Genomic DNA, 60,948 nt, shown 5'->3' on the forward strand with positions numbered 1-60,948 from the left:
AGCTTTGTAATGCACTTGGTAAATAAAATAGTTCGCCAACCATCTCTTCAAGCAGCAAGAAGAGTAAGCGAGTTGAGAAAGAAAGAGAAACGACTCTCAATGTTCCTCTTGACGAGGGTGAGAACTCAGAATACGCTTCCCAAAGAACACGAGTTACCTACTTCTCAGAAACAGGACAAAAGCTAGCAGGGGCAGGCACTGTGCAGTGGGTTAAGCCACCTCTTGGGACGCCAGCATCCCATATCAGAGCACTGGTTCAAGTCTGAGTTATGCAGCTTCCAACCCAGCTCCCTGCTGACGCCCCTGGGAAGGCAGTGCAACATGGCCCAGTACTTGAGTCCTGCACCCATGTGGGAGACTTGGAGGGAGTTCTGGGCTCTTAGCTTTGGCCTGACCGGCACTGGTTGTTGCAGTCATTTGGGAAGTGAAACAGTGGACAGAAGATTCTCTCTCTCTCCCTCTCCCCACCCCCGCCTTTCAAGTAAGTTTTTTTGAAAGAATTGACACAAAGTATCATCAACAGGGCTTGAGCATTTTGCCCTGACATGCTGACTCTGAAATTTCTCCAATTCTACATGACATAAATCTTCTGTGTTAAAATCAGATGTAATTTGAAATTAATGATGTGAGAAACATGTTGCAGTTATCATTTAATCAAGCCACTTTCATAATGCAGTGACTCACCTTGGCTCCCCAGAAACTAATGACAGGAAGAGCTTCGCAAACAGTGTGGCATGGCCTGGGTGTCTCATCTTCCATCTCTTATCACTGGCTACCTCTGCACCCTGGGATCAGTCACATCACGCCCCCAGGCCCAGGGTCCTGTTACCAAGACCATAGATTATATTCCTCTGCATGGCAAGCGCTTACCAAGAGCTCACAGGAGATGCATAAATACTAGGAGGGACACAGTTCTTACCCTCGTGGAACCTGTGGTTTAGTGGAACAGAAAATAAATGATGGCTTACAGTGATGGTCGTGATGCAGGACACTCAGAGAACAGAAAGAGAGAGGCAGATATGGGGTCCTTTATATTTGGAGAGACCGACGCGACAGCAAAGATGACAAGAACATGAGCTCACTGCTACAAAGGACTAGACACATAAAAGGTATTCAAAAGACAGTACATCTTGCATTGCTTCAGAACAAGATTTGGAGAAAATTCTGGAGTAAAAATAGTTAGGGCTTGAAGGCAACAGCAGACTAGATATTTTCGAAAAAACTCTACAAGTTACCTAGACAAACGGAATATAACAAACCTTTCTAATGCATGGCTGAGATCACTAATCACTATTTCTTTAAACAGGAGTGAGCTTGCCAAAGTCCGGACTAAGCAGCTGCAGTTGCAGGCTCCCAGACAGAACAGTCGGTCCTCACATGACTGCCGGGCACATGACCTACACTCCTGGGGACAGGAATCAAGGCTGTGGCCTTGCTTAGGGCAGGGCCTTGCAACAGAAATACACAAAGAGCTCACACTCAGTGTAAGAGAAGACAGATTCCAACCGGTTCGAGTCCCATCTGCTCCACTCCCAGTCCAGCTCCCTGCTAATGCGCCTGGGAAAGCAGTGGAAGTTGGCCGAAGTGCTTGGGTCTCTGCACATGGGGGACCCAGATGAAGCTCCTGGCTCCTGGCTCCAGCCTGGCTTAGCACCAGCATTTTCGGCCATTTGGGGAGTGAGCCTGCAGATGGACAATCTCTCTCTGTCTCTTCTGTCTGTAATTTTGAATTCCGAATAAATAAAAAAAAAAATCTTTAAAAAAGAGAGAGAGCAAAGACAGGAGGAGCTGGCATTGTGGTATAGTAGGTAAAGCCGCCACCTGCGACACAGGCATCCCATATGAGTGCCAGTTTGAGTCTTATGCACCTGGGGGAAGCAGCAGAATTCAGCCCAAGTGCTTAAGCTCCTGCAATCCACATGGGAGATCTGGAAGAAGCTCCTGGCTTTCGTCTGGCTCAGCCCTGGCTTTTGCAGCCATTTAGGGAGTGAACCAGTGGACTGAAGATCTCTCTCCCTCTCTCACTGTAACTCTGCCTTTTGGTTTCCCAGCTGCTTTGCACCCAATCCACTCCCTGCTAATGCACCTGGGAAGGCAGTAGACGATGGCACAAGTGCTTGGGCACAGGGCACCACTATGGGAGCCTCAGATGGGGTTCCAGTCTCCTGGATTCGGCCTGGCCCAGCCCTGGCTGTTAGGACCATTTGGGAGGTGAACCAGAGGATGGAAAATCTCTCCCTCTCCCTGCCTTTTAGATGCCCTGCCTCTTAAACAAATAAAAATAAAGTCTCTCCTGTGATTCCTAACTGCAGGCTTAACTTCCTGCTGTTGGGATTTAAATTCGGTCTCTGGTTTTGGAAATTCTTTTTTTCTTTTTTTTTTTTTTTTTTTTTTTTGACAGGCAGAGTGGACAGTGAGAAAGAGAGACAGAGAGAAAGGTCTTCCTTTTGCCATTGGTTCACCCTCCAATGGCCGCTGCGGCTGGTGCGCTGCAGCTGGCGCACCGCGCCGATCCAAAGCCAGCAGCCAGGTGCTTCTCCTGGTCTCCCATGCAGGTGCAGGGCCCAAGCACTTGGGCCATCCTCCACTGCCTTCCCGGGCCATAGCAGAGAGCTGGCCTGGAAGAGGGGCAACCGAGACAGAATCCGGCACCCCGACCGGGACTAGAACCCAGTGTGCTGACGCCGCAGGCAGAGGATTAGCCTATTGAGCCATGGCACCGGCCTGGTTTTAGAAATTCTAAAGTGAGAAATTAACAGATGAAGATCAAGTGAGTACAATCTCACAATCCAAAATTATAAACCACATTTAGCAAAGAATCAACTATGAATAAAAATAAGCAGAAGCAAGAAATTAGGCCCACAAGGACTCCAGCTATTGGAAATACCAGAGAGAGAGCAGAAAATAGCAGTACATATAAGGAGCTCGTGATGACGCAAAAGTAGCGAGCTAGAAGCTATTACCCTGATAAACTACTATTATTAATACTTATTCCAAATAACAAGAAGCGAAACAAAATATGGGGACAATAAGCAACTATAAAATATAACGGAGTCTTCTGGGGAAATAAGTGCCGTTTAAGGAGACATCCCAAACTGGCTCTCACAAAGGGAACTCACACATCCCAAGCCTCAGAGGAGCCTCAGGACTGACAGTGAACTGTTGGCAGTGAAATGGAGAGCCCTCGGCTCCCGACCCAGGACAGCAGGACGCAAGCCCACAGCACAGGCTCCCATCGCCGCCTCCTTGCTCAGAAAGGAGACGGCCTTCACCCCCTGGTGCTGGGCAAGGAAAACTTTCACAGGTTCAGAGAATCTGTGTCCCGTTATCGACAGCAGGGTCTATGAGGACGTTCCACTTCATGAAAACTGTGGGTGCTCGTCACGCTCATGTGCACTTCAGCAATCGCTTCTCTATCAGGCTGGGGATAAGTGGCCAGGCCACAGGCCACTAAGGCCCACAAGAATCACGGGACTGGCCCTGCTGTGGTAACTGCAGGTGGGATTCGAAATTCAGTAAATCTGGGGCCTGTGTTGTGGACCCCCACAGCACCAGCATCCCATATGGGGACCGGGTCAAGTCCTTGCTGTAAGAATGGGTCTGCCAAGGGGACAGGGAGGAGGGGGAGGGGTGGCAGTGTGGTGGGAGGGCGGGGATGGTGGGCAGAGTCACTATATTCCGAAAGCTGTACTTACGAAATTTATATTCCTTAAGAAATAAATTTTTTTAAAAAAAGTTCCTGCTCTTCCACCTCCGATTCAGCTCCCTGCTAATGAGCCGAGGAGGAGGCAGGAAAGCATTGTCCTGGTGAGCAGTCCACCCACTGGGCTCAGTCAGGGAGCAGGGCCTGGGGACCTTAGGGTCAGCGCTGATGACAGGAGGCCCCGCCTCTGGGAGGGAGCCAGAGCACCCAAGCACTCAGAGTGGGCTCCCAGGACACCCAGAGCCCTGCGTCTCCCATTGTGGCACCGCCCACGACACCCACCCCAAGAAACCTGTCTTCTAACTCCATCCTCCCGTGAGCTATTGAAGTCCTCTCGATGTGTGCATACATATGCCTGCATGCACGCATGTATGTGTGTGTAAATATGTATTGTGTGAGCATATAGTGCACATGTGTAAATATCTGTGTTGTGTACGTGTGCATGTATGCATGAGCAGCTATGTGTGCACATGTAGGTGTGTATATGTGTGTACATATGTATAGCATGTGTATATTGCATACATATGTGTGAATGTGTATTCACTGTGTGTACAGATGTGCATGTATGTATTTTATGTGTTAACACATGTGTGTGGATGTGTGCGCATGTGTAAGCATGACTATGTATATAGATGTATATATGTGCATGCATATTTGTATGTTGTATATACATATATATGTACTGTGGATATGTAGGTATGTGTATATATGCATGCATGTATATGTGTGTACACATACATGTGACTGTAGGTGTGTATATGTGCATAAATGTGTTGTGCATATGTATGCATGTGGATGTATGTGTTCGTGTGCACATGTAGATGTTTTGCATGTGTACATGTATATGCATGGATGTGTGAATATGTACATGTATGTGTTTGTATGTGTGCATGTGCATGGATGTATGTGTGTGCACATACATGTGTGTGCATGTGTGCTTACACATGTGTGTCGTTGGGTGCATGCATGTGTGTATATGCATGTGTATATGTATTGCATTCACACACATGTGTGCATATGTATCTGTGGGTGCATATGTATGTGTGTATATGTATCTCTGTGTGTATATATGCAAGGGAAAGAGGCGGGGGTCCTGGGCTGGTAAGCTGTGGGAAGACAAACGTATAGGGACAGCAGTGGGTGATGAGGGAACCTCCTGGCCCGTCCTCTCAGGTCACCAGGACCCCTGGTGACTAACAGCTGTTTTTTGTTTCCTTGTAGGAGGCAAAATCCCTCACAAGTGAAAATTTAGGTCCTGCTGGTAGCCAGACGAGGGGGGCAGACGCTTTTTCCAGCATCAGCTGCTTTTCAGCTGCCTTCAGCTCAGAACGCCTACACTACCGTAGCCGGCTCTGGCCCCTTCACAGTATATGCAAGGTGTGTGGAGGGACGTCCTGAAGACGCGTGCAGACCTGAGCCCTGGTCGTCTTGGAGCTCGGCCTCGTCTCTTCCTTTGTATCTGCATGCATTTCCTAATTTGGGGGGTCTTGACCATAGGTCAGCTAGGTGTAAGCGATGAGAGGGAGGAAAACCTATTTCTGTGACAGCTGAGACAGGAGTCGTGTGCCATGAGTGGGATGTCTGAGGAAGAAGACCCTCAAGTCAGCACGGAGCTCAAAGGCAGCCCGAAGTGCCAGGTCCACTCCCTGGACCAATCTAAGCGTCCCTGAGACCCTACGGGTTGCTCCCGAGAAAGCAGATTCAGAATAATTACCTGTGTGCAGGCTTTCCATCACCTTCTCACTCTTCCATGGATCCCACTCCCCTATGGGCAAGGCAGATACAATTCTGAATTCTGCAGGACAGACTGACACGCAGGAAAAGGAGTGTCAGTTACAGAGCTCATCATGAAATGACGCTGTTGAATGGTTTTCCAAAACCATTCTCCAAAAGACCGAGATGTCTGTGAACACGGTGTGCAGCTGGGCCCCAGGGAGCCAGGAAAGAAGAGAGATGTCATCATGTCCTTGGCACACATCTGGCCTCACAGGACCTCTGTTGGTGCCACAGAACAGCGGAGGTGACACCTCCTTGGGAGCCTTGGAGACCTCACTGGGCCGCTCCTCAGTGGCTTTTTCTCACATCTCATAAACCAGCAATGTGCCCATGGCCATCATCAGCCTATAGGAAAACTAGCACCAGCCTCCACCCTGTCCACTGCCTTGGGAGTGGGAAAGGTGCCCAGCTCCCAGGCTTTGGCTGGCATCTGGGGGCAAGAGGGAGCAATCCAGCAACTAGACCACCACCTCCTGGCCCTGGACACCCCTGGCACCATGCTCTGTCCCTGGGATGGTCATCGAGTGCTGGATCCCAGAGGGCTGGGAGTGGGAGTGGCAGGCAACTGTGCACCACTCATCAGGTTCAAGTGCTCAACTGCGGTGGGCACCAGCAGGTCTGGCCGGGTTGCCACAACCTGCTGGATGACAGACATGGCTCGGGGCATCCACATTAGCCACGCCTCCTCTCCCCAGGGCTGGGCCCAGCCTTGACCTTTGATGGAGCCTGCCCAGATCACAGACTCTGAGACGGCCCTGGGCCTGCTGACCCTTCAGCCCCAGCTGAGGAGTATCTGCCATTCCTTGGGCCATTGCAAAGTGCACTATGGGGACAGGAACGCAGGCGGTCTCTGTGTTGGACTGCAGTCCAGCGACGCGTGGGCCAGAGACCAGCCCGTGACTGCAGACTTTCTGCTGGGTTCTGGGCACCGGGAGAGTGATGAAGGCTCCTGCCTGGGGACCCGGGGCTGCTGGCCTGTGATGGCATGTTTCATGGTGTCACATCACCGGCCACAGGGCCCCGGGGCATCCCCCAAAGCCCCTTGCTCTTCAGCAAACACATGCCCCCAAGAACACAGAATATTCTTGCAAAAAGGTGTTTCATGCACATACACAAATTCTATGTGTGCTTGGTCCATTCTGGGCAAGGAGACTGTTTTCGGAAGGTTTATTATTGTTTTTATTATTATTTGAAAGTCAGAGTTACACAGAGAGAGGAGGCGGGGGGAGGGGGGGAGAGATGGCCGCAATGGCTGGAGCTGTGCCGAGCTGAAGCAAAGAGCCAGGAGCTTCTTCTGGGTCTCCCACGTGGGTGCAGGGGCTCAAGGCCATCTTCTATTAATTTCCCAGGCCATAGCAGAGAGCTGGATCGGAAGTGGAGCAGCTGGGTCTTGAACCGGCATCCATATGGGATGTCAGCACTTCAGGCCAGGGTGTTAACCTGCTGCGCCACAGCGCTGGCCCCTTCAGAAGTTTTTAACTTGCTATTTTTATTACTGAAAGTCCAGTCCTTGTCAATGGTGCCAAATCCAAGTAACAAGGATAAGTTTTGAGGATAAAGAAAAAGTTTAAGCTAATGACAGGTAAGGCAGTAGCAGACTGATTCTCAAAAACTGCTGTCCCGGAGTGAAGATGGGTCAGGGCGGTTAAGTCCAGAAGGAAAGCTGTGCTTGGGAGGACATCGGGAGTCAGAGGCAGGTGCCACAACCGAAACTGGGCAGTAGGCCCTTCAATAGCAGGCTTTTTTCTTTGTTTTATTTTAATACACCTCAAGCATCAGTGCAGTTTCTTGAGAAACTTGCTGAAGAGAACCGGAGGCTTGAGCTTAACGTGGGTGGGTCACGACAGCTTGTTCTGCAAGGGAGAGCGGCTGCAGAGCATGATTTGGCTGGACTCAGAGGCACAGCACTGCGGGAGGAGGTTCTAGCACTTTCTGGGGCACAATGAGGCGTACTCGCCCTGAAATCTGTGACTGGCCAGGCTTATTGTGCCTTAAGTCACCTGTACCCCGTTACACCCTGTTACATACTGGGTGGGTTTTTCTGTAGGCAAAGTGGGCACATATTTGTTGGGGCGAAAGATGCCCGACACCTGGGGAACAGTGCTCCTGGCTGTGTCAGGAGGGGCTTCCAGGAGAGACGAGTGCCTGCATCACCAGCCTGGGAGGGTGACTCCTGACCTGCTGAGGACCCAAAGGCAGAGGAAGCCATCCTGGGCATTTGTGGAGTGCACCAGCAGACAGCGCTCTCCCTGCCTTCCAAATCGCTCATGTCACACACAGCTGACTGGCCAACTAAGATGAGGACGAGCAACTAGACGGTGGAATCAGTCACCGGTGACCTTGATATGAGAATTGCGTACAAAAAATATAGACAGCTTTCAAAAAATTCTGCTAGGAAAGATCCAGTGAAGAAAAACTTGGGAAGAGAAGCAGGGAAGGGGTGATGTGGCAGTGTTCCCGAGCACACAGAGGCGCCGGGTCTGCAGCAAAACACATGGGCTGTGGATGGCAGCTGTAGCAGCAACGTGTGGCCCCCAGGTCTGGTCCTCATCACCAGTGCTGAGTCAGCACAAGGCAGGTCTGACAACAGTGGGACCCACTGGCAGACGACGGGCAGCAGACTGGCACCTCGAGGAAATGTCGTCCATCCGAGTGAAGATGGGTCAGGGTTTGGAGTTCAGAAGGGGAAGCTCGGGAGGACCAGACTGAGGACACATCAGGACTCGGGAGCAGGGGCTCAGGAGCGAAGGGCCGTGCACAGAAAGTAGCGCTGGGTCTACCAACTGGAGGTTTGTAATCAACCTCAAACGTCCGTGCAGCTGCTTGAGAAACAGGCCACAGAACTGATGGCGTCATCTTTCTCCTTCTCAGCAAGGAACGTGACGTCTGCACAAGGGCACATGCGCACATACCTGGTGCCAGGCACAGCACCGACAGCAGGATCTTAACACGGGTGGAACACAACGGCTCATTCTGCGTGGAAGAGCAGTTGTATTTGACTGGAAATTGGAAGAAGCAAAGGATCGTGTTAAGAGATTCCCATGCGTCATGAGCACCGTCATTAGTAACGTTTACGGTCTCTTCGGTTGCCTGCATGCCACTGCACCGTTACCATGTGGGGACGACACAACCAGCAGCAGACTGGGGAACACGTACTGACAGACCTCACCCAACTGGCGGGCAAAGTCCTCCCCTGGCGACAGGCTGAGTGTGTGCAGGGAGGAAGAGGCCCTGCAGCACTGCACACAGGTGCAGCAAAGGGCAGGGAGGACACACCCAGGGTTCTTCAGCTGTGGATTCATATTCTTTTCATCCTTTTGTATTTTGAAGGCTGTTTCAAAGAGGACATTTTGTAATTTACAAAACCTTTAAAGACATGATAAAGACTGCTAAGAAGCAGCAATACATTTTTTTTTAAGATTTTATTTATTTCTTTGAGAGGTAGAGTTACAGAAAGTGAGAGAGAGAAACAGAGAGAAAGGTCTTCCTTCCATTGGTTCACTCCCAAAATGGCCGCTACAGCTGGAACTACGCCGATCTGAAGCCAGGAGCCAGGTGCTTCCCCCTGGTCTCCCACGCAGGTGTAGGAGCCCAAGCACTTGGGCCATCCTCCACTGCCCTCCTGGGCCACAGCAGAGCGCTGGACTGGAAGAGGAGCAGCCGGGACTAGAACCCGGTGCCCATATGGGATGGTGGTGCCTCAGGCGGAGGATTAGCCAAGTGAGCCACGGCACCAGCCCCAGCAATACATTTTTCATCTCAAGGTTCTGGGAAGCCAATGTCACCTCGACAATCTTTTAAAGCCCTTTATGCTATGCTGACATCACTACCCCCATTTACTGCACAATAAAAAAATAAATATGCCGGGGCCGGCGCTGTGGCATAGCGGGTTAACGCCCTGGCCTGAAGCGCCGGCATCCCATATGGACTTCGGTTGTAGTCCCGGCTGCTCCTCTTCCAATGCAAGCTCTCTGCTATGGCCTGGGAAAGCAATGGAAGATGGCCTAAGTGTTTGGGCCCCTGCACCCACGTGGGAGACCAGGGGGAAGCTCCCTGCTCCTGGCTCCGGAACAGCGCAGCTCCGGCCGTTGTGGCCATCTGGGAAACGAACCAATGGGTGGAAGACCTCTCTCTGTCTCTAACTCTCTATGTAACTCTTTCAAATAAATAAAATAAATCTTAAAAAAAATATACCAAACTGAGAAACTGTTGCAACCCAACATTTCACAGCCTATTTTTTTAAAAAGATTTATTTATTTGAAATGCAGAGTTACAGAGGCAGAGGCAGAGACAGAGAGAGGTCTTCCATCCATTAGTTCACTCCCCAAATGGCCACGAGAGCTGGAGCTGGGATAGTCAGAAGCCAGGAGCCTGGAGCTTCTTCCAGGTCTCCCACATGAGCGCAGGGGCCCAAGGACTTTGGGCCATCTTCAACTGCCTTCTCAGGCCATGGCAGAGAGCTGGATTGGAAGTGGAGCAGCCAGGACACCAGCCAGCATCCAAATGGGATGCTGGCACTGCAGGCGGCAGCTTTACCCGCTATACCACAGCGCCAACCCATTTCAGAGTTTTTATTTATTATTTTTTTTTTAACAGGCAGAGTTAGAGAGAGAGACAGAGAGAAAGGTCTTCCTTTTCTGTTGGTTCACCCCCCAAGTGGCCGCTATGGCCGGTGCGCTGTGCCGATCCGAAGCCAGGAGCCAGGTGCTTCTTCCTGGTCTCCCATGCGGGTGCAGGGCCCAAGCACCTGGGCCATCCTCCACTGCTCTCCGGGCCACAGCAGAGAGCTGGACTGGAAGAGGAGCAACCAGGACAGAATCTGGCACCCCTCAGAGTCTTTTTAAATCAAAGTTCATCCCTGGCCTGTAAAGTGTGCTCTTTGCCACAACTAGAGTTTGGGCCCCCTCGGGCTGTGCCAGTAGTTAAGACGTGGGTGTAGACAGCCTAGCTGTGTTCTCCCCAACACCCTGTGCAGAGCCCACAGCTCCCTGCTGGAGCTGAGCAGCCAGTTCCCGCTCTGGGAGGGATTTTCCCAGCATGAAGCCACGGCGAGGGCTCTGCTCCCTTCAATGAAGAACAGTCAGGGGTGGGCACTGCTGCAGGCAGGGCCAGAGTCTTCCTCTTAGGACAGAGACGTCTTTCAGCCTCTGTGGGCTTCTACCACCCAGTGCATCTGCTGTCACCCCGGGGCCATGAGGGGCCACACTCGCGGGTTGAGGGTGGCAACGGACAGAATGCTGGCTCCCGAGGACTGTGCTCGGCTGCTGAGCAGCTGGCTCGGGAGCCCCCTCCATCTGAACTGCTGGTCAACAAGCATCCAAGTCCGGACTCTAAACCGCCAAAATAATTCAGACACACCACGTAAGGAAACTAAACATTTATTGAGTACATGTTTATTTAGTAATAACACAATTTCTCAAAAAAAATACAAAAAAAATAAAAAGGAACGAACTCTTCCAAACACAAAGAAGCAGTTTGCATTGTTCTCAGATTAGACTTGAATCTGACAGCTCACTCTCCCCCTTGGTAACTGCTGACACTGGAGGAGGCTGTTCACATTCTGAAACGTAACGGTGAGAAGCAGTCTAAGCGCAGGGGTCGCTACACACAGCACATTCCCTGCTTTGCCTGAGCTTAGAACCATGGCCGCTCCCAACAGCGGTCATGATTTCAGCACAGGCACAAACCACCACCTCACCTCGTTCACAGATCTGCTGTGTGGCACGGGTCAAATGCCCCAGGTGCGGCTTCCAAACACATGTGACAGTGTAGATGGCACATGTGCTCTCTTGCACTTCTGAATGGAAGCATGTTCTACTGCAATACCGCAAGCCCTGGGTTTTCTCTCACAACAACAACAAAAATCATATTCCAGTATTTCCTGAAAAATTTCATAGCAAGGTTGAAAAGAGCCACTGTCCACCCCTGCCAGAATCGACTTATTGTTCAGGTGGAATGCACACGGTGGCGTCTCTCCTCGTCTTCACAAGGAGCTGCCGTGGCAGCTGTGTGAGCGCCCACACCACGGTGTCATCTCGGCGGTTCCTGGGGTGACTTCAAACTGCCCCGTCACAGCCCTTCTCGGCGGTACTGTTTTACTAATGACAGATATTTTCGTTTCTGTTTTTTCCATCTTTTCAAAGGCTCTCTTTTGTTTGAAAACTGAGTTTACAGAAAACGCTAAGGAACACATCTCATCAGACACCAGGTAGGGAGGCAGTGAGAACAATCACTTTCCATTTAAAAGTCAGGCTGATGCTGACTTACACGCAATGCCAAACCGCTCAGTGTAAGGCGTTATTCTGTTCTTCTCACGGACTGCTAGAAATTTGAGTAATATCGTAATTCACTTTTTAAAATTCTTAAACTACTTTTTAGACTTCTGTCTTAACTTTACATCACTTAGCTTTTAAAATCTAATTTCATTTTCAATGAACTAAGGAACAACAAACATTTCAGAAAAGTTTAGCCAGACTTTAACAGGGAAAAAAAAGTTGCTTTGGTGATATGTAAAAGGATGACTGTTAGAGCACAAATCAATTAAACTACTTTTTATTAAATATCAAAATGCAATAAGGCAATTATTAAGTCAACTGAAAAAATTGCATTTAATAACTGTATAACTGGCCCGACATCTGAGATATTATACTCCTACTTTTCTTCTCTACTTAAAAGAATCAAAACATTAAAAAAAAAAAAAAAAAAAACTGGTCAGGGAGGATGCTTTTCCTGCGGCGGTTAACATGGCCACATTCCATATCAGAGTGCCTCCGTGACTCTCAGCTCCAGCTCCCGACTCCAGCTTCTTACTAATGCAGACCCTGGGAGGCAGCAGTGATGGCTCAGGTCACTGGGCTCCAGCCACCCACTTGGGAGACCTGTGTCCCTGGCTGCTGGCTCTGCCTATGCCTGGCTGTTACAGGTGCACGAGGAGCCAATCCGCAAATGGAAGCTCTCCTTCTCTTTCTGTGCCTCTCAAAACTTTTTCTTGAATCCTTAAAAAACACAGATCAAGGGTCTAAAGAGGATCTCAAAGAGGTTTAACCAGTGCTAGGGTATTAGTTCATGTGTATCTGCCATCTCCTGTTCTCTTGAATCTACTCGAATGGCAACCAAAAGTGCCCCTGGAGGGAGTGAACAGACGTGATTTCCAGTTTAAGCTCCACTCAAGGCTAGGCAGTGATCCCCCCCCACACACACACACACCTGGCTTGGAATCAGCACTCCCTGGGAAAACCACAACAGAAGCTTTAGCCTTCTGCCCCAGGTAGGCGGTGCGCCGTCACCCGGCACCTGACATGGCCACAGGCCAAGGTGAAGGAGGATACCTGTGTTGCCACAAACTGGGATCCAGCACAAAGACAGAATGCCGAATCCTTAGCACTAAGTGATCGGTGATAAGGTGACCAGGAAACAACTCTGGTTTATAAAGATAAAGCCGGCCCTACTACTCTCTTGCAGGGCAGCCAGCACCTCTGCCCTCCTGCAGGGCCCAGGCGAGCAGCCAGTGACTCGGTCCCGGCTGCAGCTCCCAAGTGAGCAGCCCACCCGCCTCCTCCCCTGCTTCTCGGTCTCTGCCCTCGGTCCATTCTTCCTCTTCCCTCGCCTCTCATCAGAATCTCACTCAATTCCTTTCCTTTCCTTCCTCTCCCCGTTTCTCACTTCCTCTGCTTTCTTCTCTGACTACTCACGTGCATCACTCTTTTTCTTCTTTAACTTTCTCCTTCCTTACATAACACAAGCAAAATTCCTCTATCAGAGAACGTTCAGCCCTAGGACATGGGACCACCTGCACAGGGAGGGCCTACAGGTGTGATGCTGCTGCAGCCTCGCCAAGGGGCATTCTGCAGCCCACAAAAATGTACGGGTGACAGAGCCAAGCACGCACTCTAACAATGCTTCATCGCATCAAACTCCTGGTTCCATTTACCTACAAACTGCCTTGTGAGAAAAAGCTGGGCAGAACACTTTCAACCGCACCCCGAGCCTCTGCCTCTGATGACCCCTGTAAGGCATTCTGTCTATGTAAAGGTCCAAGGCACAGAAAGTCCCAGGCACAGGGTCCAGATCTCCTTCCAACCTGGTTTTCACTTCCTCGCACCAGGGACACAGGCTTGAGCAGGAACAGAAAGCCAGTACCAGCATGCAATCACTCTGGAGCCAAAGGAACTCGGTGACCTTACGCATTTGTACTACTCTTCATAAAAAAAAAAAAAAATGCATTTTCTTCAAACGTGAACCAAAGTATTTTCTAAAGGTTTTCCAAGTTCTTCTGGAGCGATCACTTGCTACAAATGAAGTTTGACCACCCAGGAGACTCCTTCAGCTTTGGTAACACTGGGCCAGACACCTGTGAGGTCAGCGTTGTTGATACACACAGACTCCAAGCACAGAGCACACGACTCACATAAACTGCATAGATAACACAGTGCTTTAGGGAAGACTACACACATTCTCCAAGTTGTCCATCTATCATTTACCCTCACTGAGAACAGCATTTCCTGAGAACACTCAAGGGAAAAGTTACCTTGTCCAGAGATAAACTCCGAGAATTCATTTCAACCTTGTCACAGGAGTTCCAGGACACCCACGTGTCAGGTAAGAAGAGTCTTGGTGGATGTGTGTCACCCCAACTCCGTTCATGATGAAAGCTCAGGCAGGTTGGGGCTTAAAGAGCAGGTGGCCCACAGCACAGACAACAGCAAAGTCCGCAGTTCCACCCCAAGGGATGAAGCTGTGACCACACCCTACATAACCCCAATCAAGTCAGGTCCTCTGCTCACTGAGAAAATGAACTCTTAAGGAATTTACTAAAGAAAATTGGTATCTTGCTAAAAGCCCCAAGTGTTTCCTCTAATACAGTATCTCAAAACCACATTACCAACCACCAACTGTGCCACCACAAGTTGGGACACAAATTCCAACCTTCAAGCTAGCAAGGTAATTTCCAGTCGTCTCTAACTAGGGAACATCAGGATCACCTGGGATGTCTGTTGACAAAAAACCTTAATGTGACTTATTTTTGTACCCCAACAACAAACCAAAACCAAAAGACGGCAAATTTAAGACAACGGGGAAAATTTGCTTAAGGAATAAATGTTGTTGTTGGCCATGATGTCGCTGCTCAGTGGGGAGCAACAGAACGTCTGGGACTTTCTTTAATATGCTTCAGCAAAAAAAAAGGGGGGGAGGTGAAAGAAACACAGGAAGATGCTGCTAAACTCTGAGCTGGGCTGTGGAGTACCGCTGTACACGCTCCCCACTTGCTCATCATTTTAAAAATCTCATCGTTAACATTTATTTGTGGATTCCACCCAGGACCCAGCACCCCAGGACCACCGCTGGGTGCTGCTCAGGAACCTGAATGAACCTCCCCACCCCCACCCTGGAGGCCTCCCAGCCAGGCAGGCCGTGGTGCCCCTGGGGCCCCAGGAGATGATCTCAGATACACCCTCCCAATCGCCCAACTCTGGGGTTCACCTGTTCTCAGCGAACTCATGTCAACCTGTCTCACAGGTTCTGTTACCACAGCATTCTGCCCCACAACACAGCTCAGGCACACAAAGTCCACCTGTTTAAGGTGTCCACCTGCCCTAAAGTGTTGGACTATGGGGGAGCAACTCCCACTGTGCCCTCCTCCATCTGTCCCTCACGGGCCGTGGGACGCCACCGCTCTGCGGCCCACGTCGCCACAGAGGGCTGTGTGTGCAGGATTTCCACGCGGCACTGCCTTCATGGGCTTCCCTCTACCTGAGAGCCAGGTGGCACCTGGTGAGATGAGATGCATGCCCTCAGAAGGCACTGGTCCCAGAGAGCGCCAAGCGACGTGGCGTTCTTATGTTCAAGGTGTTAAAACATCAGCTGGTACAAAGTTAAGGCCTATGAGCCACACTGCTCTTTGTACAGTCAGATGTAACAGTCTTCTTACTCCGGATCCCCTCAAAACCTCCCCAGAGGAAGGCTCTATCCACCAGCTTCTCCAGAAACACCATGAAAAGCCATTTTGAGGTAGAAGCAAAGTGTAACTAGACCGCTCCTTCCTACTTCAGGTCTCTCAAATTTCTCCTCACAGGAAGTGCGCGGCGTACACATTTTGGTCCGCTGAAGTTTCCACCATCTTACTATCCTACTAAGGTTTTCTCTTTACTGTCAGCATAATATATTTTGCTTCCAGAATGCCCAGTAAAGCTGAAAGTTTTCATTCAAAGTGACTAAAAAAAAAAAATACTTCCCTAATATCCACTTAACAATCTTCGATCTGCGTTTTGGCAAGACAGTTTAAGAGGGACAAGACGCAAACACCCCACTTTTCTCTCTCTCTCTCTCTCTCTCTCTCACACACACACACACACACACACACACGACCCCAAAGTGCTCACGGTTCCTCCCTTCGGATACAGCTCGGGGTTTAACGTGCAGGTACGAAGACTGAACCAGCGCGATTGTCACCACATCGGAGGGCAGAGATGAAATGCGTAAAGGCACACGGAGATTGTCGACGGGGGACGCCGTTCACATCACATTTCTCGAGAAAAGCAGGGCCTTCCTGCTGCTGTAAACAAGGGCCCCGCGGCTGCGGGAGCCCGGGGAGGCCGGCCGCGGTGCGCAGGCCGCGGGAGCCCGGAGAGGCCGCGGTGCGCAGGCTCCCAGGGCAGGAGCGCCTCCTCAGCGCCGAGACGACGGATGGACGGACGGACGGACAGACGGACGGACGGACGGAGGACGGCAAGTGACCTCACAGCGAGCCCGTTTCGCAGTCCCGGGAGTGCGCGCAGGCTCCGGCCCAGTCACGTGGCGCGCGGCGGCCGAGTCACGTGGCGCGCGGCGCCCTGGCCTCGCGCTCGCGGACGCTGCGCGCCAGCTGCTTGAGGAAGAGGCCGTAGTTGCGGCCGCAGTACGTGTGCGCCGTCCCGCGCAGCGCCAGCTCCAGCGGCCGCAGCAGCGCGCGCACGCTGTCGTCCTCGAAGGAGCACTGCGGAGAGAAACAGAGGCTGAGGCGAGCGTCGCGAGTGACCCCTCGGCCCCGGGGAACCGGGGGACCCGGACGGCGGCTCCGCCTTGCGTGGCGGGGACGCGACCCGGCCTCCCCGGGGCGGAGGCCACCCTGCCCCATGCTGTGGGCAACCGGCTCCAGAAGGCATGTCGGATCCACGTCCTTCATCCGTGGCGGAACACGCGAACGCCCTGAGGAAGCGCGGAGCCCCCACGCGGAGTGACAGCACAGGCTCCGACGCTGCCCTGAGGTGACCGCCGCGTCTCCACAGCAGGGCTCCTCCCAGACCCCGGGGCGCCCCGCAAGCTGCGCCCGGCCTCAGCCTTCCTGCGCCCGCACCTGGTCGCCCCCTCCTCCCGCACCTGGTCGCCCCTCCTCCCGCACCTGGTCGCCCCTCCTCCCGCACCTGGTTGCCCCCTCCTCCCGCAGCACCCGGCCCCGCAGGGTCGCGCAGAGCTTCGGGCTGCCGGGTGAGAGCAGGGAACAGAGCTGAGGCTCTCCGGGCCGCAGGCACGCGGCGCGGGGCATCTTCCAAGCACAGAACCTGGGTGAGAGGGGCAGTGCGCCCCAACACATCCTGGGTTCTGGCCGCATCCGCCCGAGCCTACGCCCGCAGAGCCAGGGATGGGTCAGCCCTGGCTAACAGAGACACCAAGCGGCACAGCAAACAGGCAGACTCCAGAATGTTCTCCTCCCCTTGTGAACTCTCTGTTCACACTTAACATTTCTGTTCACGCAAAAGCTAACAAATGCGTGGCCTGTAACGGCCGAAGATCCGGCCCATGCAGCCGGGTCCAGATCCCGCCGGGCCCTGACCTGTCACAATGTCCGCTGAGGTCTCGGCTCTGAGAGAGCCGCTCTCTGCAGCTCGCACAGGCAACCCCCGGCGGGATGCGCTTCTTGAACACATTGCGCTTCTCACTGAATTATAGATAAGGAAAGAGAAAAACAACGCAAGAGCACCGTGAGAGACTGATTCACTTCATTATGTTGAAAAATGGGCAGAAAGAAGCTGTAGTTAACACAGGCCCAAAACAATCATTAATTCCGTATTTGAAGTCATTTTAAAAATAACATTTCAAAAAGAAATCAAAGGTAATCAACTTAAAACTATTACCTGAGTTTTTAAAAAATATATTTTTATAAACCAAAGAAAAGATCATATAAAATTAGCGAGGCTTAATTCTCTAATATATTTTTTAGATGTTCAAGGGAAACAAAGGAATTACATTTTTATAGGAATGCATTTCTTTCCTATCCTGCAAAGTCCTGGGACCCCAAAAGCACTTTTCTTCATTTTTATCACCTTCTGACAACACACAGTAAAGCATTAATAAAATACGGTATTAATTTCTGAAGGCATACAAGGCCTGCTACATTAAAACCAACATCAACACTAAATTTTATAATTCTTCAGTGAGAAGTCATATCATGATAAACTGATTATTTAGGAACCGTATCTGTCAAGTTTATTGGATGAGGAACTTAGCAAGTAGTACACAGAAACGGAAACCCGCACGTGGCTGTCAACACCTCGGCTACAGCAAGGACAACGGGCACCTGCCACAGGATCCCCTTGCCACAGGGCGGCCGTGTACCCACCACATTCCCGCTGCTGCCAGCCTCCTGCCGTCCCTCGTGCAGACCGTCTTGCACCATGCCAGCCCCTCCATGACCCCGCCTGGGCCCCAGCTGGGACTGCCCGCTCCCAGGCCCCCTGTGGATTTCGTCTCTTCCAGCAGGTCCGCCCCAGCCCTGCAAAGCAAGGCTGCAGCATCCTCTCAGCTCTCACCTGTGCCTCAGTGGTCACAGCTCAGTGCTTTTATTCTCACTGGGGTCAACCTGGCAGAGACCAGAGGTTTCAGGAACCAGCACCAGCAAATGAGAAGCTGGCAAACAGGGCTCATGACCACAGGAGAGCTCTGATCCCTCTGCCTTCTCCCCAGGGAGAAGGCTGTAGCTCGTTAAGTCCCAGCAGGAATCCCAACCTCCTTTGGATCTGAACCAGTCCTGGTCCCTGACAGCCCACCTTAATTACGGGAAAGGGGACTCTGAGAACAAGACAGCAGACATCAGGGCAAGGGGCAAACTCATTTTCTCCCAAGCTCATAAAAGGTAAACGCTTGATAAAGAAAACTCCACTTACAAAAGCAATAAGAAAGATAAAACACGGAGGCATACACGTTCAGACCCGCTGGGAAACTACGTAGGGAGAGACCCGTAAAGCATTCCTGGAAGACAAGCGGGAAGACAGCCCCTGTGCTCCCGTAGGGGCCTCAGCTACAATGACACACCCTAACTCATGAAGGCCAGAGGTTTGCTGAGCTCACAGCTCTGGAAGGCCAAGGGCCTGGCACCCCACCCATCAGCTCCTGGAGAGAAGTAGAAAGAATGAGCAGCCGTGCACAGGACAGGCACCAGGCCTGCTGAATGACAGCCACCCCTGGAATAAGGGAACCACTCTCACGGTAACCACATTAATCCCTTCTTTGGGGGCTGCTTACAAGTCCCACACAACCTAAGACTACCACATCAGCCAAGAAATCTCAACTTGAGTTTTGGTGGAGACAAACCATGTCTGAGCCCTCACCACCAAAAAAAAGCCAGCAGTCAACCCACTCCCTGACAGACTCAAGCAAGATACTCCTGGGGAAACAAACACCCAGTGGCCAGGCAGACACTGCAGAGGCAACAGCATGACAGTAGGAACAGCATGCACAGTGCACAGATACACAGGAATGTCCAGAGATGCCAAGTGGACTCCCAGAGCACGGCAAAGTCAGAGCTCAGACCTTTCCGTTCAAGGCTGATTCTGAAATGAACAGTGTGGAGACAACAGGCCAACCATATGGAGGAGAGCAAATGACACCATGCCTCATTCAACACAGGGGACTGCAAATTCCCAAGGAACTGACATAGATCTGGTTTTAGAAAGTGAAAGGGGATATGGCTAAATCCCATTGTAACTGGTTCTACAGCCTGAGCACAGAAGGACTCCCAACTGCGACTTTAAAATAAAGGCTGCTAACTTTAAACATAAAATAGTTTCCAACAAAATCTGAACAGTATAAAATGCCACAAGGTTAACCTGGGAGAAAAAAATTACAATATTTATCACAGATAAAAAATAAAAACATCCTCAATGTATAAAGAACTTTTAATAGTCAAAGGGGGCTGGGCAGAAGACCCTTTGGTATCTGCTATACAATACCATAAACATCTAAAGCCAGCCAGTGATGTACCCGAAACAGGCACACTCCACGGTGCATAAATTATGTCTCAACAGAATTTTTGTAGGACCTAAAGAACAGATGACTGACTTAAAAGAAAAGTCAAGGGTTGGCATTGTGGTGCAGCAGGTTAATACCGCTGCCTGCGGCACCTGAATCCCACATGGATGCCAGTTCAAGTCCCCACTGCTCCACTTCCAATCCGGCTCCCTAACAATGCACCTGGAAAGACCACAGAAAATGGTCCATGTTCTCGGGCCTTGCGTCCACATGGGAGATGTGGATGAAGCTCCTGGCTTTGGCCTGGCCAAGCCCTGGCCACTGTGGCCATCTGGGGAGTAAACCAGCAAATCGAAGATATCTCTCTCTCCCCCTTACAATTAAATAGATATTTGAAAAAAAAAAAAAAATAAAGAAGAAAACTGCAACACACAGCCATACACTGCAGCTGGTCTTCCAGACAGACAGCAAGCACAGAGCAGAGAATGAGACAGTCGGCACCAAAGGGGCAGGGGGCAAGGGACAGGAAGGGGCCACAGATTCTGGGTAACCTTTATCTGGTTTGGACTTCTCCATGGTTATTAATATTGCACCCAAAAAATAATTATATCAACAAGGATAATAAAAAAAAAAAACCCTAAAAAGAAAGAAAACTGAAGCAAATGGACCCGACTGTATGTCAGTTGAATAAACTAACCACCCAGAAGGGGTGGGGGAATGGAGCCATGTAACTACTGAACAAAGCACTGTGCAGCCCCTAACCTGGGGGCACAGAGCAGGAGGGGGACTGGGAAGAAGGCCTGAATGCCTCTGAGCCAGGTGTTCTGGGGAGGACGGGAGTGAAGCTGGTGGTGTGAACACGGCATTTCTGGAATTATTTTAAATGCACTGTAGGATGAAGCCACTGAGGAAACAAACGTTGATGTTGGGATTCAGGGTGTTAAACTGCAGAATAAAGGTAAAATACTGCAGAGCAACAGGCAGGTGAGAGCTCAGAGGGTGCACTGCAAGCAGAGGCATCAGTGTGCACCCGTGAGTGTGTGTGCGTCCGTGCACGTTCAGTTCCCAAGCTTTGTTGCCGACAGGGTTAGAGGCAAATCACTCCATAAAGTACCTGCCCACGCCTGACATCCACAGCCCACTGAGGGAACAAGGACCCAAGACTGACGGCTAATCTCCAAGCAAGGCAAGGACAGTGTAAGACAAACAGAATACTCTGTTGGGACAAAAAGCAAAGGGTACTTAAAAAAAAAAAAAAAAAGAAAGAAAAGAGAAGAAAAGAGGGGGACCTGGCCAAAGGGGCTCCCCGAGGTCATATCTAGAGCAAACTCCCCATGAGCGCAAATAGGAGGGGATATACACTGGAAATTACTGGGGGAATGAGCACCAGAGAGCTCCCCCGATCATATCCTCAACACACAGGCGAAAATGGAAGGCTGCTCCTTAGAGATCGAGTGCCGTGTCCTCTGTGGTCCGGCAACCATCAGTGTGTGATGACCACGGTGGAGACTGGTTTGGGCAAGAATCAAACAAGGGTGTCAAATACTGCCAGGCAATTCTGAAGAGAAATGAGTAATCGCATGACTATGAAGACTGTACCCACAGAAGGCTACAAGAGGAAAAATGAACAACACTTTTTTCAAAGTAAGAGGCAGAGGCCAAGGTGACCCTATGGGCATCACGTGACATATGACAGAGTTGAGGCAGGGGTGCACCCCGGTGTGCCCCGAAGGAGACACCAGCCACGCCAAAACCAACAGCAATCTGGTCCAGGAGGGCACAGGGTCTCTGTTCTCCAAAAACATCAGTGTCAGAAAAAGACAGATCAGGTCCAAAAGAGAAGAAACACACGGACGACAGTCGAGAATGCCACGGGGATTCTGTTGCGCATCCATGCTGCGGATTAACCAGATGACGTCTGTTCTGGGTAAGACACAGGGCAGTTCAGAGCTTCAGGGACGCGGCTCATGGGCAAAGGGCCTGCAAAACCGACGACAGAGTGACCAGCACAACGCTCATGGGGCACACACCTGAGGAAGGGGCCCAAGGGCCCAGGGACACACCCCACACTGCTCTCGCAACCCCACCGTGCTTGCGAGGAACAAGCCCAGCTTACGTTTCTCAAGGCTTCGTACACCGCTCTGAACGCCGGCTGCTTGTCGTCGTGGTAAACGCCCCTGTTCCCATGAAGCACGGAGATGCCTTCCTCCTCAGCCTCCCGGCAGTTGCTTCCATAGATGCAGTGATCTGGGCGGTAATTCCACTGGCACGGGAAAACAAAGAGGCTTTCTACAAAAGACCAGACCAGACAGTGACGCAAAGGCCCCAGATTCCAGAGAATTAACATCCTGCACAGCTCTTACTCTAAAAATACAGCTCCTGCCCCGGCCACTGAGGCCGTCTGGAGACTGAATCAGCAGGTGAAAAGTCTCTCTCTCGCTCTATGAAACTGCCTTTCAAATAAATCAATCTGTGGAGCAGTGGGTTAAGCCACAGCCTGTGACCCCAGCACCCCATATCAGAGTGCCTATTCAAGTCCTGGCTGCAACTCATGCAATCCAGATTCCCCCTAGGGCACCGGAGAAAGCATCAGAAGATGGCCCAACTGCTTGGGTCTCTGCCATTCACGTGGGATATCCAGATGGAGTTTCTGGCTCCTGGTTTCCACTGTACCAGCCCTGCCCGCCGTAGCCATTTGGAGAGTGAACTAGTGGATGAGAGTCTCTGTCTTTTCCTCTCTCTCTCTCTCTTTGACCCTGCCTTTCAAATACATAAACAAATCTTTATTTATTTAGATTTATTTATTTATTTGAAAGTCAGAGTTACACAGAGAGGAGAGGCAGAGAGAAAGAGAGAGGGGTCTTCAATCCGATGGTTCACTCCCCAATTGGCTGCAATGGTCGGAGCTGTGCCGATCCAAAGCCAGCAGCCAGGAGCTTCTTCTGGGTCTCCCACACGCGTGCAAGGGCCCAAGGACTTGGGCCATCTTCTACTGCTTTTCCATGCCGTAGCAGAGAGCTGGATAGGAAGTGGAGCATCTGGGACTCAAACCGGCGCCCATATGAGATGCCAGCACTTCAGGCCAGGGCGTTAACCCGCTATGCCACAGCGCCAGCTCCTATTTATTTATTTATTTATTTATTTGAAAGGCAGAGTTACAGTGAGGGAGAAGCTAGGATTAGGGGGAGAGACTATCTTCTATCCAAACGGCTGCTGCAAAGGAGCCAGGCATTTCTTCCAGGTCCCCCATGTGGGTAGAGGGGCCCACGCACTTGGGCCAGCTTCCACTGCTTTCCCAAGTGCATTAGCATGGAGCTGGATAAGAAGTAGAGCAGCCAGGCCTCCAACTGGCACTTATATGGGATGCTGGCACTGCAGGTAGAGGTTTTACCTGCTATGTCACAGCACCGGCCCCAATAAAAAAAAAAATCTTTAATAAAATAAAGGTCTTCTGGAAGAACACCTAAATTGGTGAACAGTATGTTTGACATTTGGTTCTTTTAACTAAACTAATATTTCAGAAAAGTTTTATCCTGCCTTAAACTTAAATACTGCCAACTATTAATACTCGCATTAGCCAAAATCAAATAAATTCATTTCTCCCTTTTTTAAAGTAATTTTTGTGATTTTTTAAACAAATACAAAAAATAAAAATGCAAATGCTTACCTGGATTATGAAAAAACATGATATTCAACAGGTCCTGATCACCCCATGTGATGTTCAGTTTGTATTTTTTAAGCAATGGCACAAGGATATCTCCCCATCGAAGTCGTGCAGTTGTCATATCATTCTGTCGATAAAAACACCAAAAAGATTCTTGAGCTTTCAGGTTTAAGAACGGGCAGGACCACTCTTGCCCGTTCTTCCCTTAGCAGCCACTACGAAGCCCCACAGAGAAATGCAAACTACCTCTATAACAGGGCTCGAGCCAGTGCCCATACGCGATGCCGACACTGCTGGCCAGGGCTTTAACCCACCTTACCGCAGTGCCGGCCCCTACTCTAATTTTTACACCTGCTATTTCTTTCACTTGTCTAACACAGGGGCTTGTTATTCCTCCATGCTGAAAACTACTAATACAATATCATTCAGCAGTTATGGCAACAGTTACCTCCATCCTGATTTTAAATGAAAAGCTTCCACTGTTCTCCCTCATTAAACACAGAACTGCTGTCTGTACTGAGAGAAACACACTAAATTAACAGGCCATCAATTTATATTCTGTCTTTTCCAAAATCAAAAACACTGAACCTCAGCCAGCACCTTTTGACCTGGAGATGGTCACACAGGCTGAGCGTCTCTGTCCCCAAAGGTCTGGGACCAGACATATTGCAAGTAAGGGTTTCCTGGATTTGGGGATCTTTGCGTGGATCACCCCAACTGAGCATCCCTAATGCAGAATCCAGAATTCAATCTGAAACTCTGCCATTCAAAACTGGATTTAAAAACCAGCTCATCCTGAAGCTCGCTGTTTAAAAACACAAAGCTGAAAACCCTTGAAACAAGCAATAGGGCTGAGAGGGGCTTTGCAGCACTGGAGCTTGGTGGGACCCGAGTCTCCTGCAGCACCCAGAGCACTGCACGTGCTCCCCGAGGAGTGGCTCCGGGCACTTCAGCGGGTCAATTTCACGTGTCCGCAGTGGGACAGAGGGCAGAAACTAAGAGACTGGGACACTTCTACAGCAGTTTAACAAATCACTTTATGCCTGGCCGTCTATTCATATTCTACTTTATGCAAGCATGGGCTCAGGACATACAGGAAATTTAATAAGACACTCACTGTTCCTCATAAAGTCTGACACTCTTGTAAGATCTCCTGCAAAGTTTATACTGAGCACAATAAGGGACAAGCCAAGTGTCCCATGGGTGGGTACAAAATTCACAGTGTTCCTTGACACCAGAAGCCGAGGACCCAGCAGCTCCCACGGGTGAGTTACGCACTCTAAAAGCCCTACCCTTCCAGTACCACAGTCGTGGCATCTCCCTCGTCTCACAAAGGTCCTTCTCACCCACATCTTCCCAATGTGCAAAGCAGCACGTCCCCCTCATCCAAGGGATCTCTCTGAAGTGCTTCCAACAGTTCACTCGCAGCCCAGCTCCTAAAGCGCTCATGAGACTGTCCTTGGCTGCCCATTATCTGCTGAAGGGCTACTTCATGGCAGGCATCGTGATGCACGCTCTGGGCACAACACTGCACAGAATACACACGTGCCCTCAGCAGACAGGCGCAGGAACAGGCAGAATGCTCACACAGTGACAGCGGCAGGACACGAGATGGGCAGAGGAACAGGCAGAAATGCTCACACAGTGACAGCCTACAGGACATGAGACTGGTTCAAAACAGGCAGAATGCTCACACAGTGACAGCAGCAGGACACGAGACAGGCAGAGGAACAGGCAGAAATGCTCACACAGTGACAGCCGGCAGGACACGAGACGAGCACAGGAAGCCATTACAGACACCCACACAATGACAGTCAGCATCACAGGAGACAGGCACAGAACAAGCACAATCACTCACACAGAGACAGCCAGCAGGACATATGATGGGCACAGGAAACCAGCACAAATGCTCACACAGTGACAGTTGCAGCACAGGAGATGGGCACAGAAAGCAGGCACAAACGCTCACACAGTGACAGTCAACAGCTCAGGCGACGGGCACAAATGCTCACACAATGAGTCAGCAGGACACAAGACAGGCACGGAAAACCTACAAGAAAAAGACTCCCATGATTGCCTAATACACATTCCTTGAAAAAGATTAAGAAATACTTCAGTGATTTTTTCAATGTTTATGCATTTGAAAGGCAGTGAGACAGGTGACTACAATAAACATAGAAAAATCTTCCATCTGCAAGTTCACATCCCAAAGCTAAGAGCTAGGAACTCAATCTGCATCTCTCACGTGGGTGGCAGAAACCCTGGCACTTGAGCCACTACCTCCTGCTTCCCAGGTGTGCAGTAGCTGGAAGCCAGACCAGAAGCAGAGACAGGGTTAGGGTTAGGGTTAGGGTTAGGGTTAGGGTTAGGGTTAGGGTTAGGGTGCAGGTGTCCCAACAGGCATCTTAACCACCAAATGTCAACCCTATGTTAACCTGTTAATAAACGTTACCATAGTACAGCAGGTTGGAACTGAACACACACAGTAAAGCAAATTCAGAACACGATGGCCTTTCCCCTACATGGGAAATCCTGGGGGCTTCTCTGGTGGTAAAAACCAGTGGGCAAAAAAGAACCACCGGGCAGCACAGAGGGATCCACTGGAAGCAGCTGGGAGAGTGATTACAAGTAATTCGGCTTCATAGCTAAAGATCTAAAGTTCAGATCTCCCCCCAGAAGCTGCTGCATTAGCAGAAAAACCAAGGCAATGACCGCTATGGATACGGACAGGAAGACAGTCAAAACAAAGATTTACGAGAAAATAAACTAAAAACCAGGATGTGTTTCAGCACCACCCCAGCAATCGTTAACAATGGTATCTAAGAATGGGGAAAACATGACGCTGCTGGTCCCCAGGGAAGAGAACAGGGCTGGGGGTGCGGAGCCAGCGTGCGACCAGCCCGCGCAGCATTCTCTCCCTCGAGTCACTCATGCACGCCCAGGAAGGTGGCTGGAAAATTCAGACCTGCCAGCTGGCTTAGGACAGGCCACAGACAGAACACGGGAGGGGAGGAATGACTGAAATATCCAAGAGCGGCGTTTACTTAAGCAGGACGGAAGTAAAGAAAGAATAATGGATTTAAACTACATGACTGCACTGTGAATTTCAAAAAACAGAAAACACCAAAGGGTGCTGTACTGAATGATACCTACAGTTCTGTGCAACGTGAAACAGCTGATTCTCAGATGATAATCTTATAGCACCACCTCCTGGTGTAAGATCACTGTGCAGAGTTCAATGGCCAGAAGTCATCATCAAATTTTGATCAGCCAGTAAAACTCAAAGCCTTACAAATTCAAAATACAGGCCCAGCAATGTAGCATGATGGGTAAAGCTGCTGCCTGCAACGCTGGCATCCCACATGGGCGCCACTTCGTGTCCCGGCTACTCCACTTCCAATCCAGCTATCCGCTAGCAGCCTTGGGAAAGGAGTGGAAGATGGCTGGTGTGCCTGTGGCCCTGCCACCCACACGGAAGACCCAGATGCAGCTCCAGGCTCCTGGCTTCAGCCTGGCTCAGTCCTGGCCGCTGGAGCCGCTTGGGGAGCGAACCAGCAGTTGGAAGATCTCTCTCTCTTTGTGTCTCTTCCTCTAACACTGCCTTTCAAATAAATGAATGAATCCTTAAAAAAATATTCAAAATAGAATACTAGGGCCACCGTGGTGACACAGCAGGTCAGGCAGTTGCTTACGACGCCGGCATTCCGTATCAGGCACCAGTTCAAGTCCTGGCTGCTCTGCTTCCTATGCAGCCCCAAAAGGCAGCAGAAGATGGCCCAAGTGCCTGGCCCCTCCATCCACGTGGGAGACGGGGATGGAGTTCAAGGCTCCTGGCATCAGCCTGGCCAAGCTCAAGTCGTTGCAGCCACTTAGGGAGTGGACAGAAGATCTCTTTCTCTCTCTGCCTTCCAAATAAATAAAATAAATCTTTTTGAAGAATAAAATAAAATACCCAAGTGGGTCAGTGTTAAGAGGTTCTCTGTTAAGTAAGAGCAGAGACACAGCGCAGTCTCATTCATGCATCCAATTATGGGGACAACACTGACATGCAATCAAGATTCTGGAAAGGTTCAGCGAACATTAGGCGGACATCACGAGTTTACCAGAGGGGTACCAACAGTCAGACCCACACAGTGAAATGCTGGCACACCATGGCGACGGCCACAGCAGGAGGCTGCCCATTCCAAAGGAGGAGGACACAGCTCCAGGTGACGACAGTTAACCCATGCACGTGGGAAGCAGATAAGTAACGACACACTGTCCACCAGAAGCCCAAAGGAAAACACGTGACAAACAGAGACACACACACACACACATACTCAGGTCATACAGACCCAGCAGCCCCTCACACATACACGTCTTAACCAGTCAGAGACGACAACGGACAGTCCCACACCCCTGGGGGCAAAGCCACCGTGCCCACTGCTCAGCCACTGTGTTCTGCGTGCCAGCACCTGGGCTAAGCAGCTTACCTTTTTTTCTAAGATTTACTTTATTTTATTTATTTGGAAGGAAAAATCACACAGAGACAGAGAGAGAGCTCCCATTTATGGGTTCATTCTCCAAATGCCAGGAACAGCAGGGGCTGGGACAACACAGAGCCAGGAGCCAGCGACTCCATCCTGGTCTCCCCTGTCCCAGGCACGTGAGCCCTCACCTGCCACTTCCCAGGTACACGTCAGCAGGAAGCTACATGTGAAACACAGGAGCGGGGGCTTAGCCCAGGCACTCAGGTAACTCCCTGTACCCAGCACCTGCTCCCACGCTAAACTGTTTAAATGGATCTCTTGGAAAACAACCGAGCTAAGTCTGTTGACCATTGCTGTATTTCAGAGGAACAACCTGATACTAGCAAACCAACTTGCAGTAGCCAAGTGGCATACAGGTGGCAATGCTGCACAACTTAACAAGTGACCACAGGATTCAGAATGCACCATCGGAGGACCTCAACAGTCTGATCTTCCACTGACCCCGTAGCGCCAGGTGAGAAACACGCAGGGATGCGGGCTTTATGCTAACTTCCAACCGCGCCATGGCTGCCAGCATTTACTACGTGTGAGCAGCTGCTCCCAACCACAGAACCCTAAACACCCTGCTGCCATCACTGCCACTCTACAGTGAAGACGGAAGCTCAGAGACGTCTCCGCAGTGGTCCCTGAGAGCGCGCGGTGTCGGGGTCCACCCCAGCCCAACAGGCTGCACAGCCTGCCATGGACCCCGGGGCTGTGTGGCCCTGGGCTGGACCACACCACTCTGCTGCCACAGACCCAGGGTCAGCACCCGGGGGGACTGGCCGCATTCACAGCCAGGGGGACGGGTACTTCACCCACTCAGTGCCACCCAGCCTGAGCCAGTGGGATGTTCCTCAACCAGAACACTGGACTCCACTTCCCCAGGGGCTTCTAGATAAAAAGACTCCAAGAGTTCAGTACAGTTTTTAAATAAAAGAAAACTGAACTGGAAAACAAACCACTTAGAGGGGCAAGAAAAATGTCCAACACTCACCTGTGTCAGTGCCCACCACCCTCACACACCTGTGTCAGTGCCACCTCCCACACACACCTGTGTCAGTGCCCACCTCCCTCACACACCTGTGTCAGTGCCCACCTCCCACACACACACTTGCATCAGTGCCCACCACCCTCACACACCTGTGTCAGCGCCCACCTCCCACACACACCTGTTTCAGTGCCCACCTCCCACACACACACCTGTGTCACTGCCCACCTCCCACACACACACCTGTGTCAGTGCCACCTCCCACACACACCTGTGTCAGTGCCCACCTCCCTCACACACCTGTGTCACTGCCCACCTCCCACACACACACTTGCATCAGTGCCCACCTCCCTCACACACCTGTGTCAGCACCCACCTCCCACACACACCTGTGTCAGTGCCCACCTCCCACACACACACCTGTGTCACTGCCCACCTCCCTCACACACCTGTCTCACTGTCCACCTCACACACACACACCTGTGTAAGTGCCACCTCCCACACACACCTGTGTCAGTGCCCACCTCCCTCACACACCTGTGTCACTGCCCACCTCCCACACACACACTTGCATCAGTGCCCACCTCCCTCACACACCTGTGTCAGCGCCCACCTCCCACACACACCTGTGTCAGTGCCCACCTCCCACACACACACCTGTGTCACTGCCCACCTCCCTCACACACCTGTCTCACTGTCCACCTCCCACACACACACCTGTGTAAGTGCCACCTCCCACACACACCTGTGTCACTGCCCACCTCCCACACACCTGTGTCAGTACCCACCTCCCACACACCTGTCTCACTGTCCACCTCCCACACACACACCTGTGTCACTGCCCACCTCCCACACACCTGTGTCAGTGTCCACCTCCCACACACACACCTGTGTCAGTGCCCACCTCCCACACACACCTGTCTCACTGTCCACCTCCCACACACCTGTGTAACTGTCCACCTCCCACACACACCTGTGTCAGTGCCCACCTCCCACACACCTGTGTCAGTGCCCACCTCCCACACACACGCCTGTGTCACTGCCCACCTCCCACACACCTGTGTCACTGCCCACCTCCCACACACCTGTGTCAGTACCCACCTCCCACACACCTGTCTCACTGTCCACCTCCCACACACACACCTGTGTCAGTGCCACCTCCCACACACACCTGTGTCACTGCCCACCTCCCACACACACCTGTGTCAGTGTCCACCTCCCACACACACACCTGTGTCACTGTCCACCTCCCACACACACCTGTGTCACTGCCCACCTCCCACACACCTGTGTCAGTGTCCACCTCCCACACACACACCTGTGTCAGTGTCCACCTCCCACACACACCTGTCTCACTGTCCACCTCACACACACACACCTGTGTCATTGCCCACCTCCCACACACCTGTGTCACTGCCCACCTCCCACACACACACCTGTGTCACTGTCCACCTCCCACACACACCTGTGTCAGCGCCCACCCCCCCACACCTGTGTCACTGTCCACCTCCCACACACACCTGTGTTACTGCCCACCTCCCACACACACACCTGTGTCAGTGCCCACCTCCCACACACCTGTGTCACTGCCCACCTCCCACACACTCACCTGTGTCACTGCCCACCTCCCACACACCTGTGTCACTGCCCACCTCCCACACACACACCTGTGTCACTGTCCACCTCCCACACACACCTGTGTCAGCGCCCACCCCCCCACACCTGTGTCACTGTCCACCTCCCACACACACCTGTGTTACTGCCCACCTCCCACACACACACCTGTGTCAGTGCCCACCTCCCACACACACACCTGTGTCAGTGCCCACCTCCCACACACCTGTGTCAGTGCCACCTCCCACACACACACCTGTGTCAGTGTCCACCTCCCACACACACCTGTGTCAGTGCCCACCTCCCACACACCTGTGTCAGTGTCCACCTCCCACACACACACCTGGGTCAGTGCCCACCTCCCACACACCTGTGTCACTGCCCACCTCCCACACACCTGTGTCAGTGTCCACCTCCCACACACACACCTGTGTCAGTGCCCACCTCCCACACACACCTGTGTCACTGCCCACCTCCCACACACCTGTGTCAGTGTCCACCTCCCACACACACACCTGTGTCAGTGCCACCTCCCACACACACACCTGTGTCAGTGCCCACCTCCCACACACTCACCTGTGTCACTGTCCACCTCCCACACACACCTGTCTCATTGTCCACCTCCCACACACACACCTGTGTCACTGTCCACCTCCCACACACTCACCTGTGTCACTGTCCACCTCCCACACACACCTGTGTCAGCGCCCACCCCCCCACACCTGTGTCAGCGCCCACCCCCCCACACCTGTGTCACTGTCCACCTCCCACACACACCTGTGTCACTGCCCACCTCCCACACACACACCTGTGTCAGTGCCCACCTCCCACACACCTGTGTCAGTGCCACCTCCCACACACACCTGTGTCAGTGTCCACCTCCCACACACACCTGTGTCAGTGCCCACCTCCCACACACCTGTGTCACTGTCCACCTCCCACACACACCTGTGTCACTGCCCACCTCCCACACACCTGTGTCAGTGTCCACCTCCCACACACACCTGTGTCAGTGCCCACCTCCCACACACACCTGTGTCAGTGTCCACCTCCCACACACACACCTGTGTCACTGCCCACCTCCCACACACCTGTGTCACTGCCCACCTCCCACACACACACCTGTGTCACTGTCCACCTCCCACACACACCTGTGTCAGCGCCCACCCCCCCCCACATGTGTCACTGCCCACCTCCCACACACACCTGTGTTACTGCCCACCTCCCACACACACACCTGTATCAATGCCCACCTCCCACACACCTGTGTCAGTGCCACCTCCCACACACACACCTGTGTCACTGCCCACCTCCCACACACACACCTGTGTCAGCGCCCACCCCCCCAAACCTGTGTCAGTGCCACCTCCCACACACACACCTGTGTCAGTGCACACCTCCCACACACGCCTGTGTCCGTGCCCACCTCCCACACACACCTGTGTCAGTGCACACCTCCCACACACACCTGTGTCAGTGCCACCTCCCACACACCTGAGTCAGTGCCCACCTCCCACACACCTGTGTCAGTGCCACCTCCCACACACACATCTGTGTCAGTGCCACCTCCCACACACACCTGTGTCACTGCCCACCCCCCTACACCTGTGTCAGTGCCCACCTCCCACACACACACCTGTGTCACTGCCCACCTCCCACACACCTGTGTCAGTGCCATCTCCCACACACACACCTGTGTCAGTGCACACCTCCCACACACGCCTGTGTCCGTGCCCACCTCCCACACACGCCTGTGTCAGTGCCACCTCCCACACACACCTGTGTCACTGCCCACCTCCCACACACACGCCTGTGTCAGTACCCACCTCCCACACACCTGTGTCACTGCCCACCTCCCACACATAGCTGTCTCACTGTCCACCTCCCACACACCTGTGTCACTGTCCACCTCCCACACACACCTGTGTCACTGTCCACCTCCCACACACACACCTGTGTCAGTGCCACCTCCCACACACACCTGTGTCACTGCCCACCTCCCACACACACACCTGTGTCAGTGCCCACCTCCCACACACCTGTGTCAGTGTCCACCTCCCACACACACACCTGTGTCAGTGCCCACCTCCCACACACCTGTGTCAGTGCCACCTCCCACACACACCTGTGTCAGTGCCCACCTCCCACACACCTGTGTCAGTGCCCACCTCCCACACACACGCCTGTGTCAGTACCCACCTCCCACACACCTGTGTCACTGCCCACCTCCCACACACACACCTGTGTCAGTGCCACCTCCCACACACACCTGTCTCACTGTCCACCTCCCACACACACACCTGAGTCAGTGCCACCTCCCACACACACCTGTGTCACTGCCCACCTCCCACACACACCTGTGTCAGTGTCCACCTCCCACACACACCTGTGTCAGTGCCACCTCCCACACACACCTGTGTCACTGCCCACCTCCCACACACCTGTGTCAGTGTCCACCTCCCACACACACACCTGTGTCAGTGTCCACCTCCCACACACACTTGTGTCACTGCCCACCTCCCACACACCTGTGTCAGTGTCCACCTCCCACACACACACCTGTGTCAGTGCCCACCTCCCACACACACCTGTCTCACTGTCCACCTCCCACACACACACCTGTGTCACTGCCCACCTCCCACACACCTGTGTCACTGCCCACCTCCCACACACACACCTGTGTCAGCGCCCACCCCCCCACACCTGTGTCACTGCCCACCTCCCACACACACACCTGTGTCACTGCCCACCTCCCACACACACACCTGTGTCACTGTCCACCTCCCACACACACACCTGTGTCACTGCCCACCTCCCATACACCTGTGTCAGTGCCACCTCCCACACACACCTGTGTCAGTGCCCACTCCCTCACACACCTGTGTCACTGCCCACCTCCCACACACCTGTGTCAGTGCCACCTCCCACATACCTGTGTCAGTGTCCACCTCCCACACACACACCTGTGTCAGTGCCCACCTCCCACATACCTGTGTCAGTGCCACCTCCCACACACACACCTGTGTCACTGCCCACCTCCCACACACGCCTGTGTCAGTGCCCACCTCCCACACACACCTGTGTCAGTGCCCACTCCCTCACACACCTGTGTTACTGCCCACCTCCCACACACACACCTGTGTCAGTGCCACCTCCCACACACACACCTGTGTCAGTGCCCACCTCCCACATACCTGTGTCAGTGCCACCTCCCACACACACACCTGTGTCAATGCCCACCTCCCACACACACACCTGTGTCACTGTCCACCTCTCACACACACACCTGTGTCAGCGCCCACCTCCCACACACACACCTGTGTCACTGCCCACCTCCCACACACGCCTGTGTCAGTGCCCACCTCCCACACACACCTGTGTCAGTGCACACCTCCCACACACAGCTGTCTCACTGTCCACCTCCCACACACCTGTGTCAGTGTCCACCTCCCACACACACATCTGTGTCAGTGCCACCTCCCACACACACCTGTGTCACTGCCCACCCCCCTACACCTGTGTCAGTGCCCACCTCCCACACACACACCTGTGTCACTGCCCACCTCCCACTCACGCCTGTGTCCGTGCCCACCTCCCACACACACACCTGTGTCAGTGCCCACCTCCCACACACACACCTGTGTCACTGCCCACCTCCCACACACCTGTGTCAGTGCCCACCTCCCACACACACCTGTGTCACTGTCCACCTCCCACACACACCTGTGTCACTGCCCACCTCCCACACACACGCCTGCATCAGTGCTCACCTTGAAGTACTTGCGGCGCATCCGGGTCATGTTCATCAGCATCACCCCGGAGTTCACCCCGGTCTCCCCGTAGTACGGGTGTCTGGCGAAGCGGTTGTACCATCCGATTCGAGGTTCCTCGTGTTCTGGGGCCATCGCAGCAATTTGTGTGGAATTAAATTTCTTTAGTAAAGACCAGATATCATCAACAGGCCGTAAAAAAAGGATATCAGTGTCGACATACAACAGTGAGTCAACTTCCTTCAGGATTAACTATGAGGAAAGACATTGGAATGATTAACAATAATAAGCCTAGGAATTTAACAAAAGACAACAAAAGAGGTTTTACTTGTAAAAGAATTACCTAAGACATAAGCTAACTTAAATAAACTTTAAAAAATACACCGTCCCTACACCTGTCACTTTGACAGCATACGTGAGAAAACGGCACTGATGTGCACGCCGGCTGAACACCCCCTGACCTGCAAACCAAGACCGTCTGAGCCCTGACAGGAATGCCCAGGGAGCTGCAGACTGGGGCACTGCAGACTTGCGGATCAAGGCCGCCCAACCTGAGCTTCAAATCCAAAACACTCCAAAATCTAAAGGGAAGCCAGGGAAACAAACCGGAACGGAAACCTGAAACCACAACGGGGAGGCAGAAAGTGACAAGGGAGGAAATGTTCCGGTAACAGAAAACGTCGACCTAGGGGGATCTGCGTCCCAGATCCGGGCTCCGCAGACACACGTAGAAACCAGCGCACGCTGCCGAGGGGCTCCCGTGCTAGCATGGGCACCGCTGCACTGCTGGCTCAGTGACCCCCGGAAGGGTGCGCCAGGCCCTTCCCTCCGTGCACACCGTCCCCTACAAATCACGGCATCTCAGGGAGGTGGCAGGGCTGTGCTTCCCCAGAGCGGCTCAGTCTCTAGCGCGTGCCTTCCACGGGGCCTCACGGGGCTGCTCTGCCCTCTGCCTCACCCATGTCCCTTAGGTCTAGCACCTTGCCACCCTGCACGCACAGTGTGCCCTGGTCTATTAGTGACATTCGGTGGAGAGGCCAGCCTGAAGCTTTCCAGTTAGGAACACGATGAGAACAGGGGCCTGACCCTCACTGTGCTGCAACACAAGTGTAGCCAGCATGTCCACGGCGGCCATGAGGCCGACGTCACCGTGGCTCTGGAGTTCACAGTGGGCTGATGCAATGGCTAAGGAAAAGATGGGATCTCGCAGGGCTTCAGAGTTAGGATGCTCAACCCCCGAGCTGCGGGAGCTCCTGGGAGACAGGACGGCTCCCTCCGCTCCTGTCTCTCTCTCTCTGCCTTCCAGATACATACAAACACTGTACAGGCTTGGAGAAGTGTGTGGCTGGCTGTTCCTGCCACGGACACCCTGCTCCTGCGCTGGACACACGCTGACCCAGCCAGTGTCGGCGGGAAGCGCCACGCTCAGGATCGGAGCTGCAGGGCTCAGGAGCTACCTGCTCTGGGGACGAGGGACTGGCACGGTTTGTGTCCCTTCTCTTCGTCCATCTCCAAGGAAGGGAAACTCAGCCAACAAGCTCATCACCAGGAAAAGCAGAGCTCGGTTTGTGCAACTATGATGGAAAAGCAGAAGAAGTGACCACAGAGGGTGAGGACAGTCCCACAGGTGTCAAGCGTTTTAGCACAGAACTTAGAATTCCACCTAGGAATTTAACTGGCAGAGCCCCGGCGCTTTCCTTCGGTCACTCGTGGTTTCTGGGTCACCCATCTGGTGATTTCTGGTTCGAGCCCTGCCTCCAGGTCAGACATGGGCAGCCTGCCTGTCCTGCTCACTCCTGCCCAGCCAGCACGCCGACACAGAAGGCGGGCACGACACAGGCCGGCGTCACCAGGCACGCAGATGCGACACTGCAGCAATTCAACGTGCAATTCAATTTGAAAACACAGAAAGCTACTTCAGAAAGTATCTGAAATTTCTTACGCTTGTTAACCCATCTTAACCCCTTACTTGCAAGCTTTTCACAGTGGACAGGGAGACAGAGAGACCCCACCCCCACCTGTTTGCAGGTGCAGCAGCAGAAAGACTGGCTAGGCTGACACGGGTATCAGAGTTCTAACCTGAGGGGCCGGCACTGGTGACGTAGCAGACAGAGCCGCTACCTGCAACACCGGCATCTCGCATGGGAGCAGGTTCAAATCCTGGCTGCTCCACTTCCAACCCAGCTCCCTGTTAATGGCCTGGGAAAAGCAGCAGAGGGTGGCCCAAGTGCTTGGGCCCTGCCACACCCGTAGGAGACCCAGATAAAGCTCCTGGCTCGTGGCTTTGGTCTAATTCCTGGTCATTTTGGCCATCTCTGGGATGAACCAGCAAATCAAAGACCTCTCTAACTCTTCCTTTCAAAATAAAAAAAAAATCAATCTCTTAGGGAAAAAACCTAGCTTGAATTTAAAGCTCACTGACACCCAGGTTTCTTAATCACTAAGGGTTACTTTAATCTATTTAGCAATAGCAAGCAACTCAAAATTCTCCCCCATAATTCACACTTTCCAGAAATGTGTATACTTCTTAAACTCAGTTTTTCTATCATCATATTTTTAATCCTTTTTAACACAAAAAAAATTTTAAAAATTAGTCTGAACAACTTCTGTAAATTCTAAAACTGTGCATGAAATCGACTCACAAAGGAACAGATAATCTTGCTTCAAAATATTCTTAGTTTAAAAACAAAAAAACCCTCAGGGCTTCTCAGGGGAGACCACCCCCAAAGAACAGCCCCGCTGAACGCATGGCTCCCACTTTCCCTCTGAGCTCACAGAGGTGAACTGGAGCTGACAGAATCGGGCAGCATGAGGTCACGGCCCTCGCTTCCCAGGCCAGGCGGGGACCCTGCACGGGGGCCGGCGACACCCCGGACACCCTGCAGACGAAGTGTCCACAGCCACTGGGCGTCCCCACAGAAGCTGCCCAAAGCGCCTGTGTGTGCTCGGGACGGGGTTTCCTCTCCAGCCCTGCCCGGGCCTGCGGGGACTGAACGAGACGGTGCCCGTGCGCTCTGCGTGGACAGCTGCGTGCAAGGGGTGCACGAGGGAAGGCAGACTCACAGGCAGGAAGAGTCTCTGCGAGGCGCAGGGCTTGAAGAGCTTCTTCCACTCGGCCGCGTTCTCCCGCGGGAAGGTGATGGGGTACAGCGTGTAGTTGAAAGTCTGCAGGAACGACCAGCTGTCAAGCTGAAATGGAAACGGAAAGCCGAGGCATCAACTCCAATGTCCTGCTAGGCACGCCACAAGGCTCTCACCACAAGACCCAAGGTGCCGGGGAAGCTACCAGGATGTGAGTCAGAAACCCAGGGCCTGGCGGAGCACTGCAGGTGCACGCCCTCCTCAGGGATGAACCCTCTGAACCCCTCGACAAACTGCCATCAGCAGGACCGCGACCAACTGTACTGCCCCAGAGCTGTGGTGGGCGACGTCCACTTTCGGGGTCAGACCAACAGAAACTGCTTCAAAAACACCTGCCCACCCACACAGTTTCTGGTTTTTTTGTTTTTTTTTTTAATTTTGAGAGGCAGGCAGGCAGAGCTCCCACCTGCTGACACAGGCCCAGAACAAAGCCAGGAACAAGAGAACTCAGTCCGGGTCTCCCACATGAGTGGCAGAGAAGCAACTACCCGAGCCATGCCCTGCTGCCTCCCACAGGTCCACCTGAGCAGGACACAGAGATGGGCAGCTGGAACCAGGGGTGAAGCCAGGCCAGACACCCCGCAGTGGGATGCAAGCAGCTCACTAGCACCTTGGCCACCAGGCCCAACACCACCCGGCCACGCACAGTTTCCATGCATTCGTATCTCTAACAAAATATCATGAAATAAACCCAATGCCAGCTTAAAAAACAAAACACATTCCAAGAAGCACAGTACGTCTGAAGGAACACTACCTCGGCAGCATCCTGAGTCACGTCAAGCCCATGAATCATTTCAAGTTCACCTCAAGCCCCCGGAAGAGCACACGGCAACCACCCACGGAGAGGGAAGAGGCCACGGCCATCTCTTCTTAAGTTGCGCCAGTGTCCTCCAATGTAGTTTCAGGCAAGGTTTTTACTTCCAACACTGGTGCTTGAATTCACTTAAAATTCTTTGTGTGTTTTTTTAAATATATATTTTATTTATTTGAAAGGCACAGTTACAGAGAGAGAAGAGGGAAATGGGGGGTGGGGGAGAAAAAGTGAGAGAGACAGAGAGAGACAGAGATCCTCCATCCGCTGGTTCTCTCCCCAAATGGCTGCAACAAGCCAGGGCTGGACCAGACCAAAGCCAGCAGCCAGGAAGTTCTTCCGGGTCTCCCACGTGGGTGCAGGAGTCCGAGCACTTGAGCCACCTTCCACTGCTTTCCCAGGCACATGCTGGGGGCTGGATCGGAAGTGGAGCAGACAGGACTCCAACCCATGGCAAAATGGAATGCCAGCATTTTAGGCAGTGGCATAACCCACTATACCACAGTGCCAGGCACCTTGAAGATTTTTTTATACCATCTTCAAAATAGAAAAATCTTAATCATTTTTCATTTAATGTTATGCATAATATCTAATCACCTTTTGTTTTTGTACCACAGGCACAGTCCACTCTAAATGTCTGATATCCTTCAACAACAACAACAAAAAAGCAAATATTCTCAGTGCTGGTGACTCTAGTAACAGAAAATCTAAGAAACACAGGTCACAGGGCAGTGGCTCTGCCGGCAGGGCAGGCTTGGACCCCTGCACTCAGAGTTGGGCAAGGATGGGGCAGGGCTGGGACTCATGGCCTTCAGGGAAGAGGGTGGAACTGGACTCACTGCACTGAGGAGGGGGTGGGGCTGGGACTCACTGCTCTGGGGAGGGGGGGTAGGTCAGGGACTCACTGCACTGCAGGAGGTGGGGCTGGGGCTCACTGCACTGCAGGGGGTAGAGCTGGGACTCACTGCACTGGGGAGGAGGTGGGGCTGGGACTCACTGCACTGGGGAAGGGGTGGAGCTGGGACTCACTGCACTGGGGAGGGGGTGGGGCTGGGACTCACTACACTGGGGAGGAGGGTAGGTCAGGGACTCACTGCACGGGGGAGGGGGGTAGGTCAGGGACTCACTGCACTGGGGAGGGGGTGGGGCTGGGACTCACTGCACGGAGGAGGGGGGTAGGTCAGGGACTCACTGCACGGGGGATGGGGGTAGGTCAGGGACTCACTGCACTGGGGAGGGGGTGGGGCTGGGACTCACTGCACTGGGGAGGAGGGTAGGTCAGGGACTCACTGCACGGGGGAGGGGGGTAGGTCAGGGACTCACTGCACTGGGGAAGGGGTGGGGCTGGGACTCACTGCACGGGGGAGGGGGGTAGGTCAGGGACTCACTGCACTGGGGAGGGGGTGAGGCTGGGACTCACTGCACTGGGGAGGGGGTAGGTCAGGGACTCACTGCACTGGGGAGGGGGGTAGGTCAGGGACTCAATGCACTGGGGAGGGGGTAGGTCAGGGGCTCACTGCACTGGGGAGGGGGTAGGTCAGGGGCTCACTGCACTGGGGAGGGGGTAGGTCAGGGGCTCACTGCACTGGGGAGGGGGTGGGGCTGGGGCTCACTGCACTGGGGAGGAGGGTAGGTCAGGGACTCACTGCACTGGGGAGGGGGGTAGGTCAGGGGCTCACTGCACTGGGGAAGGGGTGGAGCTGGGACACACCACACTGCATGGGCTGGGGCTGGGCTGGGCCACACTGCACTAAGGGATCGACCAGGCAGGATGGGGCAGGGCTCAGTGCACTGCACTGTCTTGCTGTGTTTGCTGGGGTTTCCAGGCGGCAATGGTCTCTCACCACTCTCTTAACTGCGGGAGAAGATTAATTCCTCAGTGTTTTAGGACACAATCCAGATGAAGAGACCGAGACAATGAAGATTAAATATATAAAAAATACAGAAACTAGAGGTTTGGTTTTTTTTTTTAATTTTTTTTTTTTTTTTTTGACAGGCAGAGAAAGAGAGAAAGGTCTTCCTTTTGCCTCCAATGGCCGCCGCGGTAGGTGCGCTGCGGCCGGCGCACCGCGCTGATCCGATGGCAAGAGCCAGGTACTTCTCCTGGTCTCCCATGGGGTGCAGGGCCCAAGCACTTGGGCCATCCTCCACTGCACTCCCTAGCCACAGCAGAGAGCTGGACTGGAAGAGGGGCAAACGGGACAGGATCGGTGCCCCGACCGAGACTAGAACCCGGTGTGCCGGCACCGCAAGGCGGAGGATTAGCCTAGTGAGCTGCAGCGCCGGCCTAGAAACTAGAGTTTTAAACTGTACATAAACCTTCATACCTCTTGGAATCAAAGACTTAACTGCAACACCAAACACCTGAGATCACTCAATACCCAAAAATCAAAGAATTTAACATGGAAAAAAAATTTTTTTTTAATTAACAGATGGGGCCAGCGCTGTGGTGCAGCAGGTTAACACCCTGGCCTGAAATGGCAGCATCCCATATGAGCACCAGTTCTAGCCCCGGCTGCTCCACTTCCAATCCAGCTCTCTGCTATGGCCTGGGAAAGCAGTGGAAGATGAACCAAGTCCTTGGGTCCCTGCACCCACATGGGAGACCCAGAAGAAGCTTCTGGCTCCTGGCTTCAGATCAGCACAGCTCTGGCTGTTGCAGCCAATTGGGGAGTGAACCATCAGATGGAAGACCTCTCTCTCTCTCTCTCTCTCTCTCTCTCTCTCTGCTTCTCCTCTTTCTGAGTAACTCTAACTTTCAAAAAATAAATAAATCTTTTTAAAAAATTAACAGAATTAGACCAAGCATGACAGTCCTAATCAGTGTGAAATTGAATCAGTGGAGGGGCGGGGACAAGAACGGCTCGCTCCTTGTTCTCGTCACCTACTGGCATCTCACAGCGTCCTTGTCCCTCTCCCTGTGGCTGCTCCTCTCCTGTACAGCAATAGCTCCTGGGCAGCAGGACTTTTATTTTGTAATAGTTGGGATCAATTTGCCTGTGGTCACACCCACCCATGCAGTCCTTCTTCACCCCTTCCTCTCCTCAGCTTGCAGAGAGCACAAGCCCAACGGCTGGAGCCTGAGTGACCATCTTGGACCAGGGGGTGCAAGTCCCATGCTGAAAACGGCTCAGCCACAGTCTGAAGTGGCTAGAGTCCCTGACTGGGGAGAGATGCCACAGGACCCACACTGTCTACACTGCCATGTTCAAGCCACTGTTACCTTAGGTGTTCTGCCAGTGCAGCCAAATTGATCACAACTATTACAAAATAAAAGTATCTCACTCGTCAGAGCAGGGACCCACTTCCCTCCACATAGTGGATCAGGAACTCCTTCCACTCAAAACAGAAGTGAAGTCTTTATTTGGGGGTGGCACTGCGATACAGCAGGTAAAGCTGCTGCCTACAGCTCCAGCATCCCACACAGGCACTGTTTGGTGTCCCGGCTGCTCCACTTCCCATCCAGATCCCTGCTGTGGCCTGGGAAAGCAGCAGAAGGTAGTTCAAGTGCTTGGGCCCCTGTACCCACATAGGAGACCCAGAAGAAGCTCCTGGCTTCTGATTGGCCCAGCTCTGGTTGTTGTGGCCACTGGCGGAGTAAACCAGGAGATGATGGTTATCTCTCTCTCTCTCTGTAACTCTGCCTTTCAAATAAAATAAGTCCTTAAAATAAATTTAAACAAATAGAAAACCACACACTGCACCTACAATCAGCACAAGGACACCTGGACATATAAGACAAGGACACAAAGTGGCCAGTCCTGTGTGAAACAGAGCCTCCTCCCGGCCCTAGGACTGCAGCCTGGGGGTGGGGGGGGAGTGGGACGGGGCAGCCCCCGCTCCAGGAGGGCACAGGCACAGCATCGACACCTCTGCTCAGTGCACCACCACCCATTCTCCTCCTCCACCTGCACCGCGCCTCTTGTACGTACTCTGCTTCTGAAGCTGGCGTGCAGCTGATCTTCAGCAAAAATGTGGAACTGCAGGGGTTTGATGCTGAAGATGATGGCTGACTTCAGCATGGTCAGGGTCTCCTCCAGTCTCTCCCCACAGGCCACCACGGCCAGGTGCATTCTCTCCACAGGCTGGGTCTTCAGAACATATCTGGCGGGAAAGAGAGCATCACCCAGAGTTTCAGACACACTCACCACGTTTCAAAACCCAGGCTCAAAACTTCTGGTTGGAAAGCAGAAAAAGAAGAAATCCCAAAACATTACGAGGTCGGATCAATCTCTGTGTCTACGGTCTCAACAGGCCTTCCTCAACCAAGGCCCCTCCAGGAACTACAGGGCACAGATACTGGCACTTTCTCCAATCTCCAAGGAGCCCATAGTGAACATGACTCCCGGTGCGCAGGAGAGAAGAGATTCAAGCACCAGGGCCGGATTCTCAAGGAACCCGTGAGGGTAGGGGTTCGATGCCTCGACGTGAAGGACTTGTATCCAGTTTTCAAAATCTTACAGAAACACAGACCCCTGAGCTCACTCTTATTCACCTACAAGCTCTGCCTCAGTTCCTTCTGCCACACAGATTAGTGTGACACAAACCCGGCCATAATCTCACCCACAAATATGTCAGCATCATCACACCCACCTTAAACCGTGCCGATCACAAGAGAAAATTCCTCTCACATAGCTTTTTTCAATGATACACAGTCAGGCTCATATACTCCAGATTCCAGGAAGAGAGAAAATTATTTCTACAATGGTCCAAAAATACTGGTCAAACTCTAGTTAAGTCCTTTAGGTTTGAGGAAAGACTTCTTAAATTCAAGTTATCAGCCTAGGTTGTGTACAGAATCCACTTCTGGCACAAAGCACTAGAGCCCAACACCAGGTTTGCATAACTTTTAAAATCTCTGGCAGGGGCTGGCACTGTGGTGTAGCAGCTAAAGCCACCACCTGCAGTGCTGGCATCCCATATGGGTGCTGGTTCGAGTCCTAGCTGCTTAACTTCCGATCCAGCTCTCTGCTGTGACCTGAGAAAGCAGTGGAAGATGGCCCAAGTCCTTGGGCCCCTGCACCTGTGTGGGAGACCAGGAAGAAGCTCCTAGCTCCTGGCTTTGGATTAGCCCAGCTCCAGCCATTGCGGCCATTTGCGGAGTAAACCAGCAGATGAAGGACTTCTCTCTCTGCCTCTGCCACTAACTCTGCCTTTCAAATAAATAAATAAATCTTAAAAAAAAAAAAAAAAAGCCTCTGGTCACTGCCATGCCGCCTTCACCACACAACTAGCTACAGTATGAGGCTGGGTCTTTTAATTACTCATTTGTGAAGGCAGAGAGACACACAGAGACAGCACTGCCGGATGCACTGGGGTTCCCTCCCCAGATGCCTACAATGGCAGGGGCTCAGCAAGCCAAACCAGGAACTTGGAACCTAATGTTGGTCTCCCACGTGAGGGGGCAGGGACTCAGGTGCTTGGGCCATCACCTGCAGCCTCCCAGGAACATGAGCATGGAGCTGGATCAGAGCAGAGTACGTGGGCACTCCGACAGGGGATCCGGCCATTCCTGCGGGCAGCTCTCCCCGCGTGCCCTGACGGCGGTCCCACGTGCGCCTTGTTAATGAAGGCACTCTACATAGTGTACACCTGAACCAACAAAGGGAACTGCCCACCCGTTACCCAGCCCTGGACCCCAGCGACAGGAAAGGCAACGGCAAAGGCAGAAACCCAAGGCGGCTCCTGCATGGACAGAAGTGGTGGATGAACTCGGAGCGGGCACGGGGAGGCAGCCGCTCAGGATTCCGGCTCCTGACGAACGGCGGACCTCAGCGCTCTGTGTGGATCATGGTACGGAAAAGCCCTGCGGAGGGGAAGACATGCTATCCCAAAGGACACTTCTGACCCCTGCCTGCGCCTCTGTGGCAGCAGCAACAGAAGACATGCCGCACACCACTCAACGGTAGCAGCACAGCGCCCCCTGGCGGCACACGGCGTGGCCTGAGCAGAAGTGTGACAGCCATGAGTGACAGGGAGGCGGGAGACCGCCAAGGCTCAACTGTGCAGGCTGAGAAAGGCAAACTCCAAAACTGCCACAGAGTCCGTCTGTCTCCCTTCGCTGCCTTATCCAAGGCTTCCAGCAGGAGACAAAAAAGGGCTAACTGGGGACACTGCGGGGGAAACATACCGCATGACCCTTTCACACAGAAGTTGCAGACAGGTAGCGGCCAGGGGACCCCCCACAGCCGCACCAAGGCCTCGCACACCCGGGGCCTCGAGTCAGCCGCGGGCTGAGCTCTGATGCCCGGCCGGCTCCTTCACCCTTAACAAGCGCACTTTGCTTCCCTCCACGGAACCTCTGCTGTTACACCTACCGTCTGCCTGAGCTTCACTCACCTGCCATCTGGCCCTCCCCTTCCTACCCTCCGCTCCCACAGAGGAACAGGTCAGATTTGAAAACGAATCCAGGAGTCAAACACGAGACTGAATAAAACGGTAAAGGGCGAGCACTCTCCTTTACTTTTTTAAACTTAATTATTTGGAAGATGTAAGCGGAGGGAGAAACAGAGCAAGAGAAACTTTCTGTCTGCTGGTTCCATCGCCGCACGCCTACAACGACGAGGGCGAGAATCCAAGTACGTGGGCCATCGTCTCCTGCCTCCCAGGCACACCAGCAGGAAGATGGACGAGAAGCGAGGGCTGGTGCCAGGCTCTGATACCTGGCGCTGGCATCCCAAGAGACACTTTAACCCACTGCACCACAGTGCAGCCCAACCCTGCTTTAACACAATGAACACCAGGGGCCGGCGCTGTGGTGTCGCGGGTGAAACCACCGCCCGCAATGCTGGGGTCCCACGGGGGGGCTGGCTCACGTCTTAGCTGCTCCACTTCAGATCCAGCTCTGCTGTGGGCTGGGAAACCAGTGAAACATGGCCCAGGTGCCCAGTGCCCTGAACTCATGTGGGAGACCTGGTGGAAGCTCCTGGCTGCTGGCCTCAGCCTGGCCCAGGCCCAGCCACTGTGGCCATCTGGGGAGTGAACCAGAGGAAAGAAGATATCTTTTTCTCTCTTTCCCTCCATTTCTGTAACTCTTTCATATAAACAAAATCAGTATTAAAAAGAAAAGAAAAAAAGGATGACCAACCAGTAAATGCAGAAGGCAGGCAGAATCACGACCAGCCATGTAACAGGTTTCAGGACAAAAACAATCCATGAAGGGCCAGCACTGCAGTACAGTGGGATAAGCCTCCGTCTGCAGTGTCTGCATCCCACGTGGGCACCAGTTCAAGCCCTTGCTGCCCCACTTCTGCGCCAGCTCCCTGCTAATAGCCTGGGAAAGCAGCAGAGGATGGCTCAAGTGCTTGGGCCCCTGCACCCACATGGGCGACCTGGAAGAAGCTCCTGGCTTTGGATCAGCTTAGCTTCAGCTATTGTGGCCATTTGGGGAGTGAACCAGTGGATGGAAGATCTGTGTGTGTCTGTGTAAGTAACTCTGCATCTGAAATAAAATAAACCTTAAAAAAAAAAACCTTGCGGGACTCCCACACCCCACGTCACCGTGCGGCCTACTGGCTCCCAATCCAGACCCTTGCTAAGGTCCTCTGAGGCATGGTGCCCAAGTGCTGGGGAGCACCGCCCAGTGCTGGGGAGCACCACCCATGTGGGAGAGCGGGACTGAGTTCCTGGCTGGCTGCTGCAGGCACCTGGAGAGCAAAGGGGCAGATGGGAGATTGTGTGTGTGTGTGTGTGTGTCTGTTTATATATCTACATCTCTTTGTTCCTTTGCCTTTCAAATAAAGAAATCTTTAGGAAGCCAAGGAGGGTGCAGAGAAGGTCTCCAAAGATTCTCCAGGAGCCAGGTAAGCTCCTGGGAGGGCGAGGACCGGGGCTGTCTGTGTTTGAACAGGTGGTGAAATGTGAGGCTCGGCTCGGCTGTACGTCTGAGATGTCACCTAAGGGACGATGCGTCTACGTAACCACGTCGTGATGCGTGCAGCGTGACCCGGACACGTCTAACAGGGAGTCCAGCTTTCAGAATCTCGAACTGCGGAAAGCAACAGGCACGGGGCAGGCAGCACTGCAGAGCCACCCTCACACACTAGAATCCTCTCCCTGCAGAAGCAGAGACGACAGAGGGGAGGCGGGGCGGCGGCAGCCCCAGGTCAGCTCCCTGGTGGCTCCTGGGCCAAGGAGCGGGGGAGGCGACTACCGCTCCCCTCAATGGACAGGAGGGTCCGGGTTGCACAAGGTCAAGAGCGCACAGGAGATTTCGAGTTTAGAAGCTGCAGGCCACAGGTGAAGCCCTGCTTGCCGAAAATCGACTCACTCGCATGCAAATTCCCTAAAAAACAGGATCTGGGCACTAATTCTTTAAACAAACCACAGGGAAGGACTGCCTTTAAAAGCCAGCGTCCACAAGGCGGAGGGAGCTGACCTGGACGGGCCCAAATTAAAATTCCAAGCACCCAATCGTCTCGTAGCAATGAGAGGTAAGGAGAATAACTGATTTCAGATTATTATTGCAGAACTGCCAACAGTTCCTGGGGCGTCTAAGATACTGGGGATGCGAGAACCTAACAACACATGCAACTAACAGATATTAGGAACACAGTCCCCGTGGAGGGTTCCTCATGGCTGGGGGCTCAGGGGAGCGGGGGAGATGCTGGCCAGAGGGAGCAAAGACGCAGGTGGATGGGAGGAGTTTCGTCCAGATCCACTGGGGGGGCCACACTTCACCTCACTGTGCATTCAAAACCCACAAGAGAAAAGATTCTAAATGTTCGCACTACAAGTACATATACGTGTGTGTGTGTCGGTATATGTGTATCTACATACATACATGTATACACACACACACGATGTATCTGTTTATCAGCTTAATATGTAAGAATTCCACAATGTATGCATACATCAAAACCTCACATTGTACCCCATAAATGCGCGTAATTATTAGTCAACTGAAAATAAAAGCTGAAATAAATGAATGTTTAAATGCAGGTCTTCCTGCTTAACCTCCTGTCCTGGAGCCTGGCTGACGGACGGTCTCATTAGCTGCTCCCTCCGGGAAGCCTTCCGTGAGCCATCAGGAAGACTCCCACGGAGTCTAACAGGTGGGAAAGCAAGTTCCGGAGGAGGGAGCCGCAGTAACCTCACTCAACAGTCAGGTTCCCAGCACCAGCTCGGCGCCGGGCAACCGCAGGAGCAGAACAAGTGCAAGCGGATCGCAGGGACACAGGACAAGCACAGCCAGGGCATCGCAAGCCACTGCCCCCGCCCCCCGCCCCCCGGACCTGTTCCTCCCAGCGAGGAGGAGACGGAGAGGGGCCGCCATCTAGGGATGGGGGCACAGCCGAGCTACCCAGCCCCTCGCAAGGCCACACAATCGGCTGCTTCGTCAGGAGCAGGCCATCACCCTCCCAGTCCCCGGGGCCCAGGCTCCGCCCAGAACCAGTGGAATCCGCTCCTTCCCATCCCCAGCCACCCACAAGCAGGTTTTTTTTTTTTGGAACCAGCTTCAAATGCCATACACACGCACACACACGCACACACACGCACACACACACATATAAGCACATGCACACATATATACACACGCATATACACATACACACATGTACACATATACACAGACATGCACACACGTATATATACACATATACATATATACAACCATGCACACACGTGCATATACACATACACACATATACATACACATACACACATACATACACATATATGTGCACATACACACACGTACACATACGCACGTACACATGTACATAGACATACACATACGTACATACACACGTATATATATGCACATGCATACACATATACAGACATGCACGCATATACAGACATGCACACATATGTACACATACATGTATGCACACACATGTACACATACAGACACGCACACATGCATATACACATATACATGCATATATAGACATGCACACGCGTGTATATTCGCGTGCATACATGTGCACACACATGTGTATGCACTCATGCATGCACACGCATATGCAGACATGCACACATATGTATATACACACATACACGTATATATGCACACACATATACACATATGCATGCACACATATAAACATATATACATATACACAGACATACACACATGTATATACACACGTACACGTATATATACACACACATATATACAAGTGCGCACACATATATACACATACATATATACACACATACACACACATATATACACATATACACAGACACACATGTGCACACACATATACACATAGACATATATAAACACACACACATATACACATCTTACGTTACACGTTTACAACATTTATGTACTATGATTTATAAATATATACGTGAACACACGGACACCCCCATCTGTGAATGTCGGCCACAGCCGCTCTTAGCCACTTTTCCTCAACGGTGTCCCCTGCTACTTCAAGTCCGGTCGGAAAGCGTCCTCAGAACAACGGCTGACCTCATCAACACCTACAAGCAGCTTCCAGGACATTCCCACGTACTAGAAATGGGACGGCAACCACCCCGCGGGGAAGAGAGCGCCTCTCAGGAAATGAGTTATCTCCTCGTGTGACGATCTGCACAGACAAGAATCGCTCCGGCAGGCCGGGACAGGCTACCTCATCTTACCTACGGCCGGTGCCTACCTAAAAGACGCTTCCCAAAAGCAGTTCATTCCACAAACATCAGAGGGCAGCATCCAATAGGGATTCCAGTAACACACAGGGACGCTGGCACACCTGACGGAGCAAGACAGAGAGGAGAGTCCCACGTGAGAACTGTGGTTTGGAACTCCGTGACCAGTAACCCTCCTGGTCTACCTCACAGCCACCGAAACTGCAGACCCAGGTTGCTATGGCAACCTGAGGTTTTCGTTGAAGACTGGTTTCTCCCTTTCATACAGCACCAGTGAACTTTAAAACTCAGGTGGAACAGATGGCAGCCCGGAAGCGGGCTTTCCCTTGGGGAAGGCTCCTGATCCGTTCACAGCCCCTCCTCCCATGGCAGACAAGCTCTGTCTCCTATGTCGCTCTTCAGAGACTGCAGATTCCCTGCAAACAAATTCCACCCTGGCCCGAGAAAACATCTGCTCTTCCTGAAATGAAATGAAAGGGGCGCCGGAGCCGGCAGAAGGGAGCCGATGCTCAAAACGCGTTCAGGTTGATCCTAAGTCTGAGCTGTTGCTGCGGGGCTGCACGGGAGAGATGGGGACAGGGAGGACGCGGGGACCACAGGGGGACCGGGCCTGCAGCTCCTGCTGTGGGGCAGCACGGGAGAGACGGGGACAGGATGACAGGGGGACCACAGGAGGACCAACCCTGCCACTCCTGCCGTGGGGCTGCACGGGAGAGATGGGGACAGGGAGGACGCGGGGACCACAGGGGGACCGGGCCTGCAGCTCCAGCTGTGGGGCTGCACGGGAGAGACGGGGACAGGGATGACAGGGGGACCACAGGGGGACCAACCCTGCCACTCTTGCTGTGGGGCTGCACGGGAGAGACGGGGTCAGGGAGGACGCGGGGACCACAGGGGGACCGGGCCTGCAGCTCCAGCTGTGGGGCTGCATGGGAGAGACGGGGACAGGGATGACAGGGGGACCAACCCTGCCACTCCTGCCGTGGGGCTGCACGGGAGAGACGGGACAGGGAGGACGCGGGGACCACAGGGGGACCGGGCCTGCAGCTCCTGCTGTGGGGCAGCACGGGAGAGACGGGGACAGGATGACAGGGGGACCACAGGAGGACCAACCCTGCCACTCCTGCCGTGGGGCTGCACGGGAGAGACGGGGACAGGGGTGACGCGGGGACCACAGGGGGACCAACCCTGCCGCTCCCACCATGGGGCTGCACGGGAGAGACGGGGACAGGGATGACGGGGGGACCGACCCTGCCACTCCTGCCATGGGGCTGCACAGGAGAGACGGGACAGGGAGGACGCGGGGACCACAGGGGGACCAACCCTGCCACTCCTGCCGTGGGGCTGCACGGGAGAGACGGGGACAGGGACAACGCGGGGACCACAGGGGAACCGACCCTGCCACTCCCGCCATGGGGCTGCACGGGAGAGACGGGACAGGGAGGACGCAGGGACCACAGGGGGACCGGGCCTGCAGCTCCAGCTGTGGGGCTGCACGGGAGAGATGGGGACAGGGACGACGCGGGGACCACAGGGGGACCAACCCTGCCACTCCCGCCATGGGGCTGCACGGGAGAGATGGGGACGGATGACAGGGGGACCACAGTGGGACCGACCCTGCCACTCCCGCCATGGGGCTGCACGGGAGAGACGGGACAGGGAGGACGCGGGGACCACAGGGGGACCGGGCCTGCAGCTCCTGCTGCGGGGCTGCACGGGAGAGACGGGACAGGGACGATGTGGGGACCACAGGGGGACCGACCCTGCCGCTCCCGCCATGGGGCTGCACGGGAGAGACGGGGACAGGGATGACGGGGGGACCAACCCTGCCACTCCCGCCATGGGGCTGCACGGGAGAGACGGGGACGGATGACAGGGGGACAGACCCTGCAGCTCCTGCCGTGGGGCTGCACGGGAGAGACGGGGACAGGGGTGACGCGGGGACCACAGGGGGACCGACCCTGCCACTCCCGCCATGGGGCTGCACGGGAGAGACGGGGACAGGGAGGACGCGGGGACCACAGGGGGACCAACCCTGCCACTCCTGCCGTGGGGCTGCACGGGAGAGACGGGGACAGGGAGGACGTGGGGACCACAGGGGGACCAACCCTGCCGCTCCCACCATGGGGCTGTACGGGAGAGATGGGGACGGATGACAGGGGGACCGACCCTGCAGCTCCTGCCGTGGGGCTGCACGGGAGAGACGGGGTCAGGGGTGACGCGGGGACCACAGGGGGACCGACCCTGCAGCTCCTGCTGTTTGATTTCACGGGAGGGACAGGAACCAGCGACAGCGAGAGGCCAGTCTGGGTTCCTCGGGCTGTACGAGCTAAAGGGGAGGATCAAGTGTGGCCTCTTCTCAGACTGCAGGTCGGCGCTGACAGGGAAAAAAAAAAACACCTCATGTTGCAACACCTATTTCTCTCTTGAAGGTTCCTTTTCAAAACAAGAGTCTATGGTTCCCTGTGCCAGCACGGGCCTGGCTCAGACAGAGGAAGCAGGACGCCCAGCCAGGCCACCCCGGCCCTCATTCTCTCCATGAGGCCTAACTCGCTGCTCTTTCATCAAAAGGTTAAAACCAACAGGAGGCCAGCACTGTGGCTCACTTGGCTAATCCTCCACCTGTGGCGCCGGCACACCGGGTTCTAGTCCCGGTTGGGGCACCGTTTCTGTCCCAGTTGCTCCTCTTCCAGGCCAGCTCTCTGCTGTGGCCCGGGAGTGCAGTGGAGGATGTCCCAAGTGCTTGGGCCCTGCACCCCATGGGAGACCAGGAGGAAGCACCTGGCTCCTGGCTTCAGATCAGTGCGGTGCGCCGGCCGTAGCAGCCATTTGGAGGATGAACCAACAGAAGGAAGACCTTTCTCTCTCTCTAACTCTGCCTATCAAAACAAAACAAAAAAAAAAAAAAAAAAAACAGGAAAAAACTTCCATGGCGTTGACTGGACAGCATGTTCAAGCACAGGACTGGAAAACCAGCGAAGTTAGATGCACCTCACTGAAACCCACAACTGCTTTAGAGAGTTCATGCCTGCACCCCGCTGGCCAACGTGGAGCAGGCCTCAGGTCCTAACCCCACACCACGGAGGGGACTGGGGCCAGCAGCAGCCTGCTCACTCACAGGCATGTGCCTCTGCTCCGTGACAGCCAGCACGGAGCGCTGTGCTAGGAGGAGAATGACCGCCACTCCTCTGGTCACAAATGTCAGGTCTCAAAGAAAACTCCCCAGAACGGCTGCTTGCAGTTACAAGCCTGTAAGGACACCACTTCCTGCCTCGATCTGCACTTTGCTGGGCTCACCTGTTGACAACGCGGACGTGGGACCCTAGCCGAGCCCCAACCCAGGCTCCTCCGAGGCCCTCCACCAGAGCCCCCTGACCAGAGCCCCGGCGAGGCTGCAGATCTGACCTGATAACAGGGCCGTGGGGCAGCGAGGGGAGATTCGGAATTTTCTCAACTCAGAGGCATTGCTGCTTCTCTTATAAACAATCCTATTTACTTATCACAAAACATGTGTGGGGCCAGCACTGGGTGTAGCAGGTAAAGTCACCACCTGCGACACTGGCATCCCATAATGGCTCTGGTTCAAGTCCCAGCTGCTCCACTTCCGATCCAGCTCTCTGCTATGGCCTGGGAAAGCAGTGCAAGATGGCCCAAGTGCTTGGGCCCCTGCACCCACGTGGGAGACCTGGAAGAAGCTCCTGGCTCCTGGCTTTGGCCTGACCCAGCCGTGGTCATTATGGCCACCTGGGGAGTGAACCAGCGAATGGAAGATCTCTTTCTGTCTATCCCTCTCCTTCTCTGTAACTCTTAATTTTCAAATAAATACATCTTTAAAAAGTTTAAGGGTTAAACTCTGTAGTTTTTACAAATACCCCACTTGATACATGTTTATCAGAACATTTTCAACAGTCCAAGAAACAAACCATCCACCACCTGCAACATCTTGACACATACTGAAACCAAGGGACCTCGGGCAGAGCTGAGAGGCAGGCCAGGAGCTGCACCCCAGGAAGCAGCGCAGTAGGCACGGCTCCTTGACACATACTGAAACCAAGGGACCTCGGCCAGGGCTGAGGGGCAGGCCAGGAGCTGCACCCCAGGAGGCAGTGCAGTAGGCACGGCTCCTTGACACACTGAAACCAAGGGACCTCGGGCAGAGCTGAGGGGCAGGCCAGGAGCTGCACCCCAGGAGGCAGTGCAGTAGGCACGGCTCCTTGACACATACTGAAACCAAGGGACCTCGGCCAGAGCTGAGAGGCAGGCCAGGAGCTGCACCCCAGGAAGCAGTGCAGTAGGCACGGCTCCTTGACACATACTGAAACCAAGGGACCTCGGCCAGGGCTGAGGGGCAGGCCAGGAGCTGCACCCCAGGAGGCAGTGCAGTCGGCACGGCTCCTTGACACATACTGAAACCAAGGGACCTCGGCCAGAGCTGAGAGGCAGGCCAGGAGCTGCACCCCAGGAAGCAGTGCAGTAGGCACGGCTCCTTGACACATACTGAAACCAAGGGACCTCGGCCAGGGCTGAGGGGCAGGCCAGGAGCTGCACCCCAGGAAGCAGTGTGATAGGCACGGCTCCTTGACACATACTGAAACCAAGGGACCTCGGCCAGGGCTGAGGGGCAGGCCAGGAGCTGCACCCCAGGAAGCAGTGCAGTAGGCACGGCTCCTGCCTGCGCGCTACAGAGCGGATACAGAGCTGCACCACTCCTGCAGCGGACAGTGCGGTCACGCGTCTGAATCCTGAGCAACCCTGAGCACACCGAAAGCCCTGCAGTCCTGAAAGGCTCAACTGGGGAGGGGGGGGGGGGTGAGGAAGGGGAGAGAAGATTCCCTCACACTTGCCCAGCCAGGAACAGGAATGGAGCCCTTCACCCACAAGCTAGGAGGGCATGGTGGCCCCGCACAGCCCATTTCCAGGCCTTGACTTGGGGGTACAGCAGCTTCTACCTCCCTGACGCTCAGAACCTTTGAGCCCAGCGTCCACGCTGTAAGACGCCCACGGTGTATGAAGAAGACAGCTGAGAGGCAGCAGGCCAACAGCCCCAGCCCAGAGCCAGCACCACCCCCCACCACATGCACTGCCCAGCTCTGTGCTAACCCACGGGCTCCTCCACCCATCACCGGTGCGAGTCCCCCTCTGCATATCAACCCCCAGGCCCCTCTATTCCTTCAGTCATCCATACGCTGGACGACCACCTACAACGCCAAACACTGGAAACACCACAGTTAGCAAAATGGACACGGGGAGATGACAGCGGTCATCCAATCCTGCAACACAGGAGAACTGCCAGCAGCAGCCAGGTTCCCTGATCTCCAGTTCCAGTGACTTCCACCTGCCTCCTCTCGAGCTTTGGCTAAGTGTCCTGACCACAATTCCCTGTCAGAAAACACAGGGATTGCAGAAACGATTTTTTTTTTTTTTATTCCTTCACACTCCAGTGAAAACACAAGCTACTAACCATTTACAAAAATCCTAAAACCCAACAGCAGCCAGTATGGGGTGGCATTCAGTATTGCATAAATAGGAAAATCTGTTTAGGGGCCAGCACAGTGGCGCAGTAGGTTAATCCTCCGCCTGCGGCGCCAGCATCCCATAAGGGCACCGGTTCTAGTCCCGGCTGTTCCTCTTCCGATCCAGCTCTCTGCTATGGCCTGGAAAAGCAGTGTAAGATGGCCCAGGTCCTTGGGCCCCTGCACCCACGTGGGAGACTGGAAGAAGCTCCTGGCTCCTGGCTTCAGATCGGCGCAGCTCCGGCCGTTGTGGCCATGTGGGGAGTGAACCAGCAGATGGAAGACCTCTCTCTCTGTCTCTCCCTCCCCCTGTCTGTAACTCTCTCAGATAAATAAATAAAATCTTTAAAAAAAAAAAAAAAAGGAAATCTGTTTGAAGTTTTTTAACTTATAAATATCCATTGTTCTACTCTCTTTTTTTGAATTTCCTTATTTGAGAGAGAGAGAGAAAGAGAAACTGAGAGGGAGGGAGGAAGCGGCGGTGGGAGAAGAGACAAAGAGAGAGATTTCCCTTCCCCACGTGCTGACTCACTTCCCCAACATCGGCTGGAACAGGGCTGGGGCTGCAGACAGGAGCCAGGAACCGATTCCGATCTCCCACGGGGCGGCAGGGACCCAGGGACTGCTTCTTTCCAGGGTCTGCGTGCACAGGTGCCGGGGCAGAAATCAAACCCAGGCACTCTGGGGAGACAGTCTCAGCTGCCAGGCCATCTCCCACGTAACAGAAAACTGGTTCTGCAGACGAAGAAAGAGCAGAAACTGACCCAGAGAACTCATCACCCACCAGGAAGTGTGCACACACGCGACAAAAGAATCAGCAAAAGCAACTAATGGGAAGACAGACACCTCCCAGCTTCCCAGCTCAAAGCAGTGAAGACAGCCAGGTGGCTCTCCAGGTCCTGGTCACCGGTCACTGAAACTGCTTCCAGTGGCTCCCACCTGTCCGGCACCAGACAGGAGGCTTCTCTCAACAACTGTACCAGGGAGGGGAGGGGTCAGGGAGCTGAGTGGGGACCCAGAAGCAGAACTCTGAGAATACGAAGTGTCCCACCGTGGACCGCGAGTAGGAAGAGCTGTTCGATGGCTCCTCCCCCAGCGTGCGGGACCCTCCCTGGGGGCTGTGACTCGAGGGCCAGGCGGGGGAAGCACGGTGCCCACAGGCTCCCGCAGAGCCCGTCCCACCACACCACCAAGCACCAGCGGCAAGGACTCGCCCAGGCCAACGACGACCAACTGCGTGCCCCCGGAAGCCTTGTTTTAACATCTCGCTCCTAAGTCAGACCTTCACTCCTTTTTCCTAAATTTTCAATATCATGAATACTCAGCGGAAAAAGCACCCTTTACAGAGAACAGCACTCAAGCAACCATGAAAGAACAGGTTTACAGCCACGGCAAGCACATCCCCACACACACCAGAAAAACCTGGATTACAGAGTTAAATGTCAGAGAAGTCTCTGCTGCAGTTTGTCTGAACCTCATAAAGGCAAAGGGAGCAAAGGAAACACACACTGGAGGCTTCCTGCAGTGCACACATCATGAACCCAAGTTAAGATGACATGTACGTGGTGGCGGCAGGCGGGACTTCCAGCGAGTGAGCGCTGTCTCAGCGTTTTAAAACAGGGCTTCTAAATCATGCACTAGCCAATCTGTGACCCCTCCGAAAGCACAGAAGGCTATTATTCTAATTACGTTAATTACAAGCCTTTATTAAATGCTGCTCGTCAGGTCTGTGCCAAGCACTTGCTGGCCAGAAGTCTCTCCTCAAAACCCAACCCCTGGTGACGCGGTCGGTGGGTGAGCACTTGGCGTCCTTATCAAGGAGGTCCCCACAGACCCCAGATCTGCTGCGACTTTCACCCTGGACTTCCTAAGACCCCCACACCAGAGAAAAAGGGTTTGTGCTGTGGTAGACCACCCAGTGCAAGACACTCCACTCCAAAAGGCAGCCCCAGCTCCGTCTCTGGTTTCGTGACGGCACAGAGCAACCTCTAAGACGCAGCGTCCTGGACCCCACTGCCAGGCCAGCTGGCTGAGCGAGGTCAGAGGCCGGGAAAAGTCCCCCACGATCTACAGCACCAAAAGGATCCCCGTGTTAGCTGCCCTGTCAGAGTCCCAGGCACCGCCCTGACATCCAGATGGGGACTTCACATCACCCCTCAGTCTGCTCTCGCCGGGGCCCGGGCAGCCCAGCTGGCAAGTGGCAGGGCTGACCTCCGGGCCCACGGCCCCAGCCTGCATTCTTCCAATTCCACACTCCCAGGACCTGGCGAAGATGCTGACTCTGAACCCTGCCCAGACCCGAAAGGACAGTGAGGTGCCCTCCCATGTGGCAACCAGGCACAGTGAGGGCCCAAGTCCCGGAAAGTTGTCCCCGAAATGCCTGGTGGACTCCTGGTTTCACCACTACCAACACCACCACCATCGTCAACGCCGACTGGCTAAGTGCGAGCTGTAATCACCCCATGGAGCTAAAATGCACGAAGTCTCAAGTAGCATTAACTCTTCCAGCCGAAGTTCCACAACCGCCCTGAGTCAGCCCACACGGAGGAGCCTCCCCAGGTGAGCAGCCACCGCTCCCCAGCCACAGGGGTGCAGACAGGGCACAGAGGACCCCCAGCAAGGGCCACCCTGGTCTCAGGATGCGCAAGGCCGACCAGAGCCTTTCCTGGCGGCTATGAGACAGAATAAAAAGCATCAGAACAGGAAGACTCTGAGAACACAGCTTGCTCGCAGCAGGACCGGGCCCAACAGTCCCCAGCACTGCTGCTGTCTGGAGCAGTCCTGGCCCCCAAGTGTCTCCTCCAATGCTGTCCCTCTGGCAGTCCTGGACGCTGAGAAACAGCCACCGTGCTGAGGAGGGCACTGCTCATTCTGACCAACAGCAGGGCAGAATGCTACTGCCGACTGACTGAGGTCATGTACGTGCAGGGCAGTGGCTGGAGATACTGTACTGCACACTAGGAATCTACGAGAGGAGCTGTGTGCTCTCCATACACACGCACACACACGCACACTAAGAAACCAAGAGGTGACAGATACATCAACCAGTTTGACTGCGGAGGTCTTTCCACAACACATGCTTGCATCAAAACCTAAGGTTGTAAACTTCAAGTGCAGAAACTTTCTACTTGTCAGCTGCATCCCAACACAACTGAAAACAATCAGGTAAGAGAGGTACGATCTACTCTCCAGGTGAGGAAGTTAACGCACAGAGCTGGCACCAATTTGGCCACGGCTGCACAGGAGAACACAAGTCTCTCTGGGACCTCCTCATTTTCTGACTACTTAAGCAGTAATTAGATACAACACAACGAGCGGTGAGACCTCTCCCTGAAGAGTTCCCATTGTGTTAAAGTGCATACTTTAAGGATCCTTCCAAGTACTCTGTGGCCACGGAATTCTGTGCAAGGAATAAGTTAAGAGGTGACCAACGAAGGCTATTCAGTACACACTGAGAATGAGTACTGAATTCTAAATGAAACAGAGCTACATCAGCTCCAACCTTTCAGGTACGAGGACATCAGAAGAAGTAAGAGAGAGGGCGCCGGCTTTCCTCGCAGCCCCGTTCTCCACACCCTGCACGGAAGAAACCCTCACCTTGAAAGGTGGACAGTGGACAGCAACCAGGGGATACTCAGTTCTAATGCTGCTGCCATATACATGCACGGTGACCAAATGATCACACACAGAGTAGGCCGGCGCCGCGGCTCACTTGGCTAATCCTCCACCTGCAGCGCCGGCACCCCGGGTTCTAGTCCCAGTTGGGGCACTGGATTCTGTCCCAGTTGCCCCTCTTCCAGTCCAGCTCTCTGCTGTGGCCCGGGAAGGCAGTGGAGGATGGCCCAAGTGCTTGGGCCCTGCACCGGCACAGGAGACCAGGAAGAAGCATCTGGCTCCTGGCTTTGGATCGGCGCAGCGTGCGGGCCGTGGTAGCCATTTGGGGGGTGAACCAATGGAAGGAAGACTTTTCTCTCTGTCTCCTCTGTCTCTAACTCTGCCTGTCAAAAAACAAAAAAAAAAAAAAAAAGAAAGAAAAAGAAAGAAAGAGACGCTACCCCCACAGCCCACTGCTGTGATGCGAAGGTTAAGCCGCTGTGGGCATCTCATATGAGCACCAGTTGGAGTCCCAGCTGCTCCACTCTGATCTGGCTCCCTGCTAACGGGCCTGGGAAAGCAGCATTAGGAAAGATGGTGCTTGGGCCCCCTGCTACCCATGCAGGAGTCCAGGATGGAGTTCTAAGCTCCTGGCTTCGGCCTGGCACAGCCCTAGCTGTTGCGGCCTTTTGGGGAGTGAACCAGCAGAAGGAAGATCTTTGCCTCTCCCTCCCTCTGCCTCTCCCTCTTGTATCTCCAACTTTCAAATAAATAAAACAAAATCTTAAAAAACAACAACAAAACCTCTACATCCCACAGTAGCCTAACGAAGTTGTTCTACCTCTAAGTTCTGTACGAAGATGTTAGAAATCTCTGAAATACAATCATGACGCCCTAGGGACTTGCCTGACCAAATCAAACCACAGGTCCAAGGGCACCAGCCAGAGTTTCCGGAGGCCTCTCTGCCCAAACGTCGGCTTCTGCGCCAGTGTGACAGAGCCTTCTCCAGGGCGGCTTCACACACTGCCAGCCCCGCGCTGGGACCTGGACAGAGACCCCATCAACAGCAGCCTTGGGGCCGACTCAGCTCTGACACATCACACTCCGCGCTCTCCTAAATACCAAGCTACCTCCTAAACACCGCCCGGCAAAGTAAATACAAGCTGATAAAAGCCTGCTGCGGGGGCAAGCTGGGAACAGGCACGTTCCCGTGGCAGGTGCAATGCTGACCTCACCCTGCACCGCCAGGCTCTGAGGTCTGAGGCCGCTCCTTTACAATCCCATCCAGGCCCTAATTCAGCCGCCGCCCAGCAGCCCCAGAGCATACACAGCACGGCTTCCACCTGCCATTTTCTGTGGGCTCCCCCAGGTCAGCCGTCCCTGCCCCTCCCAGGACTGACACTCAGGGTGACAGGCCTGGCCCAGTCTGCACCCTGACGGCAGCCCCCTGCCAGCCTGGACCCGCAGGCAGCAGGGGATCAAGCCTGAGGAGCTGAGCCCTGTCACTCACACGGAAACCCAGGTGTGCGCTCCCCCCTCAGCCCTGGCCCTCTAAGGGCACGGAGGGTGGAGGGGAACTGGGCCAGTACACAGGGGCTCCCACTACCACGCTCTCTTCAGCTCTTTAACGCAAACTTTTTAAAAAGCAGGAAAGTAGTGGTTAAAGGCACTGAAGTATCCGCCTGTCCTCCTTATCTTGGGAACTCGGGTCTCTGACTCTCAAGACACAGCCACTGACCAGGCAGCTTCTCCTCGGGGCACCTGCTCCGGCTTCACCCAGGCAGTGACCAGCAAGGCTGGCAGGCTGCAGGCACGAGCCCGGGGCTCCCCCGGACCCCAGAGGTTCCGAGAGGCGCGCACGCGGATGCCCACCTCCAGCCACGGCGAACGCCCAGGCTTCCTTAGCTGTTCTGAGTGCGCCGCCAAAGACACCCAGACCTCACACCCACACTGACTCGGGCAGCGACTTCCCGAGGACCACCCAGGCCATCCTGCTGCTTTCTAGCTGTTTCTAGCAAGATCGCCCTACCCCACCCCCGCAGACCAGGCCATGGCTAAGGATCGCCATTCTTAACTCCCCACCAGCTTCGGGGTACACCGAGTGATCCCAGGAAGAAAACGCACAGCGCGGGCGCCCGGGCACGTGCAGACTCACGACGCCACCCGCAGTGGTGCCGCCAGCACCAGGGGGGCGTCCCCGGGCGCCGGGCAGCTCCGACTCCCCCAGCGAAAGGCTGGAAACCAACTTCTCCCTGCTCCGAAGAGCGCCACACACACACGGGGCGGAACGGACCCACGGGCGTGGCGCGCCCGGGCGGAGCAGCCGGTTCGCCCGGGCCGGCGGCCGGGACGCGCGAGCAGCCCTGGCCCGGCAGACCCCGCCCCCCGCCCCGCGCGCCCCCGCCTCCGCCCCGGCCCCCGAGCCCCGGCGCGCCCCCGGCCCCGCTGTGCCCACGCGGCCGCCCGTACCTGTCCGCCCGGCCGGGACGCGCCGCGGGGCCCGCGCTGCCCGCCCCGCTCACGACGCCGCGCCCGCCGCCCGCCAGCCAGGAGGCCGCCGCGGCCCGCGGCTCCCCGCCCGCGCCGCGCTCGGGGCCCGCGGCGAGCTGGCTGAAGGCGTAGAGCAGCGAGCAGAAGCCGCAGGCCAGGCCCAGCGCCACGACGCGCAGGTAGCGCCGCATCGCGGCCCGCTCCCCGCGCCCGCCGCCGGCCCCGGCGACCCGCCGCGCAGGGAGCGGCTCCGCGCAGCCGCGGGCGCCGCGCGTCCCCGCCCGCGCCGCCCCTTCCCCGCCCACTGCCCGGCGGCCGGCCCGCCCCGCCCGGAAGCCGGACGCTTGGCGCGCCCGGGGCCGGCCGCGAGGTCAGCGTGCGGCGGGGCGCGGGGCGCGGGGCGCGGGCGGGACGCCCCGGGGGCCGCGAGCACGGAGGTGGCGCGGAGCCGAGCGGCCGCGGCGTCCGGCGCCCTGCACTCGCAGGCTGGCTCTCCACGTGCTGATCGCCGCTGGCCGAGGGCGTGCTGGACACGGGCGGCTCGGCCTACG

The 60,948-nt window shown here is 54.1% G+C and overlaps 1 protein-coding gene across 3 annotated transcripts; it reads right to left on the reverse strand.

Annotated features, from left to right (window-relative positions):
- Positions 1-10,841: 10,841 nt before the first annotated feature.
- GXYLT1 (glucoside xylosyltransferase 1) lies at positions 10,842-60,588 on the reverse strand. 3 transcript variants are annotated; one of them, XM_062195074.1, is made up of 8 exons: positions 60,377-60,588; positions 48,812-48,904; positions 42,134-42,305; positions 37,313-37,438; positions 34,250-34,501; positions 23,370-23,493; positions 21,819-21,991; positions 10,842-16,451 (listed from the first exon to the last, which is right to left on the reverse strand). In XM_062195074.1, exons 1-8 carry the CDS (start codon positions 60,586-60,588, stop codon positions 16,290-16,292), a joined length of 1,314 nt encoding a protein of 437 aa, XP_062051058.1. In that variant the 3' UTR covers positions 10,842-16,289. The 3 variants fall into 3 exon arrangements, with proteins under 3 accessions (XP_062051058.1, XP_062051060.1, XP_062051059.1); XM_062195076.1 differs by lacking the exon at positions 60,377-60,588 and adding an exon at positions 54,846-54,871; XM_062195075.1 differs by lacking the exon at positions 48,812-48,904.
- Positions 60,589-60,948: the final 360 nt, after the last annotated feature.

This window comes from Lepus europaeus, chromosome 6, assembly GCF_033115175.1.
Source record: "Lepus europaeus isolate LE1 chromosome 6, mLepTim1.pri, whole genome shotgun sequence".
Classification (NCBI taxonomy): Eukaryota; Metazoa; Chordata; class Mammalia; order Lagomorpha; family Leporidae; genus Lepus; species Lepus europaeus.

Coding starts and splice junctions, on each gene's coding strand:
- GXYLT1 (XM_062195074.1), bottom strand. CDS start 60,588: ATGCGGCGCTACCTGCGCGTCGTGGCGCTGGGCCTGGCCTGCGGCTTC. Junction 48,905..60,376: donor CGTCCCGGCCGGGCGGACAG/GTACGGGCGGCC, acceptor TTGCTCCGTCAG/GTGTGCCAGCGTCCCTGTGT. Junction 23,494..34,249: donor TGCGCCGCAAGTACTTCAAG/GTGAGCACTGAT, acceptor TTTTATCGACAG/AATGATATGACAACTGCACG.